This window comes from Cervus elaphus, chromosome 27, assembly GCF_910594005.1.
Source record: "Cervus elaphus chromosome 27, mCerEla1.1, whole genome shotgun sequence".
Lineage (NCBI taxonomy): Eukaryota > Metazoa > Chordata > Mammalia > Artiodactyla > Cervidae > Cervus > Cervus elaphus.
The window spans coordinates 25,454,917-25,526,083 of NC_057841.1; the positions used below are offsets into that span (position 1 = coordinate 25,454,917).

General features: G+C 47.1%; 1 protein-coding gene and 1 long non-coding RNA gene across 4 annotated transcripts; one reads left to right on the forward strand and one right to left on the reverse strand.

The window, feature by feature from the left end:
- Window positions 1-28,450: 28,450 nt before the first annotated feature.
- INO80C (INO80 complex subunit C) lies at window positions 28,451-51,836 on the forward strand. Of its 3 annotated transcripts, none has more exons than XM_043889398.1 (5): window positions 28,451-28,803; window positions 43,483-43,593; window positions 44,831-44,942; window positions 45,875-45,942; window positions 51,460-51,836. In XM_043889398.1, exons 1-5 carry the CDS (start codon window positions 28,591-28,593, stop codon window positions 51,589-51,591), a joined length of 636 nt encoding a protein of 211 aa, XP_043745333.1. In that variant the 5' UTR covers window positions 28,451-28,590; the 3' UTR covers window positions 51,592-51,836. The 3 variants fall into 3 exon arrangements, with proteins under 3 accessions (XP_043745333.1, XP_043745334.1, XP_043745335.1); XM_043889399.1 differs by having other exon boundaries at window positions 28,451-28,746; XM_043889400.1 differs by lacking the exon at window positions 28,451-28,803 and adding an exon at window positions 30,450-30,473.
- A 6,951-nt stretch (window positions 51,837-58,787) lies between these two features.
- On the reverse strand, window positions 58,788-67,150 carry LOC122684904. The gene is made up of 3 exons (XR_006338190.1): window positions 67,059-67,150; window positions 64,415-64,534; window positions 58,788-59,573 (listed from the first exon to the last, which is right to left on the reverse strand). It is a non-coding gene; the product is annotated as an uncharacterized LOC122684904 (long non-coding RNA).
- Window positions 67,151-71,167: the final 4,017 nt, after the last annotated feature.

Below are 71,167 nucleotides of genomic sequence, written 5' to 3' on the forward strand. Positions count from 1 at the left end.
AGCCCTAGAACAGGAACTCTCTTACTCTTCTTGTTGAACTTGAGCCAGCAGATGGTCAGACCTAGAGCCCCTTGACGGCCAGGATCGGACTGGTTCATTTCCTTGGTCCCCACTGCACCACCAGGCACGTGGTGAGAGCTCAGTAAACACTTGATAAATGGAAGGAAGGAGAAAATGTGAGAGGTCACCCCCACAAGCTGCATCTCTCTTCCCAAAGAGAACACCTTCCTGCTACTCCATCAGCTGAATCCAGCACCTGTGGCCAAGTTAGTACACAGCTAAGGTGTCCTGTCAGAGAAGGGGATTTCCTGATGTGTTAAGTATGTTAACATGAACTTTGATAATACCCAGTTGGCTCAGTCCAGTTTTAAGCTTGAAAACCAGGCACGCCCAAATCTCCATCCTCTCTGAAGGCTAGGCTTGGCCTCCTTCAATCTCCAGCTCTCAGAATTCTTCTCTTTTTTTAAATTGTTGTTGTTTTTGTTGTTTTGGCCAGACCGTGTGGCTTGTGGGATCTTGGTTCCCCAACCAGAGATTGAACCTGGGCCCTCAGCAACTAAAGCTCTGAGCCCTAGCCACTAGACCACCAGGGAATTCCTCAACATTCTTTACTAGAGTTGTTATCATCAAAAACAAACATTCATTGAGGACCAGCTATCATGATCAAGACTGGATTCCGAGGATTCAGATAAGGTGAGGGGTCAGAGCTCAGTACCTGACCTAGGGCATTTAGAATCTTGTATTTGTTAGCTTGTGCTGCATAGCAAACAATTCTAAACTGTGCTGGCTTGTAAAAACAAACATCTACTGCTTGTTCACAGTGAGTTGGCTAGGATGGCTTTTGTGACCTGGACAGCTTAACTGGGACTGGACAATGTAGGATGGCCTTGCTCACACATTTGGCAGGCTGTTTGGTCTAGGATCGCTCATCTTTGGAAGGTCAGCTGAAGGATCCATCTCTTCTCCTTATGTTTTCTACCCCTCAGCTGGCTAGCCCAAGCTCTTCACACGGTAATCTCAGGATGTTCTAATGTTTCATCGGCCAAAACAAGTCATATTTACATTTAAACCCAGACTCAAAAGAGTGAAGACACAGACTCTGCCTCTTGGAGGTAGAAGTGGCCAAGGCAAGTCACAAGGCAAAGGAGAAACTATTGTGGTTGTTTTGCAAATTAGCTACCATGGGTCTTATTGGGACAACAAGGGTGATTCATGAAAATATAAAATAAGAATATGAAATAGCACAGGATATCTGCCAGGAAAACTGCACAGAGGAACTCAGACCTGAGTTGAAAGGAGGGGTGGAACTGACATTGGATGGACGTCAGGGAATATTCCAGCTGGAGAGAGTAGCACGGATGTGCAAATGCCCTTGCCCTATTCAGGGGGGCAGCGAACGCCCAGCTGTGGCCCCAACGGGGAGTTCACTTAAGAAAAAGGGAGGAGCTGAGGACACCAGCGTAGTCGAGACAGTCTCAACACTGCCGGGGTCTTGATGAAAGGCATGTGGGCTCCACTCTCTAGGCAGTAGGGAGCCATGCGGGGTTTTGGTCCAGGGCCAAATGACACTCTACTCTGGAAATGGTGTGCAGGTGGAAAGGAAGTTCTCTGATTTTGCCATCCTGCACAGATGCACAGCATGCCTCGTGATCAAGTGCCGGAGGGACTTTTCAGCAGTGGCTGGAGTGGAGTTTTCTTTGTCGTCAGGTTTTGCTTTGTTGTTGTTATTGTTTTTTTACCTATGTGTACCTGAGTTACCCACCATCAAAATGAAAACACTACTATATTTACTCTCTAGGGTTATTTTAAGGGTCGAGTATGAGAATGTATGTCAAGTGTTCCGCACAGTGGTTGGGTTTTGGTAATAGTACAGAGCAGAAAGATTTGGAAAGGAAGTCATGAGAAGCAGGAGAAACGCGTGTGTGTATTTGGGGTTACTCCCCTCAGAAGAACCCAGAAACCCTCCATCTACACAGGGGAGACCCAGCCTGTCTGCCTCCCTGGATAAGCTTTCTGCTCTCTTCTGGGTGGAGGGGCAGGCCAGGGGGTGGGGAGGGAAGGGGAGAACTAGGGAACTGGAAGTGACGGAGAATATGGGGTGGGAGGGTGCCACAAACAATCTCACAGAGCACCACTGTCAGGAAAGACCCCTCTGAGTCCATGACAAAGTGAGACAGCACAGGCCACTTCATCCCTGTGACCGAGCCCAGGGAAACCGAAGTCACCGTGCCACCTACAAACTTCCAAAACCCCCCTCTTGGCTAAAATGAGTGACGGCTGCATCTTTGCTAAGCACAGCTTTATCCCTGCTCTAGTCAGCCCTCCCCAGAGAGAAGGTATTTGTTGAGAAAATCATAGAATTGTCTCACTTTTTTGTGCAATCCATTGCTTTCTTGGATCCTCCCCGATCACCATCAAAGCCCAAATTCTACAATAGGTTCTAACACCCTCTTACCGAGATGCTCCATGCTCCCCATGGTGTACGTGCTTCCTCAATGTGTGTTCCTGGGGGATTTTGGCTGAAGATCACTGACATCCTGTTCATTGTTAGGAACACTTTCAATCCTAACTGCTCTTTTTTTGGATAGGCTGGTTGCATTAATTACAGTTCTTTGGAGAAACAAGCAATAGGAGATACTTACATTGTATATAAGGCACACAAATACATAGGTAGGTAGGTGGGTAGATAGATAGGTGTGTGTGTGTGTGTGTGTGTGTGTGTGTGTGTGTGCTCCGTCACTCAGTTGTGTCTGACTCTTTGCAACCCCAGGGACTGTGGCCCAGCAGGTCCCTCTGTCCATGAGATTTCCCAGACAAAAGTACTGGCGTGGGTTAGCCATTTCCTTCTCCAGGGGATCTTCCTGGATCAGGAATCAAACCCACATCTCATGCTTAGAAGGCAGATTCTTTACCACTGAGCCACCAGGGAAGCCCAAAATATATAAATACGGAAGCTTATTTTAGATAGATATACAGGAAGGTAGGTAAGTAGTTAGATAGATGGAGGAAATTTATTAAAAGGAATTAGCTCATGAGATTTTGGAGGCTGACCAGTCCCACAGTCTGCAGTCAGCAGATTATCTGCAGTCAGCAGGTTGGGGACCCTGGAGAGCTGATGGTGGAAGCTCCAGCCCCAGAGCCAGCAGGCTTCATACCCAAAAAGAGCTAGTGTTTCAGTTTGGTCCAAAGGCAGGAGACCAATGTTGTAGCTCAAGGGAATCAGTCAGGATGTTTTTTCTCTTAGTCATGAGAGGGTCAACCTTTCAATTCTATTCAGGCCTTTGATTGATTGGGTGAGGCCCACCCATACCGGGGTTGGGTGGGGGGCGGTGGGGAGCCCTCTGCTTCACTTGGCCTGCTGAATCCAACATGAATCTCATGCAGAAACACCCCCACGGGCACACTCAGAGTGTTTGACCAAGTATATGGGCAACCTGTGGCCCAGTCAAATAGACGCATAAAGTCAACCATCACACTGGGGTTTAATGTTGGCTAAAGACCTAAAGAAAGGCCTGGGTGCAGCCAGTGTGCTGAAGGGGTGGACCAGTGAACAAGCAGATGCTGAATCAGGCAGGACCCAGCGTGACCACCGCAGCCATGTCTATTGCCTTTGCCCCAGGTTTCCCAGGTGACAACCTGCCTACCAATGCAGGAGACATAAGAGACATGGGTTCGATCCCTGGGTCAGGATGATCCCCTGGAGGAGGGCATGGAAACCCACTCCAGTATTCTTGCCTGGAGAATCCCATGGACAGAGGAGCCTGACGGGTTACAGTCCATGGGGGTGCCAAGAGTCAGACACGACTGAAACGACTTAGGACGCACGGACTGTGTTCCTATTTTTGAAAGTTTGTCATCGGGGAAGTTTTGTGCAGGCACAGTGGGAGGTGGAAAGCACATGCTGGTTTAGAGACTGTCTGCTTAGCCAGATAGTCACGGGGCCCTGGAGACAGAGGGTGTCTCTGAGGCCAGGACCCAGAGGAGCCTTCCTTAGGGGAATCTGGGTCCACACAATGGAAGGAGGCTTAACAAAGGCACCTGGGAAATCTGGACAGGAAATGGGACATGAGCCGGGAGGGTCAGGGTCGTCCAGCAGGTAAGTGCCGCATTCAGGGCCTGCTTCCTGAACGTGTGGCCTGTGCAGTGACACAGAAGAGGTGCCCCGTGCTTGACTCAACGCTCTGCTCCTCTGGGTTAGAAACTGGCAGTTGAGGACCTGCTACTTTCTCTTTTTTTGATGCAGTTAAATTATCTCAGTAAATTTAAAAGTAGAAATGTCAACCCCTCCTCCTGCTCAACGGTTGCATCTCGCGTGTGGCTCGCATCCTTGTCAGAGGTGGGGGAAGCAGATGGGGAGGTGTGTTGAGGGTGAGGCGGAGCCAGGAAGTGGCCAGTGGACACAGCCGGTGGAGGAGGCCTGGCTCTGGGAAGTTCTAAGGGAGAAATGTGTGGGTTGCTGGGACTTGCCAAGAATTCCATCACAATTTTCCATATCCCCTCCTTGTTTTATCTACTTTATGCCCAGAGCAAGGCTTCAGGACGCAGGAAACGGCTGCATTCAAGCCCCAGTGGAGAATTTTTAAGCACCTGGACTTAAACTAGTCACTGTACCATTGACTTGGTCAATTGTAATATAATATTTTTCCACTTGGCTTCATTACCACCTTGTGACAGTATTGTTTTCCACTAGTTGGACTGCACATGAATCATGGATTTGTTTTAGCACAGTTTTCATGTGAAACTGAATTCTGACAGCCAACTAACCAACCTGCAAATCTACTTTTGGAACACAACTTGTTTGTAAGCTGAGACTGTGCATGTTTAAAATTAGTAGAATACTGTATTGCAAAATCGCAAAGACAGTTACAAAGCAAGAATGCCCTAAATATATCCTTGGGAGAATTACAGAGGTAAGCAGTCTCCAAAAAGGCCTCAGTAATTGGCAATGGTGACGACGGGGTGAGTTTTGGGTACAGGGCGACTCTGTGCAATTTTCAGAGTTTCTCTTTTATGTAAGGCCATGAAATTGTATTTGATTCCATGCCATTTGGTGAAGTCACTGGAACCAGGTTTTAGTGTCTATTTTGATGATCGGGAAAACCGAGGTCTTGGATAGAAATTCCTCTGGTTGGTCCACAGGCCAAGGGTGCACAGGAGCTGAAGGAGCTGTGAGATCTCTGTCCCTTAAGGATTTCAGGAAGCCAAGGATGCCTCCTTGCTCGGGCAGCCCTCTTTTCCACTCTGATCTCTGATTTTTGCTTGCTTTTGATGGTGTGTCTGGGCTAAGATTTTGAGAGTAATCTGTACACACTCTTGGTATTATTGTTCTCCAGTCTGTGAGTAGCCCTTCAAGTATAGGATTTGATTTTATTGTAATTGTGGCCCTCCTGCCATTTCATTGTGGCTTCTCCTTTGTCTTGGGGTGTGGGGTAGATTTTTTTGGTGGGTTCCAGTGCCTTCCTGTCGATGCTTGTTCAACAGCTAGTTGCGAATTTGGTGCTCTGGCCGGAGAAAATGCGCGCATGTTCTTCTACTCTACCATCGTGTACCAATCTATCTACACACTTGTAAATCATTCCTATATTTTCCCTCTTCCCAGTTTCTCACTTGAGCTGGGGTAGCCCTGTCCTCATTCCCCTTGGGAAGGATGCAGTGGACAGGAGAGTAGAATAACTTCTAAGACCTTGTCTTCCAAAGGTCTGTGCGTTCAGGTGAGACCCAAATTGTCTAGAATAAACACAAAGTGTATATTCCCCAGGTAGACAGAGTCTCCTGGAGCTGGAGAAAGCTGATCTGTTTAGTAGCTAAACCTGCTAGGACACAAATAGGAAGTGGCTTTACTTTACCTTTCTCTGTCTTTAAACATATTTAGCTGAATTTCCATTCCTGGCTCCTTGACATCTCAGGCTGACTTTTTCTTGGAGGGCGGTAAATGTCTAGGGCCAATTTAAAACAACTGAAAATGCCAACCTCCCTTCCCCCACATCTAATCCTAAATCTCTCTGCTCAAGCCTGGCATCCCAGCATCGCAGGGAGAAAGGGGACTGAGGGGTCTCTCTGCTCTTCCCTCCCCCTCTCTGTCAGCGTGAGCAACTAAAGGCCACTTTCCTCTCCAGTCACTGGTAGTTCTCTTTCAATTGACTCTCCCATTTGAATGTCCGTCCTTCTCTTTCATCGGGACATGAGAGGCCAGTTTATCTCTCTAGTCGGATCTGCGGAGATGCCCTTGAGGATGCGTGTGTGTGGCAGGGAAGGCAGGAGAGATGAGATGCACACACAGGGCTCTGTGGGGGCCTGAAACCAGAGAGAGCTGGGCCGAGATGCTCAGCATCCTCTGGAGGTGAGGCTGTGCCCTAAATATACCCTTAGGAGAATTACAGAGGGAACCAGTATGTGCAAGGTTTGCACCTTCCCTCCAGAGTAAAGGCTGGAAACCAGAGACCACTAGCCAGACTTGGCTGTAGAGAGAGACATCTTGGTTAGCACAGCGCTGTGAGCGACTTGAATGTCACTCCAGTCTGTTGTCAGCCCATGTTTGTCAGAATCTGGCTCAGTGGGCCCCACTCAGGTCCATTCACAGCCTGGATCCTGAAGGCCTAGAGCCTTGGGAACCAGGCTTGGGAACCAGGAACACAGGCTGCTGCGGCCCAGATGCCACCCCCTGAGGCACCCTGGCAACAGATGCTGCAAAGGAGCCCAGGTCCTGAAGGGCCCATCTGGGGACAGGAGACGAGAGCAGGTTCTCCCCCACCACACACACCCTGGTGCTGTGTAACCCGGGAGTAGGACATTCAGCAAGGACAGCTTGCGTTCTTCGCCAGCCAGGAAGATCTGGGGCCAGGAGCCAGCAAGTAATTAATCACTTCAATCAAGTAACTTTTCTTTGTCAACTTGAGTTGGTGAGAAAAAAAAATTAGAAGGCAAAATTAACAATTTATCAAGTTATCTTATTCCTCATGCCGAATATCACCCATCCATTCAAAGGTCTATCTTTTGTGGTCATCTTCACCATTATTCACAGTCTTTGCTTTTAATGAATGAACTCATTGATCCATCCGTTCTTTCATCCATTCGTTAAAACCAAGTACTCATGACCTGCCTGTGAAAAGGACTTGGGATAAAAACAAGCAAACCACAAAAAAATAAAAATAAAATGTGAGAAAGCACCCCAGCCACGGTTGAATCCACAGCCAGAGGAAGGAGAAGGTACAATCCTGAGAAACACATTCACCTTGGCCACAGGCAGACACATCCTAAATCATGACCATTCTGCTTCTTCATCTATAAGTTACTTATTTATTAGCACCTCAATGTGATGGGGGTGAACCGGACTTCCTTGGTCTCTCAGATGGTAAAGAATCCACCTGCAATGCAAGAGACCCAGGTTCGATCCCTGGTCAGGAAGATCCCCTGGAGAAGGGAATAGCAACCCACTCCAGTATTCTTGGCTGGAGGATTCTGTGGACAGAGGAGCCTAGCAGACTACAGTGCATGAGGTCTCAAAGAGCTGGACACAACTGAGCGACTAATATTTTCAGTTGCAGTGTGATGGGGGCGAACCAGTCCAATGGCCACTATCTCTGACCCCCAACTTCCCATCAGAGGGACATGGGGTGGAAAGGATTGAATCAAAACTGGTGTCTCTCTGCCTGAGGAACAGAGAGAGCCACAGTTAATGGATGGTTGCATGTGTATATGTCTGTGAGAGTGTATGCATGTGTGTGTTACGTATGTGTGAGTGTGTAAGAGTGAGTATGTTATGGGTAATTGTGCCCATTGTGCACAAAGTGTGTATGAACATGCATGTATTATGTGTATAGAGGTATTATGGATTGGGTTGGCCAAAAAGTTCATTCAGATTTTTCCATCAGCTGTTACAGAAAACCCAAACTTTTGGGCCACCCCAATATTTAGTGCATGTATGTGTATCAGGTGTGTGTATGTAAGATATTAATACGATACCAAACCTGGGGACAAGGTGGGTTATGGAGTGATAAATGCTTCTTAGTCCCACAGCACAGAAATGCAGCCTAGAATGGGGCTGGGTAGAAACCCAGCCTAGGATGGGTTAGGGAAGGGAATGGTTAGAGTTAGGGAGGCTTGGGCTGGGGAAGAACTGGAGCTGCCAGTAGGAGCAACTGCCTCTCTCCTCTGGTGGGGTCAGATCCAGGGGCCTCTGAGAACGTGGTTCCTTCTCTCTGTGCAGCTCACGTGTCCCTGATGGGCTGAGGCCCGGCTCACACGCTGCTGGAGGCCTGGCCTGGCCGGGCCTGAGTGCCCTGCGTTCCATAGAGCACCACTGGGAACTTGGGGTAGGAACCCCGACTGTGGGGCACTGCCTGGGGGTGACGGGGTGCTCCTGTGGGTAGGCTGGCCCAGGTCAGAGGGCAGGGCAGGCCTGGAAAGGTGGCCCTCTGCCCCATGGGGCTGCTGGAACCTCCAGCTTTGCGTCTCCTTCGCTGGGACACCATCTGAGACTGCCTGACTCATAGTAAATAACGCTCACAACACCTGCCATGCTGCCGTGGGAGGAAGCGTGTTCTTCAGAGTTCAGGGCTGTGAAATACAGGACCAAGTTATGAGGAAATAGCCAGGGAATCGGGGTGGCCTGTGAAGATACAGACAGCTGCTGACCGGGCTCAGGTCTCCAGAGGTGCAGTCCTGGGTCAGGGGAGGGGCCTGGCCTGACCTGGGGGTCAGGAGGAGGGTGGGCTGGGAGGGGCAGGGGGCTCAGCCCTGCACAGCAGCTCCTGGGAGGTCACCTTGATGGTCTGTGACAACGGGAGGTGGGAACAACCCCAACCCCTCTGTGTAGGAGAGACAGAAAGATCCTATTTCCTGCTTGCTCCCTGAAGTGAGTCACCTATGGAAGTGAGAAAGAGGAGAAAGAGGACACACCTCTCTAGACACTGTTTTCCCTCCATGAGACTCAGCAAGTGAGGCACCAGGCTCTGAGAGGCTCACCATGTCCGGGCAAGAAGGAGTGGCTGGGCATCGAAGGGCAATCCCAGGCTCATAACCTGGTCACCTCAGCGCGTGAGGTCACATGTGGGAAGGCCCACGGGAGCTATTAGTGGCGTCCCCTGGATGTTTCCTTTCCTGTCTTGGCCTGGTGGCCTGCAAGGACATCACAGAACTGGGGAGCCCAAAGCCTAGCAGGGGCCTGGGGCAGGTGAAGGAGAGAGGCCAGCAGCCCCGTCCTAGGACTGAGCTGAGGACGGCTGGGACGCTGCATGTGACATGCTGGGTGCAGGCCTGGCACGTGGGACATCCTCAGGACATAGAACCCCTGGAGACTCTGCAGGTTCGGTTCTCAGGCTGAACCTAGGCCTCCTCTAAACTTCACCAACCGGCTGAGCAGAGTGAAATGGAGCTGTTTATTCTGGTGGCATAAAATCACAACAGAACTTACCCTGACATGGAGAAACAGAGAAAGAGTTTAAGGTTGCCAGGATTCCAAATTTCAGGTGATTTAAAACACGTTTTAAAACAACTTTTATGCTATTTACTTCTTTCCTAGTAATTTTGCTATCTAAGATGTTAATCAGTTCCAACACAGGATTTGCAGTGATGGAGCACTGAGTTATGGTCATTACAGGATGGCTGCACTAAAGAAATGCTGTATTTGAGATGCAACTTCCTTGACTGAAATCAAAAGATTTCTCACCCAGGCTCTCATTTGAGTCTGTCACTCTCCTTGGATACGAGATTATAGCTAGGTGGTATGATATTGTCAACCAGCTATTATCTCTGAATGAGGATTTCAAACACTTTTCCAAGTCTTTCAGAAGGAAATCAGTAGCACACTTGAGGTAGGAAAAGTTCGTGAAAAAGGTCTTCCCTGGTAGCTCAGTTGGTAAAGAATATGCCTGCAGTGCAGGAGACCCCGGTTAGATTCCTGGGTCGGGAAGATCTGCTGGAGAGGGATAGGCTACCCACTCCAGTATCCTTGGGCTTCCTTGTGGCTCAGCTGGTAAAGAATCCACCTGCAATTCGGGAGATCTGGGTTCGATCCCTGGGTTGGGAAGATCCCCTGGAGAAGAGAAAGGCTGCCCATCAGTATTCTGGCCTGAAGAATTCGATGGACTGTATAGTCCATGGGGTCTCGAAGAGTCAGACATGACTTAATGACTTTCACTTTTACTTTCATGAAGGATTCAATAAAGGAAGAGTTTAGAGAGGTGTGGTTGGGTGTCAGGAAAACAGAAGGGAGAGTACATTTCCAGGGGCTGTTTCTGAAGGAGAAAGCCTCACAGAGCAGGCTTCCTTGAGGGGACTTGGTGTTGGGGCCAGTGTGAGGAAAGCAGGAGAGACTCCATCTTGAAGCCTGTCATCCATCTTAAAGACAGGATGTGAACTGGGCCTGAACCCTGCCCAAGAGTGAAGAAACTGTTGCTAGTGAAAACCAGGTCTCCTGGAGACTTCCCTCCCTGCAGATGACAAACGGAGACTGCAGTTGAGGTCAGGCTGCCCCTGTTAGATTAACCATGAAGACATCCCCCCTTGATGTATAATCATTGTTCCCCCACCTTAATCTTAATTGTTTGTTCCCCTAGCACCTACTTGTTAAACTCAATCCTATACAACAAGGAGGTTGCTAACATGTAACCAGTCACATAGCAGAGGGGTATAAAGCTGGGCCTCTCAGAAACATCGGGGTCCTTGTTGGGAACTGATTCCCTTTGGATCTGCCGGCATCATAAATTGTCCTCCACTGTCCTGAGTGTCCTTTGAGCTGTGTTTTGTGACTCTGGATCCCACCACACTGGGTCCTCTAGTTGAGAGCTATGACCCTGCCCTGAAGGAGTTAAGGGAATAAATACACAACATCACTCTCCCCACCCATCTCCTGCTTAGGCTCCCCGCTGGCTAAACTCACCTGGGAATTAGAGATCTAGAGAGAGAACCCTTGATCTGGGTGAGGCTCAGGGACAGAAGGTAGCAGGAAGAAGAGCAGAAGACAGACTTGGAAGATCATCAGTCCAAGGAGGGTGTGTTTTCCAATTTTAGATACACCTATTTGGGATTAGGGCTTCCCTGGTGGCTCAGAGGTTAAAGCGTCTGCCTGCAAAGCGGGAGACCTGGGTTCGATCCCTGGGTCTGGAAGATCCCCTGGAGAAGGAAATGGCAACCCACTCCAGTATTCTTGCCTGGAGAATCCCATGGATGGAGGAGCCTGGTGGGCTACAGTCCACGGGGTCGCAAAGAGTCGGACATGACTGAGCAACTTCACTCACTCACTTATTTGGGATTAACATATAAAGGGGTGGTAACATCTGAAGAAAAACTAAAAAAACAACCTGAGTGGCTGGTGAGCTGAAGTTGCCAAAACTGCAATGTTGGACTTTTAAGGCTAAAGCGTTATTTTATCTCAAACTAGATTTTAATCTTGTTGCTGTTCAGTTGCTAAGTCGTGTCTGACTCTGCAACCCCATGGACTGCAGCACGCCAGGCTTCCCTGTCCTTTACCATCTCCCAGAGTTTGCTCAAACTCGTGTCCATTGAGTTGGTCAAAAATATAATCACAAAAAATTCACGTCAGCACAATGTCAGTTAACCAGCAGAATGACCTGATACCCCCTGAAGCTGGGGGTGGGTGTATGAATTCATTAGCTTTGATACTCAGGATCCGGGCTCCAGGGCACCTGCTGTGTGTTACCCAGTCTTAGGCTGACAGTTGGTCTCCAGGGATTAGGTAAGACGGGAGTAATACACAGACACACAGTTGTGCTTGATCCCTCTGGGAGAAAAAGTGAAAATGCAGTGTCTACATGACACATGGCTGGGCTCTGTGGTTAAGGAAGTTTCTGAGGGTCACTGTCCTTTTTCTGACTCCTGATTGCCAAGACCTGGTGGGACCTAACGTCCAGTCAGCCCAAGTTACGGCAACAATAAAAGAATGAGGAAGGCGACAGAGAAAGGCAAGAAAAGAGAAGAGAAAATAAATAGTCAGGAGCCCTGGGCCAAGGCAGAACCACGAGCAGAAACAAAGAGACACTTGAGACTGTATACCCAGAGAAATGAGGATCAGAATGGGGAACTGGAAAACAGCGAGACAAGACGGTATTTAGAGACTTCCTGGGTTTTGGTGGTAAACGTGTTTATTTTAACAATTGCTAATAGCTTGGGTTTGGGCCATCAGAGTCAATGTTCTCTGCCCTTGGAAATGCTGACAAACTCTCCAAAGATGGGACTGGCTATCAACTTTACTATTTGTTTTTGAAATGAAGGCATATTTTATTAATGAGCTTTGATTAATGAGTTCTAAAGATTTAAAAAAATAGAACGTGATGAAGCAAATAAAAAGGTGGTCTTAGAAATTTACATTCTAGTAATTAATTCAGCTTGCGGGCGGGAGTGGATAGTATTCATGTGAGGCTATGTCTGAATTAGGCTCCAGTGGATTTCCAGGTCAAGGGCATGATGTGAGGCCTGGGGCACGAACAGCACGGGGTTGGGCCCAGGGAGTGAGAGCTGAGGCCAAGCACAGAGGGACAGGACAGGGCCAGGGCTTGTAAAATATGAGCATGAAACTTGCTCTCTCCACCTCAGGGTAGAGTGTAATGAAAAGAAGGCAGACAGGCTTCAGACATTACGAGATACTAACTTCTGTCATCTATGCTTTTAGAGTTTTCAGTAAGTAAAAAATTAGGCCTGCCATTCTGCCAATAGGAAAACCGGGTAATGTTTAGGAGATATGCAGAACTGACATAGAATGCGTGCAATCATTTATGAGAGCAACTTGTACATGAAAAGATGTTCTCCTTTGTATTTGTCCCCTAGGAGAATCATTGCTGGATGAGCAGACACCGTGAAGTAAGAAATTCATATGCCATTTGCTAGGATGACTGGCCCTAAATCAACCTTCCAGCAGGTGCTTGAGGCAATATAAGATAAGTAGTTTATAATCTAGTTAGAGAGAAACATATAGAAGACTCAATGAGAAGATAACACAAGGCAGAATTTCACAAAGGGCTCAGCTGTGTAGTTCTGGCTGTCAGGGTGGCAGGAATTCAGGCAGCCTCGGGTGGTGTTGACAGATTCTCAGGGAAATCAAGACAGATGTCAGCTGGGCCTGGAAGGATGGAAAGAATCTGCATGGTGCGATGGAGAGAATGTAGTGCTTGAGGGGTGGGGGCAGCGAGGCCACAGAGGAAGGTGTGCGAACCAGCTGCATGCAGGGCACAGGCCTGGCTGGATGTCCTGTGTGAGGGGCTGGGGGTCAGCGTCAGGAAGAGTTAGTACTCATTCTCAGAAACCACTGGTTTCTGCAGTGTCTGGGTCAAATGAGAAAGAAGCTCTTGCTGACTTCGGCCCCATAAAGTACCACTACAGCATCATTCAGATGCCAGTTTCAGTCTTCCTGGGAGCTGGCAGGGATGATAAACAAGAAGGATACTGTCTGCTGCCGGTGAAGATGCTGATGCCAACATTAGCAACCGGGATTGCCTGTTGTCAACATTTTCTGTACTGTTAAATTTTTTTTTTCTTTTTAATCACCACCAAAAAGTCTCAAAGTAGCTACAGATAATTTCACTGGTGAATTCAATGAAACACTTAAGGAATAGTGAAGTCACTCAGTCGTGTCTGACTCTTTGCGACCCGGTGGACTGTAGCCCACCAGGCTCCTCCATCCGTGGGATTCTTCAAGCAACAATGCTGGAGTGGGTTGCCATTTCCTTCTCCAGGGGACCTTCCCAACTCAGGGATCGAACCCAGGTCTCCCGCATTGCAGGCAGACACTTTAACCTCTATAAGGAATAAATAATACACAAAGTCTTTCAAAAAATCAAAGAGGAGCAAATACCTTTAAGCCCAATCTATGAGGCTGGTGTTACCCTACTACCAAAACAAGGCAAAAACATGACCAGAAAAGAAAGTAGAGATGAATTATGAACACAGATGCAAAACTTCTTAACAAAATTTTAGCAAATCAAATCCAACAATATACTAAAGGGATAATACATTCTCACCAAGTGGGATTTAATCCAGGAATTCAAGATTGCTTTAACACTCAAAAAGTACTCAATCTACTTCCTCACATTGACAGACTAGAAGAAAAACTATATGATGACCTTGTGTTGTGTTGTGTGCGTGCTCAGTCGTATCCGACTCTTTTCGACCTCATGGACTGCAGCCCGCCAGGCTCCTTTGTCCACAGAATTCTTCAGGCGGGAACACTGGAGTGGGTTGCCATTTCCTCTTCCAGGGTGTGATGACCATAATAGATACATAACAAGCATTTAATAAAATCCTACTCCCATTCCTGATTAAAAATTCTCAGTGAACCAGGAACAGGAGGTAACTTCCTCAACTGATAAATAGCATCAGACTTAATGAAAACCCCACAGCAAACTTCAGACTTCATGATCAAAGATGGTTTCTGTCTGTGATCAGGAATGAGACAAAGATGTCTGTTCGCATCCCTTCTGTTCAATATTGCGCTGGAGATTCTGATTTGTGCAATAAGCCAAAAAAAAACAAATTAAAATATTGAGTGGCTCAGGCCTGACGCCGGGTGGGGCCCCAGGTCCTCCGGGGATGCCTCTAATGTCCTCCAGCACATGACCGGATAAGATGTTGACTCAAGCCTGCTTGACCACTATGTAGCTTAAAACATCTCCTCCCGGCCCTCCCCGCCTTTGGATATTATTTCATTTTTCATTCTCTTGGAACTTCAGCTTCCTAAGGGATGGAATGGGTATAATAGCACTCCCCTACTGAAGGAGGAAACAGACAGAGCTGGACTCCATCTTCGGCCAGGCTGCGAACATTAGGCTACACGCATGGTCACCCTCCCAATGGACTCTGAACTTTGCTCCCGGTGTCTATAGAAGTGGCATACCAATGGAAAACCAGACACCCCCACCAGCCTTAGGACTTGTACTTGGACTCTCTGTTGCCTAAAAGAATATGCTAATTATCTCTGTAACAGAACAAAGTGGTAAATTCCCGGGATATGACCACAGGCCTATTGATAAATATCCACTGTTTATCTAGTCTTGTGACACAGGAATCATGGGTTAACTTTGATCGTATCTCTCTTTTACCTTGTCCAGACTAGTTTCAAGGAATCTGGGGAGGTGGGCTTGAACAAGTACACTTAGGGTATACAAGGTTTTCACAAAAACTGTTCGGGGTCCTTGGCTAACAGGAGACTCTGCCTTGGGCCCACCAGTGTAATAAACTGCACTCCATTATCTGCATTGTCCTTCTGAGTGAGTTTGTTTCCCAGAACGCGTGGCTACAACACTATAGATCTATCACGAAGATTACATGGACTAAGTATATACAAGTAAACCGCAAAGGGCCATTCCAGCATCTGGTTTTGCTACATTCATGCTGAGTGCTGGGGAACTATGTGATCTGCTAAGAATACAGGTAGATACATGTGGGGGGTTGGGATTTGAGGAGCAAAGTGTGCAGAAGGAGGGGCTGGGGCTAGAGGTGCGGGCCCTCGCTTCCTAAGCTGTAGTAGGACAGAGCCGGACCGGAGCCGTGCCGGGGCACCCAGCTGGGCTGAGCCTCTTCTTCTCCTGGGGGGTGGGGGTGGGGCCTGAAGGCCAGTGGGAAGAGAGGAGGGGGCTCCAGGAACCTGGATCAGATTTGTTTAGGGGTTCTCCTCCTTACTGCTCGGCTCCCTTCGCTGACCTTTAGAAGCTCCCTCCACCCCTAAAGAGTGAAGGTCAAAGTGTAGTCACTCAGTCGTGCCCGACTCTTTGAGACCCCAAGGACTGTAGTCCACCAGGTTCCTCTGTCCATGGAATTCTTTAGGCAAGAATACTGGAGTGGATTGCCATTTCCTTGTTCAAAGGATCTTCCCAACTCAAGGGATCAAATCTGGGCCTCCTGCATTGCAGGCAGATTCTTTACCATCTGAAGCACAAGGGAAGCCCTCCTCTAGAAGCTCCTCCTAATTCAGAGGAAAGTAATCTGATGAAAATAACCCACAGTGGGACACCAGGGGCATGACTCAACATTTGACCTCTTCTGGGAGTATCTGCCTTTTAAAAGAGCCCAGGACAAAGGCGGCGCCTAAGGTGACTCACCAGGAGCCTGGGGAGGGCTGGGGCCAGGCTCCAGGAGGTATTTTTAGGTCACAGTCTCTTAGTCTTCTGCACAAGTCTCCTCCTCTCAGACTGAGTTGACTGCCTGCCTGCCCTGCAGCAGGGGTGGGGGGAGACCTCAGGAGAGGATGAGGCCACCTTGCCAGAGGAAGCACCAGGAGTGGGGGAAGGGTGGGGATGCAGAGAGGATGGACAGATGTGGCTAGTTCACAGTTGTTACTGGTAGGGTGAGGCGGACTAGGCGATACAAAAGCCAGCCGGTCTGAAACCATTTGCCACAGTCAGTTCAGTCGCTCAGTCATGTCCAACTCGTTGTGACCCAATGGACTGCAGCACGCCAGACTGGGGCTCAAATCCAGCCTAAAACCAGTCTGGGACTTGAACCCACGTGGCTGGGACTCAAACCCAGCCAAAATCCACCGTGCCTGGTTTCAGAGCCTCATGAAGCTCGGGTTCTTGATGTCTCATCGCAGAAAGTATTCAGAGGGAGACAAAGTGACAGGTAAAAGGTGGATTTATTCAGACACAGAGAGAAGCACACTCCACAGACAGAGTGTGTGCCATCACAGAGGGTGACTGGCCATGAAATGTGGCAAGGTTAGTTTTTATAGGCTGGCTAATTTCACATGTTAATGAGTGGGAGGACTGTTCCAACTATTTTGGTTTAGTAAAGGGCAGAGATTTCCAAGATTTGGGCCACCACCCACCGCTTGGACTTTAAAGAGTGCCTTGGAACTGTCATGGCACCTCTGGGAGTGTCATTTCACTTGCTGATTCAGGATCAAGGTCAAGTCTTGTCCTATTTGATTCTAATCAGTTTATGTTGTGTCCTTGGGCTATCTCATTCTTTCAAAACTTGTGCCCTGCCCCTTTCCCTCCTGTTACAGGTCTGCCCAGCCACAGGAGAGTGGCCAGGAGGGCTGGGCTGGGGGCTAAGGAGGGAGACACTGGCATGTGTGCATTTGTCAGTTCACAGCTGTGCATCTGGGACCAGAAGGAAGAAAGCACATCTCCACCACTCTCAGAATGAGTACCTGATCAAGTCTTTGTGTGAAGCAGTTGGTTTGTTAAGTCCTGTCTGACTCTTTGTGACCCCATGGACTGCAGCACGCCAGGCTTCCCTGTCCTTCAACATCTCCTGGAGCTTGCTCAAACTCATGTCCATTGAGTCAGTGATGCCATCCAACCATCTCATCCTCTGTCATCCCCTTCTCCCACTGCCCTCAATCTTTCCCAGCATCAGGGTCTTTTCCAGAGAGTGAGCTCTTTGCATCAGGTGGCCAAAGTACTGGAGCTTCAGCTTCCACATCAGTCCTTCCAAAGAATATTCAGGATTGATTTCCTTTAGGGTTGATTGGTTTGTTTGATCTTGCAGTCCAAGGAACTCTCAAGAGTCTTCTCCAACACCACAGTTCAAAAGCACCAATTATTTGGCACTCAGCCTTCTTTACGGTCCAACTCTCACATCTATACATGACTACTAGAAGGAGACAAACTTTTAAGTGAGGAATTGTAAATTATTGAACTCCAGGTCTGGGAACAGACCCTTGCCCTGTTAGACAGCTTCTTCTGACAGTGGGGAGTTGTAGGGCCTTGATTCAGCCACCACATGGTTCTGCCAGTCCTCCTACATACCTTGCATGGTTTTGAGAAGCTGTGTCACTTCTGAACATGTGGCGGTTGTGGAGTGGATCTAAGGTGCAGACCCTGGAGCTTTAACTTTAGAAAACAATGAGGAATAAAGTGTCTTAATCCTGTTTAGTTGTGATTAAAAAAAAAAAAAATCCAGGAAGGGTGACAGCTGATCATCGCTCCAGCTCTTGTTACCACCAGTAACAATATCCTAGTAGTACCACTCAGGTTTAGGGCCCCCTTCCCTCTTCAGAAGCTGAAAATGCCACATCCTCATTTTCCAAGTCTCTTTAGCAGCTTGGGCCTGAGCACAGCCAAAGGTTCCATCAAGCCAAAGACTGAGCCCAGACTTTGATGCAGTGGAGCGTCGAAGCAGAAGGCGGGCAGCCACCTGCCTTGACTGGCTGGGCACAGAGGAGGTGGGTTTGTGTGGCCAAGCGGTGAGGTGACTCGCCCGCAATGGCTCAAGCATTGCCTCCTCCTTGGCTCCTTTTGGACTCGGACCATCTGTTCTGGTAGCTCAGCCTCGCTGCCTAGAACACTCCGGACCCAAGAACTCTTCTTGCAAATTTCTTTCACCCGCCCTTCCTAAGCCCTTCAGCAGTCAGCATCCTTGCTCCAGGGCAGCCTCTGCACTTAGTCAGTGCAGAGTCAGACACCGATGGCCCACATGTATACATCTGTTGCTTAGCGTTCACCATGCCAAAAACTATATGATGAACAAAGCACTTCTTATGAGAATCAGAAAATGAGCCAAGAGAGTTGAAGATGAAAGCGATCTTAGAGATTAGCTCTGCTTCAGAAATGAGGACTTCATGGTCCAGAATGATCCCACACTTTGCTTGAGGTTTCCCTTTATCATGATTTCTGCCACACCCCACTGCCTCTCGTCTTACTAAGGACATTTATTTGGCAAACACAGTAACTTATTGTAAAATTCAATGAAAAGTTCCTTGATCATTTGGAGTAATTGGAACTCTTAATTTGCTGCTAGTGGGAAGGTAAATTGGTACAATCACTTACCAAAACCATTGGCGGGATTTATTAAGCCATAGCCTATGACCCAGCAATTCCATTCTTGGCATTACCAACAGAAATGTGTACATGAGTGCATCAAAAGATGTGCACAGTGTTCATAGCAGGGTAATCCAACAGAACCCCAAAACCCTGGAAACCACCAGAATGTCCAGCAGAGGGACAAATACATTGTGGTGTATTCTCACAATGGAAAATTATACAGCAATGAAAATGAAGCACAGCTGCAGGACTGAATCTTTGAGTAGTGGGGAGTAGAAGGGGTTGGCAATGGGCATAAAACAGAGGGCTTTTAAGGCACTGATGATGTTCTACTTCTTGAATCAGATTGCCAAAATTCATCTTGCTGTACACTTAAGATCTGAGTAATTTTGGCATGTGAGTTATGCTTTAATAAAAATGCTCACTTTTATTTTAATCTCTCAAAACTCAGACAAACAGGATTAGCTAACTCATTTTAGAGATGAAGTCAAAAAAAGTTACAAGACTTAAAAAAACAAAGTCCTTGATTCACCAAACGAAATCTCCAAAGTCCATACACCAAAGCACATGCCCTGGTCCATGAATGCTCACCCCGAGGCCTCTCGCACAGGCATCTGTGATGATTTTAGACATACTTCTAACACCTCTGGGGATCTGTCACTTTAGTCCACAGCATATTAAAAAGAGACAATCTGCTAAGCATATGGATGTGCTAGGAGAGAAATCTAAAGCCAACTCTTTAATGGCAGAAGTGAAAAACAGAAGGCGAGCACTCCAAGTGAGTATTGGTACAGGGCCATTCAGTGCAGGGAAAATGCCTTACACACCAGCTCCAACTCACGAGAAGTTCCTTGTCTCAAAGCGGCACACAAACGTTCAGATGCTCCATTCACACTGATGATTCCCAACCCTTACCAAAAGTTCAGATCCTTAGCGCAAGTAGGCGGGGAATCCAATGGACCATTTCAAAAACGGCTCCACAATGGGATCAGAGTTGCAAAGGTAAACGTGGGCTAAGGTGAGTGGTCAGGAGCCATTCTGCACTCAGATTCAGGGATGGACTCAGAGCAGCCACTTCAGGAGCTGGGGTGAGGTGGGGTGGTGGGGTTCCAGGAACCCTGAGATGAGCAAGATGGAGGCCAGGACAGCTGGACTTGGTCAGCACTCATTAAGAGTTAAAAAGAAAAGATAATGAGACTGGTCATAGGGCCTCGTAAGTAGTTCAAGACTTTACAGAATGAATAGTTTTCTAAAAAACTGTGAGCGACATCACATGTTCCATTTCTGTTCTTCCAAATAATGGCAGGTGGAAACCCCATCAGCTAGCCAGGCTTCCTTGGGCAAGGTGGGGGTGGGGGCTTCTGCGCCCCCACAGCTCTTGGGCCCTCCCAGAGTTCCACCAAGGAGGAAGGTGGCTGCTGTTGGCCCTTTGCCCAGAACGGGTCTCCCTTCCTCGGCTGGCCATGTGCTCTTCTGGCCCTGCCCCCATCCCCAAGCAGGGCACACTCTGGGAGCCCGGCTGGCCGGTTCACCGGCCTTGGAGCAGGAACAGCAGTGTCTTGTGAGGACGCAGAATGACCACCTGGGAGGAGACCTCAGCTCCTTAGCGTCTTCTGAGGATTTCTTTGCAAGCTTAGAAAATGAACATCTCTGGGCCTCTGTATCATCACTGTTTTATTCCACAACCAACTGTCCCCAAAACTTTTGGACTGACTGTCTCCACTGCTACCTCAAAGTACAAGTACAGCTGATGCTGATGGAAACAAAATGTCATGGGTCAGTAAAAACAAACAAAAACCAACAACATCGCAGCAGAATTAGGAACCATGACACATGGGAAAAACTGAAGCGGGCTGACATTAAGAAGGCAGGTGTTGCCACAGCCCAGGGATTAGCAAATTTGAGGTTTGCAGAGAGCAAAATAGGGAGGCAACCTCAGAGACACAGAATTATAGTAATCACAATTGTTTTCTTTCTCTATAATATGCACAAAGAGTAAATGTTAAAATGCTAAGTAATTCATTTTAAGTAATGGGTGGGGCCTCTGGTAAGAGACAAGGGCAGGACCAGCGCTCAGAGAAGGCGTATGGGGCTGATCAGGATGAGAAAATACCATCCCCGGAGCATGACACTGGCCCTCAGAATTAAAGGGAAGAACCCCACTATTTGGGGAGACATATGTCAGCGTTTCAGGTCATATTTGTAATGCTAAATTAGTGTTTATATAACATACATGGGTTTAAGGAGTAATTCCAGGAACCATGTTGTTGTTGTTATTTAGTCTCCGAGTCGTGTCCGACTCTTTGTGACCCCACGGACTGTAGCCCGCCAGACTCCTCTGTCCGTGGGATTGCCTAGGCCAGAGTACTGGAGTAGGTTGCCAATTCTTTCTCCACCAGTAAACACAGAGGCCCTTAAAACTATTTTCTCTCATTCCGACTTTGCAAAGCAATATTACCTATTGAGGTCAAAATCCAGAGAGGAGACTGCATGAGCCTGGGGCTGCCAGGTGTGACTGTGTGACAGGTGCAATGCCCGACTAGAGGGGCTGCCATCATCTCATAGTCGATATAAAAGGTGCATCCGGAGTTGAGCTCTGTGCAGCCTGCCCACAGGTACATGGCAACTAGGGCAGGCCCTCAGCAGATCATCACTGGGCTGTTGCGTGCAAAGCTCCGAAGACAGTGATGGAGAAGAAACTGTTTCTGCCCAAGTGAGCCTAAAATCCACACTACACAACGTGTCCTGTGATGGAAGAAACAGGCGGCTGGGAGCACGTCTTTCAGGGACATCTCACTTGGTTTAAAGGTGGGAACAGAGAGATCAGAGGTGATTCCTGGGAGCTGATGTCCAAAGAACAAATCCAGGTAAGACTGTGACCCTCTCCAAGGGGCTCCCTCCATTGACCTCTGGTAGCCCTGGGCTATTTTGGCCTGTATACCTCTATAGTCTGGGACAGGCACTGCACGCTCTGCTCCTCCCCCGGTGGCTGGGAGTTGGGGATTTTGAGGGTCTTGACTGCAGCTTCAAGATTTGTGTCAAGGAGTCCCATACCAACTGGAGCAGCCACTGACCATACAGAGAGCAACACTGTACTTTACACAAGTTATCAAGAGAAGATGGATATCGTGTCCTCCATCCTATAGCATGATCCCAACACCCACCATTCTTCCTGAGACTCATGAGACGATTGAGTAGATAACATTATATCTCAGGTGAGATGGAGTAGCTTAAAAGCTCATTTAAGTTGCGCCTTGAACAACACGAGAGCTAGGGGGATGGGGTGTCCTACCCAAGCACCACTGAAAATCTGCATATAACTTTACAGGAAGCCCTCCAGATGCATGGTTCCACATCCGTAGATTCAATCAGCCTAGACTGTATTGTTTTGTTGTTTAGTTACTAAGAAGTGTTCGACTCTTTGTGACCTCATGAATGGCAGCACACCAGGCCTCCCTGTCCATCAACAACTCCCGGAGTTTACTCAAACTCATGTCCATCAAGTCAGAGATGCTATCCAACCATCTCATCCTCTGTCGTTCCCTTCTCCTTCTGCCCTCAGTCTTTCCCAGCATCAGGGTCTTTTCCAATGAGTCGGCTCTTCACATCAAGTGACCAAAGTATTGGAGTTTCAGCTTTAGCATCAGTCCTTCCAATGAATATCCAGGGTTGACTTCCTTTAGGATTGACTGGTTTGATCTCCTTGCTGTCCAAGGGACTCTCAAGGGTCTTCTCCAGCACTGCAGTTCGAGAGCATCAATTCTTCGCTGCTCAGCCTTACTACTGTAGTATATATTTATCAAAAAAAAAAAAAAAATCCTTGTGTAAGTGGCCCCACACAGTTCAAACCCATGTTGTTCAAGGTCAACTGTATTTATCCTTTTTACTTAACATTTACTAATTTGGCTCCGCTAGGTCTTAGTTGTGGCACACGGGATCTAGTTCCCTGACCAGCAATTCAACCCAGGCCCCCCGAATTGGGAGCATGGAGTCTTAGCCACTGGACCACTAAGGAAGTCCCAACTGTATTTATTCTTAATTATTATGTTTTAACTGGGATCGAGACTCTGGCTAAAGATCCTTAATTGGCAGCCACAGTGACAGTACGAGCAGCTTTCACCAAAAGGAAAGGTGGCATCAGTGAGGGACACAGGAGCCACGGGTACCAGCAAGACGGCTGCAGAGGAAGTCCATAGTGAGGCCTCACGCTACAGCAGATGTGCCCTGCAAGTTCTCAGGAATAACTGGGGAGGGGACTTAGGGAAGGCTGAGGTCCTGCCTCCACATGAAAGCTAGCAGAATACGGGTCATCAGTGTTCACACATCTCCTCTCCAGCATGTGTGAGTGACATCCAGGGGCTTCCCAGGCAGCTCAGTGGTAAAGAACCCACCTGCCAAAGCAAGGAGACACAGGTTCAATCCCTGGGTCAGGAAGAGCCCCTGGAGGAGGAAATGGCAACCCATTCCAGTATTCTTGACTGGAGAATCCCACGGACAGAGGAGCCTGGCCAATAACATTACATAGGGTGGGAAAGAGTTAGACATGACTGAGCACACACAGGAGCCACACCCACGGCAGGGCGTGGAGTCCCTGCACGTGCCCACGGTGTGCAGTGATGGCACTGCCAAGGTGGACGTGGGACCGGTTTCTCCCCAGTCTGAAACTTTTTGCTCCTGCATTTCTCTCCCTCTCCTGGCTCCTCATCATCTCCTGCTGCTCAGCCACTCGATACTTCATAGCTCAAATCACTGCCACAGGCAGCTTCTGTCCAGCTGAGAAGACAAATCTAAAGTCTGTTCCCCAGCTAGACTGGGGGATTCCTGAGGGCAGGGAGTACTCTTGTTTTGTTTGTCCTTATCTCCATCCGCAGGGCTGTACATATTACAAGCGCTTCATAGACACTGGATGACTAAGAGTGATGGGAACACAGAACAGAGCTTTTAACCAAGCCAGAGAGATGGGGAGGGCTAAAATAATAGAATGTCAGCCAAGACAGGAAGGGTGAGTGGAAAGAAATGAGGGTGGGGTGGGGAGAAAAGCAACTTCCAGGCAGAAGTAGTAGCAATGTGGGTGACGGCCCTGAGGGAGGAGGGTATACGGCTGACTGGTGGAACCAGTCACTTTCACTTTTCACAAAAAAGTGAAAACTGGACTGGAGGGTAGCAAGCTGGTGGGAGGAAAGGTTGGTGAGAGGCAAGGTTGGAGAGGCGGCTAGCTCCCTGAAGGCCTGTTAATCCATGCTGTGGACACTGGACTTCACTCTAGGGACCAGGGGAAGCCACCTAAGTGTTTCCAGCAGAGGGCATGATAACACATGCACATCTGTACTGTACAAAAGGTCAAGTGGAATTGCATGGGGGAATTGGGTTGAAGGGACCACAGGAATCCAAAAGATAAAAGGCAATATGGGAGTCCTAGAGAGAGAGAGAGGTGAAGGCAATGGCAACCCACTCCAGTACTCTTGCCTGGAAAATCCCATGGACGGAGGAGCCTGGTAGGCTACAATCGATGGGGTCACAAAGAGTCGGACATGACTGAGCAACTTCACTTTCACTTTTCATTTTCATGCATTGGAGAAAGAAATGGCAACCCACTCCAGTGTTCTTGCCTGGAGACTCCCAGGGATGGTGAGACCTGGTGGGCTGCCATCTATGGGATTGGACAGAGTTGGACATGACTGAAGCGACTCAGCAGAAGCAACAGCAGCAGAGAGAGGGGATGGTGGCTGGAATGGGGTTACAGTGTGGAGGTGCCCAAAGGGGAGGAGTCAAGGATGCTGTCCAGATTTCCAGTTTAAACAACTGGTAGATAATGTTGGCATTTATTGCGATAGGAAACAGTAGTATATTTTGGAGGAGCAGGGAGGAAGACAAATTCTTTTTGCTGTGTTGACTGTGAGATGACTGTAGGCATCCGAATTCATATCCAGGTGGGGAATTTTGTATCTGGATATGCATCTTTGAAGAAAGACCCAGATAAGAGAAGTAAATATTAAAGTCATCTTCATTTAGATGGCACCTGAATGCCCTGTGAGTTGGTGAAATGTCTGGGGAGAGTACAAAGTGTGGAGGGCAGAGGGCCTTTAACCAAGCAGTGAGGAACTATTAATATGTAAGGACTGAGCAGGAAGAGCTGATTCCAAACCTGACTGATCTTTAGAATCACCCAGGAAATTTTAAAAACCTATCTGTTGGAGGAGGAGTATGTCTAGCGTGGTGTACGTGTGCTCAGTTGTGTCTGACTCTTTGCGACCCGAAGGACTGCAGCCTGACAGGCTCCTCTGTCCATGGGATTCTTCAGGCAAGAATACCTGAGTAAGTTGCTATTTCCTTCTCCAGGGGAGCTTCCCAACCTAGGGATCAAGCCCGTGTCTTTGAAGCCTTCTGCTCCGGCAGGCAAATTCATTACCACTTGGGCCACCTGGGAAGTCCAGGGAGCATGTCTACATAACCTGTATTTTGAAAAAAGTATAGTGTGATTAGAAACCATTTGGTAAAAGAAAAAGACTGTCAAAGAAAGGATCAGCGGTTAGGAAAAAGGAAAAAAAAAAAAAAAAATGGATGGTGGTGTTTCAGAGTCCCAAGGGAAGGAATTCAGAAAGAAAGGAGGAGACAAAATCAGGACTGAATTTTGTGCTGGGAAGCCAGATGGTGAGGTACCCACTTGTCTGGAAGCAGGGGACAGGTGTTTGAACTCAGTAAACATTTATGATTATGAGGATTATGGGAAGGTGCCCAGCAGAGCACACTGTGCTCAATGCCCTCTGGGAGGCATGCACAGGGTGGGCACAAGGCACCCTAGGCAAGAGTTAGACCCAGTCAGAGCACAGAGAATTAAATGTTTGGTATGAAACAAGAGAAGCGGGCAGAGCCAGTTGTTAAGAACCGTATGTTGCTGCTCAGTTGTGTCCGACTCTTTGCAACCCCATGGACTGCAGCAAGCCAGGCTCCCCTGTCCATCACCAACTCCCAGAGCTTGCGCAAACTCATGTCCTGGAGTCGGTGATGCCATCCAATCATCTTGTCCTCTGTCACCCTCTTCTCCTCCTGCAGTCAATCTTTCCCAGCATCAGGGTCTTTTCCAATGAGCTGGTTCTTTGCATCAGGTGGCCAAAGTATTGGAGCTTCATCTTCAGCATCAGTCCTTCTAATGAATATTCAGGACTGATTTCCTTGAGGATGGACTGGTTGGATCTCCCTGCAGTTCAAGGGACTCTCAAGAATCTTCTCCAAAACCACAGTTCAAAAGCATCAATTCTTCAGCACTCAGCTTTGTTTATGGTCCAACTCTCATACCCATACATGACTACTGGAAAAACCATAGCTTTGACTAGATGGACCTTTGTCAACAACGTAATGTCTCTGCTTTTTAAAATGCTGTCTAGGTTGGTCATAACTTTTCTTCCAAGGAGCAAGCATCTTTTAATTTCATGGCTGCAGTCACCATCTGCAGTGACTTTGGAGCCCAAGAAAATAAAGTTTGTCACTGTTTCCATTGTTTCCCCATCTATCTGCCATGAAGTGATGGGACCAGATGCCATGATCTTAGTTTTCTGAATGTTGAGCTTTAAGCCAGCTTTTTCACTCTCCTCTTTCACTTTCACCAAGAGCTTCTTTAGTTCTTCTTTGCTTTCTGCCATAAGAGTGGATTCATCTGCATATCTGAGGTTATTGATATTTCTCCTGGCAATCTTGATTCCTGCTTGTGCTTCATCCAGCCCAGCATTTTGCATGATGTACTCTCCATATAAGTTAAATAAGCAGGGTGACAACATACAGCCTTGACATACTCCTTTCTGAATTTGGAACAAGCCCGTTTTTCCATATCTGGTTCTAACTATTGCTTCTTGACCCGTATATAGGTTTCTCTGGGGCAGGTAAGGTGGTCTGGTATTTCCATCTCTTTAAAAGCTTTCTGCACTTTGCTGTGATCCACACAGTCAAAGACTTTGGTGTAGTCAATGAAGCAAATGTTTTTCTGGAATTCCCTTGCTTTTTCTATGATCCAGTGGATGGTGGCAATTTGATCTCTGGTTCCTCTGCCTTTTCTAAATCCAGCTTGAACATATGGGAGTTCTCAGTTAATGTACTATTGAAGCCTTGCTTGGAGAATTTTGAGCATTACTTTGCTAGCATGTGAAATGAGTGCAGTTTGTGTGGTAGTTTGAATATTCTTTAGCATTGCCCTTCTTTGAGACTGGAATGAAAACTGACCTTTTCCAGTCCTGTGGCCACTGCTGAATTTTCCAAATTTGATGGTATATTGAGTGCAGCACTTTCACAGGATCATCTTTTTGGATCTGAAATAGCTCAGCTGGAATTCAATCACCTCCATAAGAACCTTATATGCCAAAGTAAAAGGCCCCTGAAGAACACAGGTGATGTGATTAGCTCTGTGATCTAGTTAGACCACTGTGGAAACCAGGATGAAGGGTGGTCTGTGGTCAGGGTGGTATCGGAAAAGACAAAAGTTCAAACTAACATAAAGGGACTTTGTAACATAACAGTGTAAATCCAATATAAAATAAAAATTAAATTAAAAAAAAGTTAAAACAAAACAAAGAGTGTATGTGTTGCAAGGATCCAGATGAGGGTCAATGGATTCACCAGGATAGGAACAGAAGTGAGGGGGTCGTTACCCAGAATGAGAAGAGAATAGACCCAGGAGGCCAGGACAACCACCTAGGTTCTGGCTTAGGTGACTAGCAGGTTGGAGGTGTTCAGTTACTGAAATAAGGAATAAGGAAGACAAGATTTAGGTGAAGAGGGGGTGGAGACTGGAGCACAGAAGGGACCATTTCAACACTGGTAAGCTATTCGTTTCTCTAAGGGAGAAAAGATGTCAACAACATTACTACTAGTTTCCTAACTGTTCTTTCTCTCACCTTTAAGTCATTCTGCAGTCTATTTCTTTCAAATATCCAGATTCACAAATACCTCTTTCCTGTATCAGGAAACAGCAGCTTCAACCAGTTACTACAAGGAGTTCATTCATTTTTTAATTACTTCATTACAAAAATACGTATAATGTAACAACGATCTGCAAGGTACTTGTGAACCTGGGAAAGAAAAGTGAGGAAAACATAACCGGTTTCCCCTCATACAGCTTATGTTCCAGCAGAGGCCAAATAAATTAGCCTACCAATTATAAATCAAGTAACTTATGTCACAAAACTTTGAAGAAATATAAAGTAGTACATGGCTAGTAACTGAGGGGGGCGGGGGTGGGGGTGGTGTTCCATTAAGTTTATAAATAGGCTTTAGCAGATTTGTGAACTTTTTAATGTTTGATTGTAACTTGCATGAGGAGGTGCAGAGGGGGAGCTCGGATGCTCAGTGGGGTCCGTGACCCTTACAAGGTTAGGAGCCACTCTGCCCTTCAAGTTTATCTGGGCACCATGAAACACAAACTTCTGCGCAACAAGGCTGCGACTAAGGGGAGAGCCAGGAGCCTGGCAGTACTGGTCCACGGACAATGTCCTTACTTGTATACTTACAGACAACAAAAGGGATCAATCTTCTGACTTGAGAAGAGACAACGTGGTGATTAACTTTTTAAAAATCCACTTAATCAGAACAGATCGTGGGATGGTGGAGGTCCGATCCTCCAACCCTGGGGACGTCCAAGCACGTGCCCGGCGTCAGAGCGCGGGAGGAGCTGCACTCTGCCCTGGCAGACGCCGTCCCGCCCGGAAGGAACAGACTGCTCCGAGCTCCGCCTTTTAGATCTGGCTCAGAGAGAAGTAACGCACGCTTTCCGAGTCCGGGCCGGGTTTTCAAACCATCGAGACGGAAGTAACGGCAGGCCGGAAGTTCCAAGGCCTGCACCGGGACCCGAGTGGGGAGTGGGGGAGGAGCAAGGCTCAGGGTGGGAATGGCGGCCCAGATTCCCATTGTGGCCACCACGTCCACTCCGGGGATAGCCCGGAACAGCAAGAAGAGGCCGGCCAGTCCTTCCCACAACGGCAGCAGCGCTGGCGGATACAGCGCCGGCAAGAAGAAAAAGGTGTCCGCCTCCGGCTTTGCGCAGGTACGCTGTCACTCGCCTAACCTGCGCGTGCGCGGAAGCCCACCCCTCCCCCTCCCGGTAAGGGGCTCGAGAGCGCATGCGTGGGCCCGAGTGGGTGGGGCTCAGCGAGGCTGGGCGTTTCGTGTGGGCGGGGCCGTACAGTCACACCTCTTTGGTAGCTGCTGTCTCTGGTGCAAGTGAAACTTTTTTCCCCACCCTCTTACTTTGGCTACGTGGGGTTTGATTAAAGAAGCACCCGCGTTGCATTGTCCAGAAGGAGAACAGGGGAGGTGGGGAGGCTGTTATTGCCTTAATCGTAGGGCCACCTCTTTCTGCCGAAGTCTCGTTTGGAGCGAGGCTCCGGACTTCTCTTTAATGTGAGTTTCAGTTAAGCAGAAGTTCGCGTGTGTCTCCCCTTGGTCCATTCTTAAGACATTTACCAGATGCCTGTGAGGTGCAGAGCGCCCTAATGAATCGTGTGGAGGAATATAAAGGTGTATTGCTACGGATGGTTTCCCTCATCCTCAGGAAAGTGCTTTTTTGACCTTTAGTGTCCCTGCCCCAGAGTGGGTTTGGTCTTACCTCATGGGGTTGTTATGAGGATTCAATGAGATCATGGTCGTAAAACTCTTGAGCACAGCGCCTGGCACGACTTCACCGCATCTGGGCGATCCGGGCTCCACGATTCTAGCAAAGCATTTGCAGCACAAGAGTAACTTGGTTAGATACGTGTTTTTCTTGGCTCCTGTATTTTAAAGCCGTGAGAGAGCAAAGATGGAGTGTGTTCCTTTGTGCTGTCCAACACAAGGTGTAGGTAGCATCCTTCACCCAGAAGGATAGTCTAGCGATATCAGCTGTCTCTGGTTTTCTCCATTGGTAATTGCTAGTGCAGATTTTTCCTTTTAAAATACTTATGTATGATTTGCATACTGTGACATGCCAAAATCTTAAAGAGTATAGACCAGTGACTTCACATATGTACCCACCTATGTGGCCACCATCCAGATTAGGATAGAGAGCATTTCTAAGAGCCCCGGAATATTCCTTGGTGACCTTTCCAGTGGGTACTCTTCCCTCCCAGCTGGAGGTAATTGCTACTCTGACCTCTCCCCCCATGGACTGACTTTCTCTTTTTGAGCAGAATATAAATGGAATCATACAGAGCATAGGGCTTCCCTGGTAGCTCAGATGGTGAAGAATCTGGCTGCAATGCAGGAGACCTGGGTTCGATCCCTGGGTTGGGAAGATCCCCTGGAGGAGGGCATGGCAAGCCCCTCCAGTATTCTTACCTGGAGAATCCCCATGGACAGAGGAGCCTGGTGAGCTGCAGTCCAGGGGTCCCAAAGAGTTGGACTTGACTGAGTGACTAACACTCTTTCTTTTCCTACAGAGCATATTCTTTTGTGTGTGTTTGGATTTCTCTGTGAAACAGTGTTTTTGAAACATTGTTTCCCCATTTCCTTCTCCAGGGGATCTTCCTGACCCAGGGATGGAACCTGAGCCTTCTGCATTGGCAAGCGGGTTCTTTACCACTGAGCCACCAGGGAACTAAAGGATAAGAGTTCTTTATATGTTCTTGGCTGGAAGAGGAAATGGCAATCCACTCCAGTGTTCTTGCCTGGAGAATCCCATGGACAGAGGAGCCTGGTGGGTTACAGTCCAAGGGGTTGCAATGAGTCGGACACGACTGAAGCGATTTAGCATGCATGCACTAGCATGCACGGAGTTCTCGGCCAGATATGTGCATTGTGAGTACTTTCTCCCAGTATGTGCTCAGTGCATTTTGATATCCAGATGTGCCAAGACCAAAGAATGTAGTCAGTACCTATTGAGATGAATGATTGTTTTGTCCTAAGGTAGCACTGCTCATCAACTCCCACCGCCACAGCAAGCTTCAGAAAGTGGATGAATGCCTTCAGAATGGGGGGATTTCCAGTAACCCCACTGGGTGGACATCACAACCTTGCTGGTCTTAGAGATCTCAGTAATGGGAAGGGCTGCCTAGGTTCTTCCTGTGGGTCTCCCCCATCTCAGCAGCCTCGGCCCAGTCTCTGGCTGGAAAGAGAAGGGTATTCCCCGGAATAGTGACTTCTTTGTTCACCTCTCCCCGGCTGGTGTTTAACTAATGAGGTGTATAGCCAGTTACCTGACTCCCACCCTCAGCATCTCACGAAGGGAAAAAAAAAATTGTCTTCTGTCTCCAGAAGTCTTAGATTTTCCTCCTGTTCTAACATAGCACTAGGGCTTCCCAAATGGCTCAGTGGTAAAGAATCTGCCTGCAAGGCAGGAGACGGGTTCAATCCCTGGGTCGGGAAAGATCCCCTGGCGGGGGTATGGCAACCCACTCCAGCATTCTTACCTGGACAATCCCTATGGACAGAGGAGCCTGGTGGGCTACAGTCCGTGGGGTCTCAAAGAGTCAGACATGACTGAGCGACTAAGCCACCATCGCCATCACCAACATAATGCTGCATCCTCAATCCCTGGGCTGCAGCAAATGCAGGTATTAGCACAGAGCTGCCCTGAGGGCTGCCTAGAATCTTCCTAAATTGTCCTCAGCCTTCAGTTTAGTTTCTGTTGAGTTCAGTCAGCAAGTATTTATATCTGTTCTGTCTCCAGCATGCTTAAGTTATTTCAGTGGATTATCGCTTGTCTCTGCCCTCCCAAAAATCCTTCCAGGAGGAGAATGACCTACATATATTGCAGTAGTTTTCTTCTGCCATCATAACAGATGACCACAAGTTCTGTGGCTTAGATGACACCTGTTTATCAGTTCCTGGTTCTGTAGGTCAGGAGTCCAGGCACAAAAAGAGAGGTTTGGTTCCATGTTCCCTGAAATCAAAGTGTTGGGCTGGGCTGGTTTGTTGGGTGGATGCTCTGAGAGAGAGCCTTTTTTGAGCCTTATGCAGACCATTGGCAGAATTCAGTTCTCTGCAGGGACTGAAGTCGCTGCCTCCTGGCTGTCTGTCCTCATCCCTGTCCTTGCCACATGGTCTCCTCCGTCTTTGAAGCCAGCTGTCGAGAATCTCTTTTGTGTCTAATCCCTCTCACTCCTCAAACGTCTCTGACTTCTCTTGTCTCTGACTCTGAGCCCAGCTTTAAAGAGCATATGGGATTAGGGCAGGCCCACCAGGATAGTCTCCTTTAAGATCAGCTGACCTGAGACCTTAATTTTATTTCAAATATAAGATATATGTTGCATTTCCCTTCAATGTATCACAGATCCCGTCACAGTGGTACACACATTAGCGTTTGCCTAAAAACGGGGTCAAGGTGTGTATACACCAGAGACCTGGAGTCTTAAGGGCCGTCTCTGAATTCTACCTGTCACATATCTGAAGTGGGAAAATCTCATCATTTCTAACCATGTCCCAAAGCCAATTATGGGTCTTTTCTGGTATTGGTGCCTCAGTGGCGGGACACAGGAAGATGAAGACTCAGAGCTGGAGGTGGTCACTAGAGAGGGAGAGGTGGGGAGAAGAGGGACTAGAGGCGGCCTCTGAGGAGTGGACGGTCTGACTGGGGAAGGCCTTCCAGAGGCGGAGCTGTGCCCAAGTGTCAGGATGCTCAAAGTGTCATCAGTGGGAAATGAGTGTTTTTCTATATAAATGATCATAGTTCTTGAGTTAAAAGGGACTTTACAGATCTTTCAGTATCCTAAATTTCCCTACTTAAGTCATTTCAGCTATTTTGTGTCTTACCAAAAAAAAAACCAGTCTCTGTTAACCTTTCACGGGATTTAAAAATTTACAGAGGACACTCACGTAGACGTTTGAGTGCTTTTTGAAATTAGTGAAAATAACTTGATGGATTCTTAAGGTTGGTTTTACTTTTCCAGAAGGTGCATGCTTTTTCTGAAGTAAGATTGAATGAATGGATGAAATATAAAGGGCTTACTGCTTGGAAATCCTCAGGGGTTGAAGGGAATATTTTTGACCTGAAAGTATTTGGAGCAAAGCATTTGTAGATGTCACATTTATGTCAGCCGTGTAAAATGATATTAAATACTTTGAGTACTAAAACAATTTTGTTTTATTATTTCATCAAGATGAATCTTTAGTTCAGCAGAAATCATTAGTGTTTGTGCTTGCTAAGTAGTACATCTGTCACAAAACTACAATTCTTCTGTTTGGATTTAGATTTTCAGTGTAACTAATATATTTATTGATTACTTACATTATAATTTGGAAAGTGCCACCTCCCATCCATTTTGGTCCTGATACTTTGAAAATGACTAGTGTTAAGTTGGGTTGAAAAACAGATACACTGTGCTAAAGTGAAAGAAATTGTGATAAATAATAATAGTTATATTTATTGGGCACTTACTATGTATACCAAGTACTGTTCTAAGTACTTTCTAATTGCTATCTCATTTAATTCTCAGAACAACCCTCTGAGAATCGTTATTCTACAGATAAAAAGACAGAAGTATAGAGAGGTTAAATAACTTTTCTGTGGTCACACAGCTGACAAGTGATAGAGTCGGTTCAGTTCAGTTCAGGGGCTCAGTTGTGTCCGACTCTTTGTGACCCCATGGACTGCAGCACACCAGGCCTCCCTGTCCATCACCAACTCCTGGAGTTTACCCAAACTCATGTCCATCGAGTTGGTGATGCCATCCAGCCATCTCATCCTCTGTCGTCCCCTTCTCCTGCATTCAATCTTTCCTAGCATCAGGGTCTTTTCCAGTGAGTCAACTCTTTGCATGAGGTGGCCAAAGTGTTGGAGTTTCAGCTTCAGCATCAGTCCTTCCAATGAACACGCAGGACTGATCTCCTTTAGGATGGACTGGTTGGATCTCCTTGCAGTCCAAGGGACTCTCAAGAGTCTTCTCCAACACCACAGTCCAAAAGCACCAATTCTTCGGCACTCAGCTTTCTTCACTGCCCAACTCTCACACCCATACATGACCACTGGAAAAACCATAGCCTTGACTAGATGACCTTTGTTGGCAAAGTAATGTCTCTGCTTTTAAATATGCTATCCAGGTTGGTCATAACTTTCCTTCCAAGGAGTAAGTGTCTTTTAATTTTATGGCTGCAATCACCATCTGCAGTGATTTTTGGAGCCCCCAAAAATAAAGTCTGACACTGTTTCCCCATCTATTTCCCATGAAGTGATGGGACCAGATGCCATGATAGAGTCAGTACTGAGACACAATTGGACTACCCAGAATCTACATTCTTTTTCTTTACTGCCTCTCTTAACATACTCTTATAGCTCTACATCTTAGAAGATATAATTAGATCTCTAATATAACCATATCCCAGGTGCAGAGAAATGCTTTGGGGTGGGGGGAAGATTTTATTAGATCAATACAGGGCATTTATTTAAACTGGAGAATTGCTTTACAATATCACCTTAGTTTCTGCTGTACAACAATGTGAATTGGCTATTTGTTGTTAAGTTGCTAAGTTGTGTCTGAATCTTTGCAACCCCATGGACTGCAGCATGCCAGGCTCCCCTGTCCTTCACTGTTTTCTGGGGTTTGTCTAAATTCATGTCCGTTGATTCAGTGATGCTATCTAACCATTTCATCCTCTGCCGTCCCCTTTTCCTCCTGCCCTCAATCTTTCCTAGCATCAGGGTCTTTTTCAATGAGTCCGCTCTTTGCAGCAGGTGGCCAAAGTATTGTAGCTTCAGCTTCAGCATCAGTCCTTCCAATGAATATTCAGGGTTGATTTCCTTTAGGATTGACTGGTTTGATCTCCTTGCAGTCCAAGGAACTCTCAAGAGTCTTCTTCATCACCACAATTTGAAAGCATCAATTCTTTGGCTCTCAACCTTCTTTATGGTCCAACTTTCACATCCATACATGAGTACTGGAAAAATCATAGCTTTGACTAGATGGGCTTTTGTCGAACAAGTAATGTCTCTGCTTTTTAACATGCTTTTTAATCAGCTATAAGTATACATACCTCTCCTCCTCTTGAGGTTCCCTCCCATTCCTACCCCCATCCCACCCCTCCAGGTCATCACAGAGCACCTGAGCTGAGCTCCCTTTGTTATACAGTAAATTCCAACTAGCTGTCTATTTTACATATGGTAGTCTATGTGTGTGTGTGTTAGTCACTCAAGTCGTGTCTGACTCTTTGTGGCCCCATGGACTGTAGCCCGCCAGGCTCCTCTGTCCATGGGATTCTCCAGGAAAGAATACTGGAGTGGATTGCCATTCCCTTCTCCAGGGGTATCTTTCTGACTCAGGGATCCAATCCAAGTCTCTTGCATTGCTGGCAGTTTCTTTAACACCAAGCCACCAGGGAAGCCCCATGGTAGTCTATATATATGTCAATGACACTCTCTCAATTCGTCCCACCTTCTCCTCCCTCTGTGTCCGCAAGTCCTTCTCTATGAACACAGAGCAGTTTATATTTTCCAAGTGGCTATTCAGGTTAATAAAATCTACAGAGAAACCTAATTGACCCACAGACTAATAGGTTTCCTAATTAGGTAATAGGTTACCTAATAGGCTGGTTTATGATGGTGAAGCAGTTATCATAACATCTATGTAAGTTGAGAGGCCCAGTTGCTTCTTTAGAAGGCTAGTGCAGAGTACAGGTGACAGTGGACTCTTCTGTCATTGGAGGCAGCTTGAGAACACTGTACTGACTTGCTTTATTCATTTAAGAAAGTAATCATTCTACCTTACCTTTTGAAAAAATCATATTGTTAGTTTTCTTGTTTCTATTTTTAAAGTGGCCATAAAACACCAGCCAGTCTTCCCCCACAGCTATGATAATTTGGGTTTTCTACATGTAGATACAGGTTTTCATAAACTGTATTTGGTGTATAACATTGTGGGCCCTGCTTTCCACTTAGCATTGTTTCCTGGCCCTTTCTCTATGTTGATAGTCTTCACAAGGAATTAAGTGCTCTTACTTAATTGACTTGATTGGACGTTAGATTGCATCTCACGTTTTTGCTGTTTCAAGTAATAACCCTACAGTAACCCTGCAGTTGTAGACTAGGCTCAGGTGTTTGAATCTAGGTTACTATTAGATAGATGCAACGCTGGGAGCTGCCCTGGAGACACGAAGCTGGGTGATTGGGTCCTCCAGGCAGGTGAGCTGAGGCCTGACTGATTTCTGGAGTCATTTAGGAGCCATCAGGTGTTCCTTTGTTGGCGGGCTGGGTTTCTCTTCCTTGGGATTTCAGTCCAGTTCAGTCGCTCAGTCGTGTCTGATTCTGTGACCCCATGGACGACAGCACACCAGGCTTCCGTGTCCATCACCAACTCCCAGAGCTTGCTCAAACTCATATCCATCAAGTCGGTGATGCCATCCAGCCGTCTCATTCTCTGTCGTCCCCTTCTCCTGCCCTCAATCTTTCCCAGCCTCAGGGTCTTTTTAGCTCTTTTTGTGTTGCAAAGAGTGGACACCCCTTAGGGCCAGTTGTCACTTCTTTGCTGATCGCAGGGTGGTCCTGTCCTCAACAGTTCAGCTCTTAAAAGTCTCTTAGCCTTAACAATGGTCTAGTCATATGGAAACTATCCATCATTTTGAAGTGTATTCATTGCAGCCCCACCTCACAGACTCAATGCTCCCCTGGACAGAAGGTCTGTCTCTCTCATCTCGTCACTAAGAGACCCAGGCATCCAGCTTGCCAGAAGCCCAGGGGAAGGGAAGACCGAGGGTGGAGTACCACAGAGGGTGGGCCTAAAGGGGAAAAAAGCGGAGCACCCAGCCCTGGCCCAGGGCCACGTGTTCTTTTGCACCTGCTCAGAGAGGGAAGCCAGCAGTCGCTGTTTCAGGGGCAGGAAGCGGCCCGGGTGGCCCAGTTGGTGTCAGGATGGTGTTCTTTCCTGTCCCCGCCTCAGCTGCTGGAGGTCTGGCCTGAGGATGGGGAAGCGATGAGGATAAGGTGATCAGACAAACAGGAGGGCTCGGTTGGTTCTGGAGTCGGGGCTGGGGGCAGCATCTTCAATCCCTTCCTGCTGCTGGAGCGGCCCACCGCAGACCCCCCCACCCTCTCCTCCCACTGCCTCCCTCCCTCTGGCCGCTGTCCGTCTCCCAGGTGGGGTCCCTGCCCTCCCGATCCACGTGGGCCGCAAGGCACCTCCTTCCCTTAGCAGCCCAAGTCCAGCGAGGCATTCCTGCCGCGTCCTCCTGGGCCTCCCAGGACCTGGGGGCAAACAACCCAAATCAAAGGGATGTTCTGTGTGCCCTCCCGGGATTTCACTGTGCACCCAGCACCTCTGAGCCTCCCCACTTAGGAGTCGGGGGCTTCCCAGGTCACGAACCCTGCTGCCAATGCAGGAGATATGAGAGACTCGGGTTTGATCCTTAGGTTGGGAAGACCCCTGGAGGAGGGCGTGGCATCCCACTCCAGCAGTCTTGCCTGGAGAATCCCACGGACAGAGGAGCCTGGCGGGCTACAGTCCTTGGGGTCGCACAGAGTTGGGCAGGACCGAAGCAGCTTAGCACACACTAGGGAGTCAGGGAAGAGCCGACATGGGGGGAGGCACGCAGGCTTCCAGCAGTTCTGGTCCAGAAGAAAAAGCTGACGCATCTGCTGAGGATGGTGCCCTGCGAGCTAGGCGTGTTCCGTGGATGGTTCCGGAAGCAGCAGCAGGGCCCTCTGGGCCTGGTTCTTCATTGCCCTCTAGTATCTCCTCTTTGCTTTTAAGCAGTTCCGTTTGTTTATTTTCTCCCAGGTGGAAACAGCATTATGTAAGCAGTCATTTTCTTTATGAAAAACTGAGTGAAGTTGAAACTTAAAGTGGATCTGGTCCCAGGAAACCTCTTTCACATTTCACCTGTTTTTCTCGAGTTGGCCCCAGCTGGCTGGGCTTTTCTGGTCTGACCTGATGCTCACCGTGTAGTTCTTAGAGTTGTTTTTCTCTCTCTCCCTTAACATGGGCCGCCCTATAGGCCCTGCGTCCTGACAGTCCACACCCACTGGCCTGCTTTCACTGGCGTCATGACCCCCAAAAGCAATGCCCTGCCCATTAGCAGCCACTCCCGGGTCCCCTGCTCTGCCAGCTCCTGACAACCCCTGACCTACTCTCTCTCTCTCTGAATTTGACTACTCTAGGTGCCTCAGCTAAATGCAGTCATACAATAGGTGGCTTTTTGTGGCTGGCTTCTTTCAGTTAGCATGATATACTCAGGGTTTATCCGTGTTGTACCATGCATCAGTAACTCGTCCCTTCTTAACAACTGTAGAATATTCCACTGTATGGATGAACCTCGTTTTGTTTATGCGCTCATTGGTTGATGGATATTTAGGTTGTTTGGACTTTTTGGCTATTATAAATAGTACTTCTATGAATATTTATGTATGAGTTTTTGCATAGACATTTGTTTTTAATTCTCTTAGCTAAGTACCTAGGACTTGAATTATTAGGTCATATGATAATTCTATGTTTAACTTTTGAAGACCCACCAGACTTTTTCAAAGTAACTGCACCTTTGTAGATTCTCACGAGCAGTGTGTGAGGGTTCTAGTTTCTCCACATCCTCACCAACACATGTTATTATGCCTTTGAGTAGAGCCATCCTGGTGAGTATGGAGTAATATCTCATTGTGGTTTTGATTTATATTTCCCTATTGACTAATGATGTTGAGCAAATTGTCCAGGTTTGGCTAGTGGGGACCTCTTCACACTGACTCATATGTCTTTTACTTTACCTCTGTCATTTTTTGAGTGCCATAATGGACTGAACTGTGTTCATTCAAGATTCATTTGTTAAAAGCCTAACCCCCAGCATGCCTCAGAAAGTTACTGTATTTGGAAATAGGGCCATTACGGAAGTAGTTAAGGTTAAATGAGGTCATAAGGGTGGAGCCCTAATCCGATTTGCCTGCTGTCCTCATAAGAAGAGGGCGTGTGTACACGGGAAAGAGGATGCAGTCAGGAGACAGTCATACGCAAATCAAAGAGATGGGTCTCAGGAAAACCCAGCCCTGCTGACATCTTGATCTTGAACTTATAGTGTCTAGAACCTTGTGTGTGTGTGTTAGTCACTCAGTCGTGCCAGACTCTTTGCAACCCCATGGACTGCAGCCCATCACTCTAGAACCTTAAGAAACTAAATTTCTCTTATTTAAACCACCCAGTCTGTGGTATTAATATTTTGTTACACAGCCCTAGCAAACTGATACAAGTGATTTCTTACCTTCTGGCACCCAAAAACTCACACTGTACTTTCTTGCCCCAGTCCTGGAATCAGCCGTTTCTTCAAAGATCGCTTGTTCTTGGAGAACAATATTTGGAAACCAGGATCTGAGCACCAGCGTGCCTGTTGTTTGTTGACTCAGAGAAGATGCACAATGTGAGAGTTGTGAGTTAAGTTTTATTTGGGACAAAATGAGGACCGCGGCCCGGGAGACAGCACCTCAAATAGGAGCTCTGAGAAACTGCTCCAGAGAGGTAGTGGGGGAAGGCCAATAAACAAGATTTTGGTGAAGAGGAGTTCCATGCAATCAAATACTTATCTTACAAAAGGTTTTCCAGTCAAGAGGAGCTGATGTCACCATGAAGAGATTTAGTGCTTTTCTAGATTGGAGGAGGTGCAAGGATTGGGACCATGAAATCAGTTCCTGAAAATATGTGTCTAAGGAGCTGTCCACCAGTCTTCTTGGAGCACAGAGGGCCTCGTTGTTCTCCACCCTGAGCTCCCTTCAGGGCATGTGCAGCCGCAGCAGCACTGGGTTCAATCCTGTGCAGAGGCAGATGGCAAATGCCCTTGGCAAGCACCAATTTGTGGTTGACATGTTCATTGTTTCTAGCCATCTGCATGGAAGAAATTAGGAAATGTAGGGGGTCATGTGTATGAGTGTGTGTATGACTGTCCCCCATGCCTCTGTATCCATTTCTTTTTATTATTATTATTTTTTTAAAAAATTTTGGCTGTCCTGGGTCTTCATTTCAGCATGTGGACTTTCTCTAGTGGTGATGTGCAGGCTTCTCTTGTTGCGGACCATGGGCCCTAGAGCACGCAGGTTTCAGTAGTTGCAGCTCTCGGACTCTCTACTCGTGGCGTGTGGGCTTAGTCACTCTGTGGAATGCAGGATCTTAGTTCCCTGACCAGGGATCAAACTCACGTCCCCTGCATTGGAAGGTGGATTCTAAACCACTGGACCACCAGGGAAGTCCCCATTTCCATGTTTATCTTTCTGTGTATATGTTAAACCCATGAATTCATATTGCTAACCTGTGATTTCAGTCCAGTAGCACGCGGTTCATTCTAGCTGTCCCTCATTCCTTATTTGCCTCATCTTAGAATGCATATTAAGTAGTTTCTAACTATTAACCTGTACTCTTGGGAGAAACAAACCTCCCAATTGTTCATGGTTCTTTTTGCCTCTCACCTTGAGTTATATGTTCGGAATACTGTGTTCATATCACTAACGTTATTTCTCCCTTCCTCCCTTTTAGTGTGTCTGTGTTATTCATTCAAACCTCAGGTTGATTTGGTTTCTTGTTTGCATTCCATTTTTTCTGTCTGCTGCCCCATGCTTGTTGGATTTGCCCGTCTATTTCTATGTGAAACTTTAACATGGCTCAAAAGGTCAAAGCTACAGACAGCTATACTTGGAGAAGTTTTCTCCTCTCTTTCTTCCACCCTGTTCCCTTGCACCCACAGGTAACCAAACCCAGTCATTTCTGAATTAGCCTTCCTGTGTTTCTTTGGGTTTGGCTGCTGCTTCCCATCCAGAGGCGCTTCCTTATGACAAACCCCTGAACATGTACATCTCAAAAACGGATACTGACAGAGTTATGCGGCGTTGTCTTCTTCCTTAGCGCCAATCAGCCAATCAGCCAGTGATTCTTTGGTGCTTCTCAGCGCTAGGTGCTGGGTTAGACGCAGGCATGGAAGACTGGGCCAGATGGTGAAGCCGGATGTCCAGGCCCGCGCCTTCTCTCGAATCTGCCCGTCTCCTCGTCTGTTCATCTCTCTCCTCTGTGTCTCCTTGTTCCGGTCTGTCGTTCCCTGCCTGTTTCACAAAGCTGCTATCATTCCAGTGACTACTTGCATGCTAAATCGCTTCAGTCGTGTCTGACTCTTTGCAACCCCGTGGACCATAGCCCACCAGGCTCCTCTGTCCATGGGATTCTCCAGGCAAGAATATTGGAGTGGGTTGCCATTTCCTACTCCAGGGGATCTTCCCAACCCAGGTCTCTTACGTCTTCTGCGTTGGCAGATAGGTTCTTTACCACTCGCGCCACCTGCGAAGCCCTTCATTGACTAACCAAGACTTAAATACAGATGTTAATTATGTATCCAATTTATGATATTACTCTTACAAATAATCAACACAAAATAGCATTGACAACTGGCCAAAACTACACAAGGTAATGTTGGTTACTGATTAAATGTGATGGGAAAAAATCAAAGCTCCATCAAATTGGGTCCCCCAGGACACATATATTAATACCCGCAGAAATTTTAGGACCATGAAGGAAAAATCACAAGGGTAATAGAAGTTAGTTACATACAAAATGCTAGATCTAATCTTTCTTGTAAAATTAAAACTGACATGAGCTAATCCCGACGGAAATTTTTATGAAGCATAAATAAAAAATGGAAAACACTGAAGACTATTTATGCTGGCAGAAAATGACTCCATGGGTTTGGGGACCAGAAACTACAAAATCCAGGAGGGAGGGGGAGTGAGAGGGGAGGCTGGAGAGGAGGCCAGCATTTGTGCCTGATCCCAAGGGTGGTGGGAAGCCCTGGGCAGCTGTCAACAGGGGACAGACATCAAACTTCCATCTATCAGTGAGTTGCTGAGTGTGCTGCAGAGAATGGAGTGGGCCTCAGGCTTCATCTGAACCCCAGAGCTAAGGAAGGGCCAGATAAAGGAAGGACCATGGGAGGGAGGGGTGGAAAGGAGAAGAAAGAGAGAGAATATGGCTACAAATGGTGGGGAAAGGATGAGGAATTGGAGGGATCTTAGTTCTTAGAGAGTGGACATCTGAGCAGACCTTGGAGGGGAGAAAAGTTAGGAAAAGCTGTGAATGGGGGGACGGATGAGGGGAGGGGCCATCCGGATAGCAGGGGGGTGGTGAGCAGAGGAGAGGGTGCACAGGCCCAGGGTCGGGGGGAGGGGAGACCCTGGAAAGGAGTCTGGGAAGTGTCTGAGGAGGAGCCCTTCAGGGGACTATTGCAACAGAGTGAGTGGTCCCTGTCTTCCCCACCTTCCTTCCCCCACGTGGAGGCCATTTTAGGGGGGCCAGTAGGGGTGGAATCTATACATGCAACCAGAACTCTCCTACGCCACTGCTAGGAGTGTGAAAGAGGGCAGCCCATTTGGGAAAGTGGTGTGCCAGTTTCTTGTCCCTGGGTTGGGAAGATCCCCTGGAGGAGGAAAATGGCAACTGACTCCAGTATTCTCACCTGAAAACCTAGTGGACAGAGGAGGCCAGCAGGTTACAGTCCAAAGGGTCACAAGGAATGGGACAGGACTGAGCAACTACACACGCATGACTGGTCAGTTTCTTATGAAGTCAAACATGTACTTACTGTATAACCTGACCATCCCACATGTAGGTATTTCCCCAGGAGAAATAAAGACATACATCCATGCAGAGGCCTGTACAGAATGTTGACAGCAGCTTTATTTATAATAGCTGAAGGCTGGTAGAGACCCACATTTCATCAGCAAGAAAATGGGTAAACATACTGTGGTACATCCGTAGCAGGGGAATACTCTTCTTACGAGTGGTATACAAATTCTGTGAAACAAACCACCAGTCCATGTTGTGACATGGATAAACCTCAAAAACTTTATGCCGGGCTAAAGAAGCCAAACACAACAAACAGCGCAAGATGTTGGATTCCACTCATAAAGTTCTAGAACAGGCCAAAGTAACGTGGGATTCAGAACAGTGGTGGACCATGAGAGCGGAAGATACTGACCAGGAGGGGGCCTGAGGGAACTTTCTGAGAAAGATGGAAATAGTCTGTCTCCACAGGGACCTGGGTTACACAAATGGAAACATTTGGCAAGACTCATGAAACCTACACTTAAGATCTGTGCGTTTCACTGTATATAAATTATGTATCTATTAAAAAACAGTTTATTGCAGTCTGGGAAGATTGGAAATTGCAATACAAATCAGAAGTGATTTGTTGCTTTGACTTGTTTTCTCTCTTCTTGATTCTTAGCTTAAAAAGGCTTTTTGTTTTAAAGTCCAGGAGCCTGCTTGTCAGGGCACTCTGCCACAGCCAGCTGACCCGAGGCCCCCTGCCTCCTCTCCTATTCTCCTCGCTCAGAATGCCCGCATTCTATTGTGCCCTGAAGTGTACCAGCACCAGCCTGGGTTCTCCAATTGGAGACCCTTCAAGGGGCTGAATCTTTTCGGTCTTAATGTTTCAAGACACAATTTAATAAGATCAGTAGGAATAGGGGCCACAGGTGGTAGGTATCACAGGGATGGTGGGGCTTTGGCATTGGCTCCAACTGGATTTGAATCCAGAGGCAATCACTGTGGGGCCTTGAATCTGTTCGCCTGAGCCTCAGTTTTCACCTCATAGTAGCAGGACTCCTGTGCTTGGCACACAGAGGAGCCAGGAAGTCTGGCAGCTGGGGTCCCGGCTGCCTCCACTGTGGCCTCTGCACAGACAAGCGAGGCTCCCAGCCTGGCAGGTTCTCCCCCCGACCCCACCCCATGCAGACCACCTGCTGGGGCTCCGGGCACCCTGTCTCCTCCCGTATGTCTGGTGCTGTCATCTTACATCTTGTTGAGAGCTGAGTTAGGGAGCTCAGCTAAAGGACACTGACCTCATATTATTCTTATTTTGTTTGAAGGGTATCAGCATGGACGGTGTGAGTGAGAATAAGATGGTGCCCTCTGATTTTAGCACAGGACCCATGGAGAAAGCTGCCAAACCTCTGCCATTTAAGGATCCCAACTTTGTGGTAAGCATCTAAAGTGAAAGTGTTCCTTGATCAGTCGTATCCAACTCTCTGCGACCCCATGGATTGTAGCCCACCAGGCTCCTCTGTCCGTGGAATCCTCCAGGCAAGAATACTGGAGTGGGTTGCCATTCCCTTCTCCAGGGTTTCCCCCCAACCCAGGGATTGAACCTGGGTCTCCTGCACCGTCAGGTGGGTTGATTACGCTCAGAGCCCCAGGGAGTCCCAGAAGCATCTAAGGTGTTTTATAAATAAAAAACCAAGCAACCGTGCCTCGGCCTGTGATCTCACTCACTCGGTCGGTCTGCAGCGCAGTAGCGCTGTGGCCATTCTCCTTCAGTCCGCGTCACCACGCCCTCCGCCGGGGACGGTGGTTTGAGGTCTGGGGCCAGGAGAGCCCTTCCTGTGGCTCCCCCAGTTCCCAAGGATTTTATGAAATTCATTCAGTGGTGCTGTTTTTAGGGTGTTTTTCCAGGATGATTGCTCTCCTTCCTTTTTTCATGAGATTTAGATGAGGCGTGCAGTAATTAACTAAAGGAGGAATGCTCCTCGCCAGTTTCTTTAAGTACATCTCAGGTCTTGTGCTATCAAGTAGATATAGCCACCTCTTCCTTCTGTTCTTGAGGGTTAGGATAAATTACATTATTCTGATCATACCATTACAGTTTATTTTTCACTAATTACCTTTGAAAATACAGCATTAATAGTGCCTGTAGCTTTTGTGTTCTTTCCATTTCATTTTGTCATCTTCACAAGACAAAAAAGAAAAAAATTTCCAGAAGGCTTGCCATGTCATGAGGGAGGCTTCCTTGGGTTTTCCTGGAGCTCCAGTAATTTACAAGGTGGAGGCTGGCCCTCAGAAGGGAATTGAGAGATGTGGTCATGTGTTTAAATCTAATTTTGTAGTAAACTTGTTTTAAAGTAGTGAGAAATTCACGAGTGAATTCCATAAAGTTAGACCCAATAAAGGATGTGATTTTCTTTGTGCATATTAAAAGAATAACCCTTTATTTCTATTCCATCAGCGACTAACTCATGCATTTTAAAAATCCAAAGGCTATGTTTTTTTATAAGTAAGATTAAGGTATATGGTGTAATACATTTTTTTAAAGACTTAGGGTACACTGACTATTGATTGAATGAAAGGTTTATTATAGTTATGAATAAGCATAAATGTCAGATTCTGAAATGATCGTCTCCATTGATTTTTGTTTCTTCTAATCTACGCTTGCGCCTCGAGCATTCTGGCCATGGTGGTGCAGTGGCTGGCAAGAAGAACAGAACCTGGAAGAACCTGAAACAGATCCTGGCTTCTGAAAGGGCATTGCCATGGCAACTGAATGATCCCAACTGTGAGCTGTCTAGACCCTCCTATGTGTTCATAATGTTCAGACTAGGAACCTTCTTATAACAAACCCACGTTATCTTATTGTGTTTGTGTTCATGGAGAAACACTTTCTAGCTTAGGAATTTTACAGTGGTATCAATATAGGGAGATTATGTGTGTTATTTCCTCATAGCTTTGTACTGTGTGTTGAATCTGTGTGTGTTGGCGTTGTCATGGATGTGTGGTTTTTAATATCACTGTTAACATTTCAATCTGGAGAAGCAGGTCCAGATATGATTATATGGGTGTTGCTGTTAGACAAACTGCTTATTCAAAAGTCTACTCTTAAAATGTGTTTCCAAGTAAAAGGTTGCCCAAGCTTTAGGAGAGTTTCTCACCACCAGCTTAAAGGCCTGCTCTGTTTTACTCTCCGAGCCAGTGTTTTTCAGAGTTAACACTTTATACTACAGTATTTCCGAATGTCTGTTATACATTCTGCTCAACTTTAGTGGAAAGTACAGGTTCAAAGTTCCTTCCATCTCCTGCCCCACGGCATGTCTTTTGTGGGGGTGACTCAGACTGATGACAAATGAGCTAGTCAGATGCCTGGGTGTGGACATTCCGGTGTCCGGATGCTCGGATCCAATTAGTGGGTTGTTTGACACCTCATCACCATCAGCCCATGTAGCCGGAGACCATGAAAGCAGCTGGTGGGCAGTTGAGCTTTCTGGTGGTTCTGCTGAAGTGGAGGGTCCCCGGGAACAAGGCAGAGCTGTACTTGAAGCTTGTGCGTGGCTTATGGCATCCTGTATTATTTCCCCAGAGAATTCTCTGAGCACTTAATCACAAAGTAGAAAGTTTGGGAATATTATCAAGCAATATTTTTAGAGGAAAAGGGGAAGGGATCTGAATGCTTTAAAGCCAGTTTAGTTAGCTTCTTTTTTTGTTTTTTTCCAGACTTCAGTATTGATGCTCCTCCATCCTTTAAACCAGCCAAGAAGTATTCTGATGTTTCAGGTCTTCTTGTGAGTATCATCACATCTCTATGTCGTATAACACTGAACCGAAAAGGAGATTTCACTGTACCCTCTATTTAGACAGTGTTGAATAGCGACACTGGTCCTGCCTGGAGCCCATGTACTGGAAACAGGTGATGGGTTTGTACAGTAGCGTTTATGCAATTATTTAAGAGTGGCAGGGACCTAGGGCAGGGACTTCCCAGGTGGCTCGGTGGGAAAGAATCTGCTTGCCAAGCAGGAGACACGGGTTCTATCCCTGGGTCAGGAAGATCCCCAAGAGGAGGACATGGCCACCCCACTTTGAGTATTCTCGTCTGGAGAATCCCGTGGACGGAGGAGCCTGGTGGGCTATAGTCCATGGGTTTGCAAAGAGCTGGATATGACTGAGCGACTAAAAGGCAGCGGCAGCAACCTGGGGCATCTGTGTGGGCAGCCTGGGGCAGGCGTTGCTCCAGAAGGCAGGAGACCTGAGTATCACTCTCCTTTCCTCTCCTTGCTAACCATATGAGATAACGTGAAAGAAACATTTTTTTTTTGGCTGATGTTTAAAAAATTCCCTGCATCTTAGAGATGATTGTACTTAAAATATTTAAACTTCTCTTAAGAGGCACTACAGTAAAGATAGTGATTTTCATATTTATTTTTAAGCATCAGAATCCCTTTTCCAAATGAAAGCTTTTACAGAATCTCCTGGAGCCCACCTGCTCACTGTGGCCCCGTGTGGATCTGGTCCTCTGTCCTGCCCACTCCCCACCACAGGGACCCCTGTGGTGCTTCTAGGGGACACAGTTTGAAAACCAGCGGTGTGGTTTGATGAGTGGGACTTGGGCAAGTCCATGAACCTCAGTGTACCCCAGAGAATCTTGTTTCCTTATTTTCAGAATGTGGATGAAGTATAGAAGTTTCTAGAACTTCTTCATGCTTTTTCATGATTATTAAATTTGGACGGTGGGCTTCTTCTCATAACTGTGGAAATAATGAGACACTTCATTTTTTGAAGCCCATATACCTCACTTAAATTCTTTACTTTTTTTTAATGAAAATATATGACTCCAACCGCTGTAACAAACTAAATTAATGATACACATTTTACACTAGGAAAGATTTTTTTTATTAGTTTTCCTCTCTGGATTAGTTGTATGTTTTTAGCTTGTCTTCCAGAGAGGAGCATATACTCTTCAGACTTGTTAACACAGACCTTGAATATAATGAACCTAAGAAACAGGGGGAGTAGAAGTGTGTGGGGGTGGGGGAAGGGAGTGCTGTGTGTGGGTCGTGTGTGTGGTGGGCTCTTCCTTTCGCCTCCTCACGGGCGTGTGTCTCTTCCGAAAGGTCCCCTGAGGGAGCTTCCATCTGAGAGAAATGTAGTTTTAGGCGATCTCTTGTCTCCTGCCAGAAAATAGTTGCCTTGTATATTTGACCCATTTTAATAGTTGTTTATGGAAGGAGAGCTAGTCTCGCACCAGTTATTCTGTTCTGGCCCAAAGTGGAACTTTCCCCCTGTTCCATTTTGTGCTGCTTGTAGCAGCCATGGCTTATGACTTGGAGGGTGGCCCCTTAGAGCACAGCCTTGTCCTCACCGTTACCAGGCAGCTCCTCTGCTGGTGCAGTGGTTTCTACATGTGAGGAGGCATTTTGTTCATGTTGAAAAGCATTGTTCCCTTTATGCCATCGGTAAAGGGCTTGTCATGTTATTCATAACCTTCTGCCCCACTGTATGTAAGAATTAAGACATTCTGAATATACAGAGAACTCTACTAAATCATTGAGGGGCTTCCCTGGTGGTTCAGATGGGAAAGAATCTGCCTGCAATTTCAGGTTTGATCCCTGGGTCAGGAAGATCCCCTGGAGAAGGGAGCAATCCCATAGAAGAATCAGCTAAAAGATTATGAATAGACAATTACAAGGAGGAAATGCAGATGTTCAGTTTCACTGAAACTGATAAAAAGGTGTTCAGTTTCACTGATAGTTAGAAAAAAGACCCATTGGATAGGAGAGAAATGAAGACATTTGCCTTGCCACCAACATACAGAAATGGACATCCTGCTATATGGTGGTTGTGAGGTGGGAGTTACATTGGGGCGTATTCTTGGGGAAACAAATGGCACTACCTAGGGAGACAGGCAAGGAGATCCAACCAGTCCATCCCAAAGGAGATCAGTCCTGCGTGCTCATTGGAAGGACTGATGCTGAAGCTGAAACTCCAGTACTTTGGCCACCTCATGCGAAGAGTTGACTCATTGGAAAAGACCCTGATTCTGGGAGGGATTGGGGGCAGGCGGAGAAGGGGACGACAGAGGATGAGATGGCTGGATGGCATCACCGACTGGATGGACATGAGTTTGAGTAAACTCCAGGAGTTGGTGATGGACAGGGAGGCCTGGTGTGCTGCGATTCATGGGGTCACAAAGAGTCGGACACGACTGAGCGACTGAACTGAACCGACTGAGGGAGACAGAAAAGTAGAGGCCTACAATGTAACAACTTGTCTTTCAGCCAGTGCCTTAGAGAAATAGTGTGTACAAGGAGCTTCATGCAGAAATGCTCATGAGAAAACATGCAAGCAAAACATTGAAAACAACATAAAGGTCAACCAGAGGTGGGGTCGGGGGTGGGTGCTAGTGATAAAGAATGCACCTGCCAATGCAGGAGACTTAATAGTCGGAGTTCAACCCCTGGGTGGGGAAAATTCCCTGGAGGAGGGCACGGCAACCCACTCCAGTATTTCTTGCCTGGAGAATCCCATGGACAGAGGAGCCTGGTGGGCTACAGTCCATAGAGTCACAAAGAGTCAGACGTGACTGAAGTGACTGAGCACGCATTCAATGTGGGGTAGGGGTCAGGGGTTCATCCTGTTCTGTGAGCTTGCTGTATAGGTAAAAACAGGGATAAACTTTTAAGGTGTGGTACAAAGCAGCGTAACTGCACTGTACTACCAAGTAAGAATCAATACCCAGTCACTGGGCACTTCTCTGGCGTGTGTGTGTGTGTGTGTGCATGTGCGTGTGCGTGCATGTAAGAGTATATATATAAACAAAGTCTGGAAGGGTGCCCATCTAGCAGTGGTTTCCTCAGGGGAAGATGAAGGACTTCTTCTTGTTGTTGTTTGGCCCTAAGTCATGTCCGACTCTTGGCAACTCCGTGGACTGTAGCCCCCAGGCTCCTCTGTTGATGGGATTGGCCAGGCAAGAACACTGGAGTGGGTTCCCATTTCTTTGGGGATCTTTCCAGTCCAGGGATCGAACCCAGTCTCCTGCTTGGCAGGCAGTTAGAGTTGTAAAAGACTTTAGTCTTATTGGCAATGTTTTTCTTTCTGTTTTTTTTTTTTAAGAGGAGAATATGTTCACCTGCTACTTGTATAAATTGAACTTACGTAATTAAAAAATAAAGCCGGGTTTGTGTTTACACTGACCCGTCTGTTCCAGTGAGGGGCTGTTTCCCTGTGAGGGGGCCTGGCCGGAAGGCCCGCAGGGTCACACCTGTGTCAAGCCCCGGTTACAAGGCTGCGGAAAGCGCTTCAGCCCTGGGGGAGGTGGGGGCCCGCGTTCGCTGCCTGGCTCCCTGCGACAAGGGAGGCATTAAAGCAGCTTGCTGCCTGCCCTCCGGGGAGGGGGACCTTGGCTTCATTCAGGCTGGAGGGACAGAGTCCAGAGGAGCACAGACCACAGGAGTCCAGCTCCCTGCTTGTTCATCTCTGAGGGGTCACTGGCCTCCTTCCCTCTATCAGGTCCGGTCTGTGCAAGTTTACGTCCACCTTCCTGTTGGTGCAGCGGTGCCCTGAGTCCCGCGGTATCGGTTCAGCAGCCTTCCTGGCAGTAAGGCCTGAACTTGGGCGGGCCAGCTCGTTACAGCCTGGTGGTGGGAGTCAGGCAGCCGCAGAGAGGGAGGCAGGCCAGGGCTGGTTCATCCACCGAGGCCAGATGATCAAAGCCAGATGCGCTCGCCGGCACCTCTGCTGGGAACTGCTGAAGGAAATGTGGTACAAAGAGGCAGTCACTAGATTAAGCCAAAGGATCAAAGGTTTGTTTTGTTATAGAGCTTTAATTAATCTTAGCTTTTTAGGAATAATCTCAGTTTCCTGATATGCAGATTTTAAACACCTTAGGAAGCTCCTAAGGTGGTGGAACTGAGACTTTTTAGAGATTGAGAAACCCATGACTCAGTTCTCTTCAGCTTGTTGCCTCTTCATCCAGCCTCCCGCCCTCCTGAAATCATCACATCGCTGGGCGTCTGGGTCCATGCAGTCAACCAGCGCTGTCAGAGATAATCCACACTTGAGTAATTGGCTGTTATCTGTCTAGACGTTAGTGGCATCTTCTCTAATTTCTTAAAGGAACTCCAAATGACTCACCCTCGTGTTTTCTGTTTCAAAGTCTGTAGGAGCCGTGTGCCCTGAGGTAGACAGTGAGTGAGTATTTTCTCCACTTTGCACATGGGGAGAACAGACCGAAAGAGAAGGTTGATATGTCAGCGGAAACACTTCTCTTTTCTGTGCTTGTCCCAATTGTTCGTTTGTTTGTTCACCCACTCACGCCTCATTCGTGGGCCGAGCACTCGCCGTAGGCCCACTGTGTGCTCTGCATGGTGCCAGGAGACAGTGCAGCTGGGATCCAGTGATAAGCAAACTACGCGATTCTTGCCTCATGGAGCCTCACAGCCTAGACTTCAGTCAGAGTCAGGCAGATGATAAACGTAAAAGCAGCAGAGATAAGCGTTCCACCGGAGGCAGAGGTGCTGAGGTGAACGCCAGGGTGTGGTCCTGACCTACCTACGGGGGCAGATAAGGCTTCCCAGATGATATGACTTTGGGGGCTGAGCCCTGAGGTGATTACTGAGCAAGGAAGGGGCGAATGGGCAGGACAGGAAGGAGGGTGTCAGAGCCAGGGTAGCTGGAACAGAAAGTGGGGGACACGTGGCTGAGGAAGAGGCTCGGGAAGGTGGGGTTGGGGGATCCAGGCAGTGTCTGGGGAGCCGTGCTGTGGACTTGGGCCTTTGTCCTGAGAGCAGAGAGAAGAGCCATTGAGAGATTTCATGAGAAAAGATGATCAGAATTGCAGGTTGTGAAGGTGCCCCTGGCTGTGGGTGTTGATGGCAGTGCCTTCCAGTGGAAGGGGGTGGGGTGGCCATCCCAGCCCTGCAGGGGAGCTCTTCGGGGAGCCTTGGGAGAGGCCTGGGGCGGGGGGCAGCAGGAGAGGAGCGCCCTTGGAGTAGGTGGAGTGGGGCGGGTGCAGTCTGGACTGTTGCCTGCCGCCCTGAGGCGCCAAGCAGAAGATTCCCCAGGTGTCTGCTGTGGTTATTCCCCTTCCTTCCTGTCCATACCCTGAAGCGTCTCTCAAGTCTGGGGAGATTAACGTGTCTTTCCCACAGTGAGCGATCTGGCGTTGTTGGTGACAGAGTCAGACATGATGAAGATACATTGATTGCACTTTGAGTAAAAGCCAGAAAACTAATTTTTAACTTGAACTTGAACCTCACTGCCAACAACACCTCTCTGCCCTTCTCTCTGCCTGTTTTGTCACCCAGGCCAACTACACGGACCCGCAGAGCAAGCTGCGCTTCAGCACCATCGAAGAGTTCTCCTACATCCGACGGCTGCCGTCCGACGTGGTCACGGGCTACCTGGCCCTGAGGAAAGCCACGAGCATCGTTCCCTGAGCCTGGAGAAACAGAGATGAGGTGGAAAACCATTTCAAAAGGCAGACTTTGGGCTCAAGATTTTGTTTTATGGAAACAAACTCCTGCTGTCAATCTGGAAATGTCAGTGCTGTGCCTTGGAAAGAATGTTTGGCTTTCATTGAAGGTTTTTTTTTTTTCTGTTTTCCCTCCAAGTGTGATATTTCCTGTTGAATTAAATTATACTTCAGTTGTTGCCTCAAATAAAGTTGTTTGACAAGAAAGTAGAAAATTGTGCTTTTAGTTTAACCCAAGTAAGTCCTCGAATTTTGGCTTCAAAGCTATGGAGTCTCATAAAACACATTTAAAGACTCTACGATGCGTCCTGACAATGAGGCTGGATTATCCCTGATCCCTGTGACTCCTGCTTTGAGCACATTCATCTCTATCTCTGATCAGAATGCTTGGAAGAGGTCCAGAACTGAGGCTGGAGAAGAAAGCACAGAGGAGCTCACCCTGCCGCACTGGCTCAGTCCTCACCTTGGGCCTTGGTCTCTGAATCAGCCTCTCTTCTGGGCCTCCAGAACCTGTTAGTTAAGCCACTGACTGGTCTGCGGCATTTAAAGCAGCCTGAGCCGACTAAAACACTAGCCCTGGCCTGTTTCTGGAGGTGTGGGGTGTGACCCTTGTCACCCCTTCCATGAGGGCGTCTGTCTAGGCACAGGAAGCCACCCGCTTCCCCTCCTCCGAGAGGAAAGCACTCTGGGGCTGGGAGGAGACGGGCTCCGAGCCCCTCTGAGCTCCATTCCTGCAAATATCTGGCGGGGGACAGTGGAACCAGGCCTTGGGACTGGCTCTGCTTTGCCTTTTCTTTCTGAGGGAAAGCCCTTCCGGGTGGTGGTGTTTTTCAGTTGCTGAGTTGTGTCCAACTCTTCGCGGCCCTGTGGACCTCAGCACGCCAGGCTTCCCTGTCCATCACCAACTCTCGGAGTTTGCTCAAACTCATGTCCATCGAGTTGGTGATGCCATCCAACCATTTCATCCTCTGTCGCCCCCCTCTCCTGCCCTCCATCTTTCCCAGCATCAGGGTCTTTTCCAATGAGTTGGCCCTTCGCATCAGGTGGCCAAAGTGTTGGAGGAGAGAAAGGGAAAACAAGGCCGAGAGTCGGCTGGGGGCTGCCTGCGGGGCTGGTGGCAGCTGCCCAGAATCCTGTGTCATTCAGCCCCTGCCCCGCAGCTGGGGGGCTGGGGGGGTGGGAGGGGTGCTGTGTGCTTCCCCCTCCCCCATGAAAAGGGACTGGCTGATGGCCAGGAGAGCGGGGACCTTTCCTAAGCCTGTGAGCCCTGAAGCACTCAAGGCTTCGCTGAGGCACTCAAGCGCTAACAGAACCATCTGAGGCCTCAGGGTAACTTGGGGACCCCGCACCTCCACCTGGGCCAGCCCCCGTGTCTGAGCCATAGGTCAGGGGTGGGGCCTGAGAATCTTCATTTCTAACTAGTGAGACTGATGTTGCTGACCCAGAAACTGCACTTTGAAACCCACCGCCGACACAGATGTTCTCTGCAAGGCCAGAGACTCCTCCCTGGGTTTCCGCACTCAGCCTGGGAAAGCCACATTTCTGTTGAAAACGAGGAGCCAGTGAGTCACGGGACCTTCCTGCCCCACTTGCACTGTCTGATACACACAACACCTGGGTCAGGTGCACTTCTGTGCCAGGAAGGTCCCCATTTGGTTAGTGGCCCACTATCCAGTTCTAACCACGTCTAGAGATGGCAATCCTAATCATTTTTAACCCTGCTTGCTGGCCACTACCTCAGTCCTGACTTCAGACACTCCTGGGCAACATCCGGGGGGAAAGAGGACCCCCACCTGGCACATGTCCATGGCGGGGGCCACAGACCCCTGCGGGCCTCTCAAGATTGAGGATGGGCAGTGGGTGTGTGCCCCCAGCTCTCTGGAAGTCACCTGGGACCCATTAAATACAGATTCCTGGGCTACACCCTAGACTTCTAACCAATGCAGGCAGTGGGGCCCGGGCATCTGCATTTGACCAGTATCCCGCCGTGACTGTGACGCACAGGAGGGTGAGACCACCGCCTTCCGCAGCCAGAGGGGAAGCACGTGTGCCGGACACCTGGCTCCCTTCTTTCCTGTTCCCCTGCCAGGTCTTCCTTGCCAGCCCTTACTTAGGCCAGAGAGCTGAGTTCTGAAGGTCAGGTCACTTCTCTCACCCCAAGCGACGGGGATCCAGGCTGAGCCAAACTACACTTCGGGCTGTGGGCAGCTCCAAGGGGTCCTCCTACCAGTTCTGAACAGGCAGGTAACCTGGTGCCAAAACAGCCTGGTCCAGTGTTCTTAGTCCTGCTGCATGTTAGCATCACCTCTGCGGTGGGCAGGGGTCAAAGGACACAGGGATTGGGATTCAGCTGTTCTAAGCCAGAGGTAGGTAATACAGGAGGAGGGCTGGGCATGGTGTTTATTTTATAAAGAGAGTATTTCCATGAGATATGTTTTCTAATTCAGATCAGCTGTTTCTGTGTACCACAGGCCCATGGGCAGTTTGGAAGGGGGTTCCTATATATGTGTGTATGTCTGTTCATGATTCCCAGTCAATCTTCAAGGAAATCAATCCTTAATATTCTTTGGAAGGCCTGATGCTGAAGCTGAAGCTCCAATACTTTGGCCACCTGATTCAAAGAGCCTACTCATTGGAAAATACCCTGATGCTGGAAAAGATTGAAGGTGGGAGGAGAAGGGGATGACAGAGAATGAGATGGTTGGATGCATCACCGACTCAATGGACATGAGTTTGAGCAAGCTCTGGAAGTTGGTGATGGACAGGGAGGCCTTGTGCTGCAGTCCATGGGGTTGAAAAGAGTCAGACACAACTGAGCCACTGAACAACAACCAGCCCTGGAGTCAGAAACTTGAATGTCACTAAAGATTCCTCCCTCTTCCATATTTATTCCTCATGATCAGCTTGGATCCAAGCCCAGATCCTTTTCTCACACTAATCCTTTCTCTCCTATCTGACCCGTTCCTACCCAACATCGCCTGTTGCCTGGCCAATTCTTGGTATCCTTTTAACTGCTTTTTCCAATAGTCTGACCCCCCTGCAGAGGGCCTTTCCACATCTTTGGATGACACGTGACTTTGTGCGTCACGGCACATCCACTGGTGATCAGTCTGAGATATCTTGTCAGTTCTGGCACTGGCCTGTAGTGTCCAAAGGATGAACTCAGTCCTTTAAAAGAGAAAACAAGTAGCTGAGAAAGCAGGTTGTTTTCATAAAACCAACCTAAGGTCCAGTCTGCTCTAAGTTTGATTCTTCCCGGTGTCTGACACTTGTCTTTGAGAAGAGAAGAAAGCTGTCTGTTACTGGACACAGTTTAGAATGACCTGGAATGTTGGGCAGATGCTTTCCAGAGCTGGGGGAAGTCTGTGTGGATGAGGGGGTACCCATTTCCCAAGTAAAGGCATGCATCATTCTGGATTTTGAATGTGTTTTGTAATTGGGCCAAAAGTACTATCAGTGAGATATCTGTCCCTTCTGAATCCGGACCATCAGAAAGCAACATCAGCAGTAGATGCTGTACCCAGCGACCTATAACTGTGACCTGGAGGTCTTAACTCTGCAAAACTAAAAAGGAAGGAAATAAACTGGGGTGTACAGAGTAAAGAAACCAGAACAAAGAGGACAGATACCCTTGGGTGAGACGGAAAATGTTGTCCTCTTACAAATGCAAGAAATGATTAGTGATTTTTAAAATAATGTTTTATCTGGTAGGAATGTTCAGGCCTCGTTTGGATTCTGATTCAAACAACAACAAAAAGATTTTTGAAACAATTGGAAATTTGATATTGAATAGCTTTTAGGAACAGTTACGAGTATTTTGAGTTGTGATTATGGTCTTGTAACGTTAAAAGAAAGGACTCATATCTTTTAGAAACATATACTGAAATATTTATGGATAGAATGATGTGCTATCTGGGACTTGCTTCAGGATAATTCAGGAGACAGGAAGGGGATGGGAGTAGTGTTGAAAGAAGATTGTCCAGGAGTCAGTAACTTGTTGAAGCTGAGTGGTAGGTATACTGAGGTTCATTATACTATTCAACTTTCATAGGTGTTTGAATTTCTTTATAATGAAAAGGTTTTTTTAAGAATGACATTTTTATTACTAAAAATTGTGATGTTTTACCTAAATTGGCCATCTGCATGAGCATAAAGGGGCTTATGGAAACTGAAAGTTTGAGAATCTCTGCTAAATGCTATACGGTCTTGAATAGAGGGAATACCCAGTTCTCAAAGCATTTCAAAAAGGATGGGTTGTAAGAAAAGAATCACAAGTCAGAGGAAGTTGTCCTCAAGATGTTGCTAATAGAGGTCTTTGTTGTGGGTTCCTGGCCTGAAAGGCTGTAAGAGTGTTTCCCATATAGGGGCAGGCGTGAGAGTGGAGAAACTATAGACACCAGCTTCTAGTTTCTTCCAGGGAATAAATAAAATATACTAGAGTGGGTTTGGGATGTGTTAAAATGACTATGGTTTGAGAAAGTAACTGTTGATAAACTTCCTGGTAGACTCTGCAATGTTTATACACCTATACAGAGATGGAAATTAAATCATCAGAGAACTAAGCACCTGAACAAACTGTTTTAGTTGAAGGAACTACTTCTACAGAATTTTAATGGCATTTATGCTTTTGTGCCTATATTTAGGAATTGTACTGAAAGAGGTGAGGAGACACAGTCCTACCAAAATCTTTATTGCATCTGTTGCAGAAATACCCCAAGGGCTCCCCACTGCCTTGGGTGAGCTTTCTAGTTTGGCACCCAAACATGGAGCCTCATAGTCTGGATTTGAATCTCATTTCCACAGTTCACTAACTCTCTGGTCTTGGGCAAATTACTAACTTATTCTCAAATTCTCAGTTTTGTTATCTGATCATTGTCATCCACCCGACATGATAACCAGATCAAATGAGAAAATGTCAGACGAGCATTTAACTCAGGGATTTCCCTAGTGGTCCATTGGCTAAGACTCCATGATCCCAAGGCAGGGGGCCTGGGTTCAAATCCTGGTCAGGGAACTAGATGTCACATGCCCCAAATGAAGAGCCCGCATGCCACAACAAAGATCGAGGATCCCAAGTGCCACAGCTAACACCAGGCATGGCCAAATAAATACTTTTTTATTTTTTTTAAAAAAGAGCATTTAACGCAGCCCCTGGCCTACATGCCCAGCAAGTGTGAATGATGGTCCTCACCTCCCCCTGGTCTCTGCATTAAAAAGGTGAATCTTTTCCTGACTTGTTGATGTGTGCACTCTCTGCCTGATTATTCTGTCTCTTTTCTTTGGCTACTAGGACTCTTGGACCCAAATTTGCAGCCCGCTTGCAGTAACTGAACTGCATCATCTGATAGACATTCCTGCGTCTTCATCTTATTACTCCTCCATCACTCTTTTCCTTGTTCTCTTCATTGCCTATCCTGGTCACTTCTTCCATCCTTATTCTGTGTGGCTTAGCTTTTTAGTGGAGCAAGGGAAGGTAAGTAACTAAGTAAATAAGTGATCCATGGCTGAGGCCAGGGGAGGAGAAGAGTCACGGGAAGGGGGAAATGGAGAGGAGTCTGAAGGGCCAGCTCCTTAAGAAGGGGCAGGGGGCAATAGAAACTGTCCACAGGACCGCTTCGAAACCATTCTTGCTTTATGCCTTCCTTGATATTCACCATGTCTGCTGTCCCGGTGTATTGTAATACTGGGCCAGGAAACTCTTGAAAACAAAAAAGGGGGACTTCCCTGGCGATCCTTCAGGAACTTCATTCCTTCCAGTGGTTAAGAATCTGCCTTCCAAGGTAGGGGGATTGGGTTCGATCCCTGGTCAGGGAACCAAGATGACACATGCCGTGTGGTGCAGCCAATTAAAAAAAAAAAAGGGGTCAGGTTGCCTACTTGTTTCAGGATTCGGTGGGAAACTGCGGGCGCCTCTCTTCCCACTACAGACATGCAGCCCTGGATTCAGCCCGGTTTTCTTCCATGACTCGGTGGCCTCTGTCCGCTGGTGATTCTGTTCCAGCTGCAGACAAAGGCCTTCCCGGGAAGAGGCAGCGTTTTCCTGGCCAACAGGATGCTGATTGCTGACAGGCACACGGTGTGCACCAAACATGCCTCTCTCCTCCGCTGGGGCCAGGAAGATGAGTCAGCTCCACTGGCCCCGGACCTCAGAGTCTTGGGTCTTCCCAGTGAACTTGGAGGGCACAGCCTGGGCTTTTGCAACGTGAAATATTGCAGGGGCTTTTTTTTATGGGATCCAGCTGAGGCTTTGGTGACTGATATCTCCCCTAATAACAACCGGGGAGGAAACTGCTAGCAAGAGATAAAGATAAGAGAGCTTCTGGTGTTTTCAACACCAGACCTTGAAAATGAGGTGTCCCCAAAGCTCCCACTAGCAGAATTCCCCCAAACGCTTTGCTTGCCCCCCTGGAAGTTTCTGTTAAAGAGACAACAACCTAAGAATTAATATTTGTGTCCACTTGTCATTCTCTCTGAAATTTGATGCTGTTCTTTCTAGGCTTATGGAATGGCAGGAGGCCAACCTGTGCCTCGGCCTCAGAGGCAAACGTGGGTACAGGGTCAGAGGAGGAGGGCAAGGCGGGACTCCAGGGAGGGAAGGTGTCCATGGGGACTGGGGGCACACGGTGGGTCTAGGGGGGCAAAGGCAGCCTTGGCAGTAGCACTGCCCAGCCAGGGCCCTCTGCAGAGAACGCTGTGGGAACTCTCTCAGAAAGCTGATGTCTTGGGTCTACAGCTAGGTTCGTCCTTTATTTTGTAAAAAGCCTTTTTGTTTAATTTACTTTTTTCCCCCATTTTTAATCTTTTTTCTCTACTTTAATGAGGCAGGGGGGAACCCACTACACATGGGCTTCTCCAGTATCTCGGCAGTAAAGCATCTGCCTGCAATGCAGGAGACGTGAGTTCAGCCCTTGGGTCAGGAAGATCCCCTGGAGAAGGGCATGGCAACCCAGTCCAGTATTCTTGCCTGGAGAATCCCATGGACAGAGGAGCCTGGTGGGCTACAGTCCCCAGGGTGGTAAAGAGGCAGATATGATTGAGCGTGTACACATACAAAGAGTCAGATATGAGAAACCATGAATGGTATATTGCTAAGTGAATTTTAAAAATCACAAAGCCATAGACAAACCCCATTAAAAAAAAATGATTTATTTTTGGCTGTGCTGGGTCTTAGTTGCAGCATGCAGGAGCTTTAGCTGCTACAAGTGAACTCTTATTTTCAGCATGCGGGATCTAGTTCCCCGACCAGGAATGGAACCCGGGCCCCGTGCACTGGGAGCACAGAGTCTTAGCCACTGGACCAGCAGGGAAGTCCTCAAACTTCTTTTTTATAGTAACAGCAAAAAAAAAAAAAAAAAAAAAATCAATGAGAAAGACTGTGAAATGATTCATGCCAACAACTTAACAGCTGCCTCCTTTGGAGAAGGGAGTGGATTTGGGGGAAGGAGTGATGAGGGAGAGGAAGTTTTTACTCTGAAATTTAGGAATTTTTGGAGAGAACACAAAATAATTTTAAAAGAGCAAAAAACTCAATTTAGGAGCTCTGGGTGGGGAGAATTCACTTTCCTGCAGAACGCAGGTTCGTCCTGGAGGTTGGGCGCTCCTTCCCAGGCTGCCTTGGTCCACAGGGAAAGCCCCCTCCCCGCCTGGGTGACGCAGGACCCTCTCTGCCCCCACTCTCTACTCCAAGGCAGGGAACGCTGGCTCTTTCTCACAGCACAATGACTGTACCTAACAGAGTACAAATGTTGTTTCCATTTCATGCCCATGACAATCCTATGAGGCCAGTAGAGAAGCATTCCCACTTCACACTGAGGAATCTGAAGTCCAAGATGAGAAACTGCTCAGCTCCCAGGAGTCAGCGAGGGCAGTGAGCCAGGCTCCTCTATCCACATGCAGAGTCCTTTCAGCCCTGCGTCCTCTGGCAGGAGAAGGTTGGCCTGGAGCTGCCTGAGGAGGGTGAAACGGAGCACAGAGACTGCCTGGGTGTACCACCAGAACGCCGGAATGACCAGGCCAGGACTGTTCTGTGCTGGTTAGCTCTCTGTGTAACATGCCTCAGCCACGGCGTGTGTGTGTGTGTGTGTGTGTGTGTGCACGCTCAGTCGTATCTAACTCTTTGCAACCCCATGGAGTGTAGCCCCTCCAGGCTCCTCCATCCCTGGAATTTTCCAGGCAAGAATACTAGCATGGGTTGCCATTTCCTCCTCCAGGGGATCTTCCCAACCCAGGGAACGAACCCACGTCTCCTGTATCTCCTGAACTGGTGGGCAGATTCTTTAGCACTGAGCCACCTGCGAAGCTCTCAACCACAGTGCTCAGATATTTAGTCAAACAGCAGTCAAGATGTCCCTATGAGGATATTTTTCAGATGAGATTAGCATTTAAACCAGTGAACATTGGATAAAGCACTTTACTCTCCTTAATATGGGTGGGACTCATCCAATCAGTTGAAGGCTGTAAGAGAAAAAGAAAGCAATCCTGGAAGAGAGAATTCTGCCTCCGGGCTGCCTTCGGACTCAAGTTGCAAGCTCAGTTCTTCCTTGGGTCTCCAGCCTGCTGGCCTGCCCTTCAAATTGCAGAATGGCCAGCTCCACAATCATGTGAAAGCGAAACTTGCTCAGTCGTGTCTGACTCTTTGCGACCCCATGGACTACACAGTCCATGGAATTCTCCAGGCCAGAATACTGGAGTAGGTAGCTGTTCCCTTCTCTAGGGGATCTTCCAAGCCCAGGGGTTGAACCCAGGTTTCCCACATTGCAGGCGGATTCTTGACCAGCTGAGCCACCAGGGACGCCCAGTCATATGAGTCAATTCCTTAAAATCAATCTCTCTCTACATGTATATACACACATCCCACTGGCTCTGTGTCTCTGGAGAACTCTGACCAGCACACTTTCTCTAAAGGAGACTGGGTGGACACATGTCTTCTAAACTACCTTCCACGGGCATCAACACACTGGGCAGTGAGGCTTCTGAGACTCACACGCTTCATAAGTGATTGAGTGAAAACCAACAGCTAAGCTGAAAATGCTCAATGGCTTTGCCAGATAGGATATTTATTTAAACTGTTGTTTTGTTTCTGTCTGAGTCACTGAATCTAATGGAAAAGAACAGAAATCATCTTGATTAAATCAAGGGTGGGTGGGTAGGAGTGATGAGAGGTGAAGTGCCTTCCTTTTCTTAAAAGTCTGTGACCCAGGATTATTCCAGAAACTATAGCTTCTGTTCTGTCTTTTAAATCAGAGTAAATGGGGACTGGTAGGGCCAGCAACAGATCTCCAAGGCTGGCGCTGTTTCCTTTCACCTCCCATCCTAGGTACAGGTCCCTTCTGTAAGGAAGGGCCCAACTCCATTCTGTCTACACACCCCTCACCGCACAGGTCGAGGCTTCCTGTTACCATATACACAATGCTGAGACCAGCATGAACTCATTTAGGTGCCTAGCAGGGTTTGCATTTTATGAGAGTTGGAAGAAGAACCCAGAAACAGCTCCTAATCAGAAAGCATCACTGCTTCAATTTCAACTGTGATGGAAACTGAGGCCCAGGGACAATTGGGCTATCTGCCCAGGGCTGCACAGGAGTCATGGTCTGAGCTGGTCACGGGGCTGTGGGGAAGAAGAAAGGGGGCTGGGAGGATGTGCCCTGGCTTCTCTGGAATCGCCACTCACCAAGCCTCACCCCTTCTCAAGGAGCAAAGCCTGATGGAGGGATAGAGAATGGCATCCTGGCTTCTCCTCAGCGCTATGATCCGGATATGGAAGAGTTCTTCTTAATTCTTATTTGAATTTCTGGCCTAGTGTCTCCTTTCAAAAAAGTTGAGTCCAACACCAAATTTCATCTCCCACAAAATGGTGAGCTCATTCCTTGTGCCCTGTGGCAGTAGTCCCCAATAATTTTGGAACCAGGGACTGTGCCAGTTTTTCCAGGCACCAGGGTTGGCGATGGTTTCGAGGTGATTCAAGCACATTACATTTATTGTCCACTTGATTTCTATTATTATTGCATCAGCTCCACCTCAGTTCTTCAGGTATGAGATCCTGGAGGTTGGGAAGTCCTACCCTATGACTTGGAGCGTTCCCTTATCCCTCTGTACTCAGTTTAGCAGTTACCGCCACCGAAAGGTTCCTTGTGTCTTCCCTGCCCCCACCCCTCACAAGTGCCCCTTGGAGTCCTGGCAGCCCACAGGCTGAGCCCTTTCAGGGCATGGAGGCTGACACTGAGAGCATCTGACACATGATAGAGCTTGGTAAACATCTATCGACTAAACCGTGGGGATAGTAGAAATAAATACACTAGGAAATACTTCCTTTTAGGAAAAAATGACTAGAAATTCCTACTCATCTTGCCTGATACATAATGGGCATTCAGTGTTTATAGAATTAATCTCAAAAATAAGAAGGTTGTGCTCAGAATAAATAGCCCCTGAGACCAGCTGTGCTGTGGGGATAATAGGCAGTCTCACTGTCATTTCTGGGTAAAAACATCAATGGCCATGAACAGAATACTTTCAATTTTAAGTTTTCCTTCCATACATTTTCTAAAACCACCATAATGCCTTGTTGCTTATCTATAATCTAGTAATTAGCACAAAATTTAGCCCCACATTGGAGGGTATGAGGTATTTTAAACTTGAAATTAAATATGGCAGGATTCCGAGGGTCTGCCAATTATCTAGAAAAATAGGATCCACCTGGTCTCAAATTTTCCAGTTAATTCAACAAATTCAAAATCACTTGGTTTATATATTAGGCAACACCATGTTTGTTCCCTTTTCATTCATTCATCTGCTCCCGTGGGGAATGGAAGTCCCCCTGCTGCAGGAGGGTTGAAGGTGCTCAAGGAGATAAGACATCAATAAGCAAGGAGGAGAAGGTCAGAGGACTTCTCAGGTGGCTCAGCGGTAAAGAATCCACCTGCCAATGCAGGAGATGCAAGAGATGCGGGTTTGATCCCTGGGTCAGGAAGATCCCCTGGAGGAGGAAACGACAACCCACTCCAGTATTCTTGCCAGGAAAATCCCATGGACAGAGGAGCCTGGCGGGTTACCGTCCATGGGGTCACAAGAATCGGACACAACTGAGTACACACACACCCTGATGGCCTTTATGGGATCTCTCACCTCAGAAATTCAGAAGTCCGCCAGGGGCTGGATAGAGTGCACCAACCAAACCTAAAAGCATAGACTTTTGATCAAATGGTGCTGTAATAGTCAAGGAAACCTACGTTAAAAACAACAATACAGATAATGCTATGATCAGGGCTGGGCCGCAGTAGGGATGGGATAGGCCTGATCTTGAGAAAGAGGCAGAAAGGGAAAAGGGCTAACTTAAGAATGGGAGATTTCCTTTGGCTAATAGCTGCCATTCCATATAGGCAGTAAGAATACATCTGCAGTATTCTTGACAAGTAAAGGGACAAGCAACAAGGCGGGATGGACGGGGGCTGGTCCCTAGGCCAAGCTGGAGGAAAGGCAGCCCGGGGCCTGGGGCCGTGACTCAGGCAAGAGGAATGCTGCCCAGGCCGCCTGCAGCTGTGATAAGGAGGACAGGATGGGACACAGCAGGGGACATCCTGGAGCAGCCTGGGGGACCTTCCAATCAGGAGCCACAGGCACAAGCCCCCGGCCCCAGAGAATTCCGGCCAGCGTGCCAGGCAGAGTCCTGGAGGGCGAGCAAGGGGAGAAGAGTGGAGATGGGACCATCCATCACCCAGGTGCAGTGGGCGGAAGGAAGGAATCGTGGCTGAGGCCCTGTGTGCTGTGCCCACAGCTTCTTTACAGACCCGCTGGCTCCGCCTTCCAGCCCTGCAGCCCCTGAGCTGCCCCGGACCCTTCCCAGCCTGCCCTCGGATGTCCCCCTGCTCTGCACCTTCTAACCCTTGGATTCAAACCTCAGGCCTGTTTCTCCTACCAGCCAGGTTTGTGCCACATCTTTGTAATGCTTGTGCCTTAATTTACTCCCTTCAGGGGCTCCCATTTTAAACATGGCCTCTGCCTGCTAAGCAAATACCCTTGTTCATAAATTACTCCCACCTCAACCACCTCTCCCTCCCTCCCCACCCTCCAACTCCACACAGAGGATCCCGGGGCTTCCTTGCAGCATAATCAAAACCCTTCCTGGGTATCCACTCACCAGACCGCTGGTGAGACCAGGCACAGTGTGCAACTTCTTCCCCCTAGGAAGCAATCTCATTAGTAGGCAGTTTAAACCACTTATGGGGGCTTCCCAGGTGGCGCTAGCAGTAAAGAACCCATCTGCCAGTGCAGGAGACATAAGAGACATGGGTTCTATCCCTGGGTCAGGAAGATCCCCTGGAGAGGGCATGGCAACCCAGTCCAGTATTCTTGCCTGGAGAATTCCATGGACAGAGGAGCCTGGTGGGCTACAGTCCATAGGGTCACAAAGAGCTGGACACGACTGTAGCGACTTAGCACGCATGCGTGTAAACCACCCATAGGTCCCTGTTTTGTCAGGTTTCTCTGGTTTTTTCCTTCTCTCATGGAGTCTGACGCTCAGGCCCCTTCCCCTTCAACCTCTCCTACAAACGCCTGGAGTTTCAGGTTCTGGCCCATGCTTCAGCGAGTTCCCTGCTTCCCCAGTAAAAGAAAACATCATCATGTTAAGACCCATGGTGGTAAGTCATGTTGATAGTGTGTACCTTGATATATGTGATGAGAATAACACTTCACCTCTGTCGTCTTCCTTCCAAAACCCAATAAGCTCACTCTAATTATGAGCAAAACCTCAGACAAATCCCAATTAAACAGCAGTCTCCAAAATAACTTACCAGCACTCCTAGAAACTGTCAAGGTCATCAAAAACAAAGGAAGTCTGAGAAATTGTCAGAGTCAGGAGGAGCCAAAGGAGACATGATGATGAAATGTAACACGGTGTCCTAAATGGGATCCTGGTGCAGAAAAGGACATTAAGCAAACAATTAGGGAAATCTGAATAAGTTTTGCTGTTGTCACTAAGTCACGTCCGACTCTTTGCAACCCCATGGACTGCAGCACGCCAGGCTTCCCTGTCCTTCACCATCTCTCTTAAGTTTGTTCAAATTCATGTCCATTGAGTTGGTGATGCTATCTAACCATCTCATCTTCTGTCACACTCCTCTCCTTTTGCCTTCAATCTTGCCCAACATCCGGGTCTTTTCCAATGAGTTGGCTCTTGTATGGAGGTTAGTTAATAATAATTCATCAATATAGGTTCATTAATTCTAGCAAATATATAAAAATGTAACACACAAAGTTAATAGTCAGGGAAACAGCATGTGGGCTGTGTGGGAACTCTGTGTATGATCTTTGCATTTTTTTCTGTGAATCTAAGACTGTTTGAAAAGAGAAAGCTCATTTGAAAAAAACAAAGACTTTTTTGAAAAGTCATTCTACAACCCCTAATACAGCAGCAGCTGCTGAATCCTTTATTACTAAAGAAAATCTTACTTATAGATCCTAAATGCTGCCTTTCAAACTACTAAAGTGACACTTTATCATGCCTATATCAAAGATATTGTTTTTCCAGTAGTCATGTACGGATGTGAGAGTTGGACCATAAAGAAAGCTGAGTGCTGACGAACTGATGCTTTTGAACTGTGGTGTTGGAGAAGACTCTTGAGAGTCCCTTGGACTGCAAGGAGATCAAGCCAGTCCATCCTGAAGGAAATCAGTCCTGAATATTCATTGGAAGGACTGATGCTGAAGCTGAAACTCCAATAGTTTGGCCACCTGATGGGAAGAGCTGACTCATTAGAAAAACCCTGATACTGGGAAAGATTGAAGGCAGGAAGAGGAGGGGACAACAAGGATGAGATGGTTGGATGGCATCACCAACTCAATGGACATGAGTTTGAGCAAACTTTGGGAGTTGGTGATGGACAGGGAAGCCTGGTGTGCTGCAGTCCATGGGGCCGCAAAGAGTCGGACAAAACTGAGACAGTGAACTGAACTGAAAGTATCACTAGTACCAAATGAAAACTCACCTACTTTAGCCTTATTTGTTGTTTAGTCACCAAGTTTTATTCGACTGTTTTGCGACCCCATGGACAGTAGCCTGCCAACCTACTCTGCCCTACTCAGCCTATTCATGGGATTTCCCAGGCAAGAATACAGGAGTGGGCTGCCATTTCCTTCTCCAGGGAATCTATCTGACCCAGGGTTCAAACCCTCATCTCCTGCATTGGCAGGCAGATTCTTTACCGCTGAGCCACCAGGGAAGCCCTTAGCTTTCTTTACTTCTATTTTAAGTATCTACTATATACTCCAAAAGAACTATTATTACTATGTCCTTTAAAACTTCTGGTTAGACTTATTTCTGATTCAGAAAGTAATATATTACTTGGTAAGACTTGAAAAGAAACTGTTGGCAAAATTGTTCCTCCCATAAAAAATAGTACTATTTGCAAACTTCTCTTAAAAGTATTTTTGGAAATGACTCAGAATGCTTCCTGACTCCACCACATTCTACCTTGTAGAAACTGTGATAACAAAGCAGTAATTTCCAGTAATAGCTAGGTGGCTTACATCCCAATAAGATGATTCCATATCTTATTGTGCAAATTTGAAATCTGTTCTCTTCTTTCTTGGAGCAATTTGTGAAGTTATGAAAGCATGTTATTATGATTTCATCCATCATATATTTCTTTTGCTGTTGTTGTCTTATGGAGAATGGGAGGATTTGAGAAGGGGAGAGAGGTGTTATCAAGTAGAAAATTGTAGAGAAGCTTTTCTTGTTCTCTGAAGAAATATCTCAAACATAGTATTAGTGCCTTGGTTTGCTTGAGAGTCCCTTGGACAGCAAGGAGATCAAACCAGTCAATCCTAAAGGAAATAGTCCTGAATATTCATTGGAAGGACTGATGCTGAAGCTGAAACTCCAATACTTTGGCCACCTGATGTGAAGAACTGAGTTGTTGGAAAAGACCGTGATGCTGGGAAAGATTGAAGGCAGGAGGAGAAGAGGGCAACAGAGGATGAGATGGTTGGATGGCATCACCGACTTGATGGACATGAGTTTGAGCAAGCTCCAGGAGTTGGTGATGGACAGGGAGGCCTGGCGAGCTGCAGTCAATGGGGTCACAAAAAGTCAAACATGACTGAGCGACTGAACTGCTTGCCTATGTGTGGCACAGAACACATTATCACACCACCATGAGATCAAGTTATGAAAGGCTTTGTAAAACAGAAAATAAATGGGCTGGCAAATGCCTTTGAAAAACTGCAGTATGGACCATGAACCCTGTCATACAGTCCTGCCCCACCACTGAAATCCCAGCATCTGCTGGTTTTGTTTCACCTGCCATCTTTTCAGCTCTCTTGTCTTTTGAGCAGTTTGCTCACGTCCCCTCCACTGGCAACTAGTGATCAAAGGAGTCCCAGTTTAAGCAAAATCTGCTCAGTCTGCTCATACTTGGAGTTCTTAGCACGGCTTACCTTCATGAAACAAAAGTCTTCAGTTGCCCGAAGCCTTCGGCGGCTCCACATTGGCTGCTCACACGGCACAAGGTCATCCTGAGACAGGCTTGGTTCCACCACCGTTCTGTAAACTCTGCCAAATGTTTGCACACAGATCCACTCCCATGGGGATCAAGCAGGGAGAGTGACTGAGACTATTTCCATCATGTCTCAGCACCAGGCCTGACACGGAAGTGAGAAGTCTAGACTTGCAGGCTGAGGGTCGGGGTCTGAGCTCACACCTTTACTTACTAGACAGGGGAAGGACAGGTTACAGGAATGCTCAGAAACCTTAATGTGCTCATCTGAAAATGATGGTTATAATCCCTGTGTGTTGCAGAGCTTGTGTGCAGTTTTATGTAATTGTGATTTGTGAAGTGCTACAGATATGAAATGCCTTTAGTCCTCACAGTATAGTTTACACAAGATGCTTCCTGAGCAAGCTGAGGTAAGGTGCAAGCAGTTTCAGAACTGTTGGTTTCATCACGATATTAAAAATGTAATTCTTCAGGCCTTTTGTGCCACTTGGCTCTACCAATTGAATATTAAAAAGGAGGTTGAGAAAACCATGGCTGATTGGCATTTGCAGAAATGTTACTGGAGATGTAGGCTTCACTGTTAGACAAGAAAGCTCTTGAATTGGTCAGGGCCAGACGCAAAAGCTCTTGAATTGGTCAGGGCCAGACGCAAACTTCACAATCTGTCCACCTATCCATCGAAGAGAGAGTAGAGATGGGTAGGACTTGACAAGCTCTTTCAAAGGTCCAAGCCTCTGGGGCAGGAAGGTGGGAAGCTGGTAGAAGTGGTTGGGTCCCTCTGCCACTAACCAGTCTGTGGTTGTCACCAGAGCTGTTCAGTCTTTTCATTCTCTGAATGGTATCTTTCAATGAACTGAGCTTTAATTTTGCTTTTATTGATCACTATTTTTCTTGTACAGTTAGTGGGGTTTTGTGCGTGTGTCCTTAGAAATCTTTGCCTACCTTGAGGTCATGAAGATATTTTCCTATGCTCTCTGCTAAAAGCATTTTGGTTCCCTTTTTTATTCAGATTTGTTATCATCTTGAATTAATTACTTTGAGTATGATGGTGGGGTTTAGATAAACGACATGCACCCATCATTATGGTATCACACAGAGTATCTTTGTTGCCCTAAAACCCCTCTGTGCTATGCCTATTTGTCCCTCCCCTCCCCCACAACCCCTGGCAACCACTGGTCTTTTTCAATGTCTCCACAGTTTTGCCTTTTCTAGAATGTCATACAGATGGACTCACATGCATTATGCAGCCTTTTCCAGGTTGGCTTTTTTCACTTACTAATATGCATTTAAAGTCCCTTCATGTCTTTTTTTTTTTTTGGCTGAGCTGAGTCTTCATTGTGGTATACAGGCTCTCTCTTTTTTGCTGCACACAGGCTTTTGTAAAAAATCATTTAGTCATCCTCGTGGGTGTGAAGCGATACCCCATTGTGGTTTTGGTTTGCATTGCTCTAATGACTAACGATGCTGAGCACTTTTTCATTCACCCATTGGCCAATTGTATATCTTCGTTGGGAAACGTCTGTTCAAGTCCTCTGCCCATTTAAAAAATTGGGTTCTTATCTTTTTGTTGTTGAGTTATAAAGTTCTTTAGATATTCTGGTTGCTAGACTTTTATCAGATACATGATTTGCAAACATTTCCTCCCATTCTGTAGATGGTATTTTTCCTCTCTTGATAATGTTCTTTGGTGCACAGAACTTACAAAATTTTGATGAAGTTCAATTTATCTCTTTTGCTGTTGATGCCTGGGTTTTGGTGTCATATCCAAGAAATCACTGCCGAATCCAACATCATGAAACATTTCCTTTATGTTTTCTTCTAAGAGTTGTAAAGTTTTACCTCTTACATTTAGGTCTTTAATCCATTTTGAATTAATTTTTGTATATGATGTGAGGTAAAGGCCCAACTTTATTCCTTTGTATATGGATATAGTTTTTCTAACGCTAATTGTTAAAAGGGCTTCCCTGGTGGCTCAGTGGTAAAGAATCCGCCTGCCAATGCAGGAGACGCAGGTTCGATCCGTGGGTTGGGAAGATTGCCTGGAGGAGGAAATGGCGACCCACTCCAGTATACTTGCCTGGGAAATCCCATGGACAGAGGAGCCTGGTGGGCTACAGTTCATGGGGTCGCAAAGTCAGACACGACTTAGTGACTAAGCAACAACAATTGTTAAAAAGCCTGTCCTTTCCACATAAAGTGCCCTGACCCTTGTTGAAAATCAACTGACCATATATGCAAGGGTTTATTTCAGAACTTTCTACTCCATCCATTGGTGTACATATCTACTCTCATGTCAGTGCAACACTTTTGATTTCAATGGCTTTTTATTAGGTTTTGAAATCTGGAAATGTGAGTCCAGCTACTTTTATCAAGTGAGTTGGAATTCCTTAAGAATCCATCTGAACATTCAGCTGCATTTCTATTTCTGTAAAAAAAGAAAATGCATTGGGATTTTAATAGGGATTGTATTGAAACTATGTTGCTTTTGGGGAGTGCTGTCATGTTAACAATATTAAGTCTTCCAATACATGAAAATGAGATCTCTTTCCACTTATTTAGGTTCTTCCTTTCTTTGGACAATGTTTTATAGTTTTCAGTCTGTAAGTCTTATGCCTCCTTGGTTAAATTTATTTCTAAGTATGTTGTTCCATTTTATGCTACTTTAATGGAATTGCTTTCTTCATTTTGTTTTCAGATCATTCATTATTACCTTGATAAGCATGATTCCAATACCCCCATAAACATAATTCCAACATCCCTCAATCTGACCCATTTTGTCAAATGGTATTTTTTAATTTCACTTTTAAATTTTGCACCATATAGAAATACAATTTATGTCTGACCTTGCCAAATTAGTTTATTATTAATTTATTGTAGTATACAGGTTTATTATTTATTTATTATTAGTTTATTGTTAAATTATTAATTTGACCTTGCCAAATTCACTCACTAGTTCCTGACAGCTTTAATTCTTTCTTTCCAGTTTATATGCCTGTAATTTTTTTGCCCCATTGCCCCAGTGAATAGTGATCTCCAGTGCCATGTTGAAGAGAAGTGAGAATGGACAGCTTTGCCTTGCTTTCCCTCTTAAGGTGAAAATTCCAATATTTCATCATTATGTATGGTGTTAGGTACAGGACTTTTAGTGGCGATAGTGGTAAAGAACCCACCTGCCAATGCAGACGACTCGAGAGACATGGGTTCGATCCCTGGGTCAGGAAGATTCCCTGGAGAAAGGCATGGCAACCCACTCCAGTATTCTTGCCTGGAGAATCCATGGACAGAGGAGCCTGGTGGGCTACAAAGAGTTGGACACGACTGAGACAATAGCATGCACACACGTCAGGCTGAGTTTTCTTTTATTCCTAGTATGCTGAGAGTTTTTATTATGAATAGGTATTGAATTTTGTAGACTGCTTTTCCTGTATCTACTGAGTCAGTCATATGATTTTTCCATTTTATTCTGATAATATGATGAATTATATCGATTAATATTTTAAAAATAAATAGCCTTACATTCCTGGGGGGAAAAAATCCTAGTTTTTGGTCATGCTGCATTATCCTTTAAAGAATGCTGGGTTCAGTTTGCTAATATTTTGTTAAGGATGTTTGTGTCTATGTTCAAGAGGAATATTGGTCTGTGGCTTTCTCTTCTTTTAATGTCTTTGTCTGGTTTTGGTATTAGAGCTGGCTGGCCAAAAATTTTAAAAACTGGGAAATGATTTTCTCCTCTATTCTCTGAAACAGTTTGTGTATAGTTGGCATAATTTCTTCCTTACAAGTTTGATAGAATTTACCAGTGAAACCATCTTTGACTGAAGTTTTCTTTACAAAAGGTTTTTAATTGCACATCCAATTTTTTAAATCAACATCAGATTTTCTATTTCTTCTTATGTCAGTTTTGGTAAATTGTGTTTTTCAAGAAATTTTTTCCTTTTAATCTAACTTAGTATTTGCTAATGATAGCCCCTCTTTATTCCTGTTGTTTGGAATGTGTGTTTTCTCTCTTGCTACCCTACTCAATCTGGTGTTATTTTCTATCAGCCTCAA

Coding starts and splice junctions, on each gene's coding strand:
- INO80C (XM_043889398.1), top strand. CDS start 28,591: ATGGCGGCCCAGATTCCCATTGTGGCCACCACGTCCACTCCGGGGATA. Junction 43,594..44,830: donor TTAAGGATCCCAACTTTGTG/GTAAGCATCTAA, acceptor TTGCGCCTCGAG/CATTCTGGCCATGGTGGTGC. Junction 45,943..51,459: donor CTGATGTTTCAGGTCTTCTT/GTGAGTATCATC, acceptor TTTGTCACCCAG/GCCAACTACACGGACCCGCA.